The sequence below is a fragment of the Crocuta crocuta genome, unplaced genomic scaffold (assembly GCF_008692635.1).
Source record: "Crocuta crocuta isolate KB4526 unplaced genomic scaffold, BGI_CrCroc_1.0 scaffold31, whole genome shotgun sequence".
In the NCBI taxonomy this organism is placed as follows: Eukaryota; Metazoa; Chordata; class Mammalia; order Carnivora; family Hyaenidae; genus Crocuta; species Crocuta crocuta.
The window spans coordinates 13,184,681-13,254,541 of NW_027528362.1; the positions used below are offsets into that span (position 1 = coordinate 13,184,681).

At 52.5% G+C, this 69,861-nt stretch overlaps 1 protein-coding gene and 1 long non-coding RNA gene across 3 annotated transcripts in view; both read left to right on the forward strand.

Annotated features, from left to right (window-relative positions):
• Positions 1-2,221: 2,221 nt before the first annotated feature.
• Positions 2,222-21,424, forward strand: LOC144223289 (uncharacterized). The gene is made up of 3 exons (XR_013332656.1): positions 2,222-2,431; positions 12,444-12,549; positions 21,299-21,424. It is a non-coding gene; the product is annotated as an uncharacterized LOC144223289 (long non-coding RNA).
• Positions 21,425-55,029: 33,605 nt separating this feature from the next.
• The window catches only part of ARHGEF7 (Rho guanine nucleotide exchange factor 7), a 74,598-nt gene continuing 59,766 nt past the window's right edge, over positions 55,030-69,861 (forward strand). The window contains exons 1-4 of one of the 2 annotated variants that reach the window (XM_077753913.1): positions 55,030-55,048; positions 56,936-57,020; positions 60,560-60,690; positions 69,665-69,861. The exon at positions 69,665-69,861 is cut by the window's right edge and continues 5 nt beyond it. In XM_077753913.1, the coding sequence (XP_077610039.1) occupies positions 55,043-55,048; positions 56,936-57,020; positions 60,560-60,690; positions 69,665-69,861 (419 nt within the window). In that variant the 5' untranslated portion in view covers positions 55,030-55,042. The remainder of the gene's footprint in view (positions 55,049-56,935; positions 57,021-60,559; positions 60,691-69,664) is intronic. The other variant, XM_077753914.1, reaches the window with a different exon arrangement.

Below are 69,861 nucleotides of genomic sequence, written 5' to 3' on the forward strand. Positions count from 1 at the left end.
GCGACAGCACCCGTGCCCTCTGTTGACAGCAGCCACAGCTGGCTCCGGCCCAACGGACGGTGAGTTCTTCCCCGTAGCTCATGCCTTCTATAATGGGAACTTGAAGTTTAACCAAATGCCCACCTTGGATACTCAAGTCGCTCAGTTAAACGCCTAAAAACACCTAGCTGTGAACAGTGTTACTTTCTAGAATGAATCCCTTCCAAATAAAGCTTTTTGAAATTAACGTACATCCAAGGTAAAACAATGCCGCTAGTAGCCACAAAGCATTGAAATGTTCAGGGACTTCACTCTTTTTAAATTTTTGTTTGTTTGTTTATTTTGAGAGACCAAGCACCAGCAGGGGAGGGGAGGAGAGAGAGAATCCCAAGGAGGCTCCGGGCTACCCCTGCAGAGCCCAACCACAGGGCTTGAACCCACAAACCGTGGGATCATGATTACAGCCAAAACCGAGAGTTGGACACGTAACTGACGGAGCCACCAGGCGTCCCTGAAAAGTTCAGGGGCTTCTAAGATCAGTTACGGTAGGTGGCCTGTGGCCTCCCTTCTGACAGGAATCGACACCCAGTTATTGACCCACCCCAGGCCGCTCCCTAGGGCTGCCTTTCTTTAGGGTCATTTGATTGAGTCAAGTTCTTACTCTTGTTGACCAGACCGTAGGCACCAGACCTAATTTAATATAATCTGAAATTGTAATGGCTGTGTTCTAATTCCTTCAGTTCAGCAGTGATGAGCGTAAATGGGAATCCCAGTGGAAATCCACCCTTAGGTCAACACCCTGCTGTTGACAGAGAAACCTTAACGGAACTCTTAGCAGCTCTGTTTCCTAGAAGTGTAGGGAAGTCTAGAACACTGGTTATGTGTGGGTCCTGGAGACCCAGGGTCCAGGCTTGAGTCCCTTCTCCACCGCTTGGGTGGATGACAGTGGGAACGAGGAGAGAGGCCGTGTGCGACGGCAGTAGTGATGGTGCGGGGTAACACTGCCGGGAGCCCTGGCTACGACCGCCACGTCTGTGGCCCTCGTTTCTAGAACCCGTGCTGCCCTTTCAATGGCGGTGTGTTTGCATTTGGGAAGAAAATGTAACTGCTTAACTCAAAGCTGCAAATAACTGCAGTCATGATTGATACAGATGTCAGATGAAGACAGAGGAAAAGGGAGTCAAGCCTCTATTTTTAAAAAAAGTTTTTAAATGTTTATTTTTGAGAGAGAGAGAGAGACAGAGCATGAGCTGGGGAGGAGCAGAGAGAGAGGGAGACACAGAATCAGAAGCAGCTCCAGGCTCTGAGCTGTCAGCACAGAGGGGCTCGAACCCACGGACTCTGAGATCACGATCTGGGCTGAAGTTGGATGCTGAATGGACAGAGCCACCCAGGTGCCCCTTAAGCCTCTATTTTTTAAAGTTTTATATGGCTTCCAGCCCTTGTCGTTAACTGGACTAAGTATGTGCCGAGCATACGGTAAGCTCTCTGCCGGTGACTGCTAACGCTGTTTTAAACTGCCACAGGCCACCAGCAAGCCAGCAGGGAGACCCCGGGGGGGGGAGGGGGCTCTGGAGGGGGTAAAGGGACACACTGTTCAAGGGAGTCTCCTTTACCCCCGGCTCTTGCAAGAAGGGGTCTCTTCCTTGGTTATATGCATGTGGCAGTGTCAGTCCATGTTCGGAGAAGCTTGTTCAACGCGGGACAGTTTGAAGTCCCGGTTCTTCATGCCGACGACAACCGAGCATCTTCTGCCCAAGTGAGGTGGGGGCCGAGGCCCGTTTGGATGGAGCTGTTCTCGGTCCTTCCTTCCTGTCACCGTCACGGACACAGACCCAGTTCAGGCTCTGCTGCTTTCCTGACGCCCACGGTGCCTGAACCGTCACCACCAGTTACAGTCGGGTCGCTCCGAGGTTTCTGGTTCTGCGGGGGGCCGGCCCGGTGGGTGGGGAGGTCGCGGCCGGAGCGGGCCTCCCGCAGGGGCACACCTGCCGCCCCAGCACGTCGCGCCACGGGGGGCTGGGGGCGGCGTCCACATCCCCAAGGATCCCAGGAGCTCCCGGGGAATCGATTCCCTCCCGAATTAGGCCCATCTGCCAGCAGATGTAATGATCATTTGTGTTCTGTAATCGCTGGCTTGCAAAGTGGCGGGGAGAAGCAAACGTCTCGTTTTCGGACCCCCCAACCCCCCNGGCCAGTTGTTGGGCGTTTTTCAAAGACGCGTTGATCGCGAGCCGGGGGCCGGGCCGGGAACGACCGCCTGCCCTCCCGGGAGGACCCCGCGTGTCGCCAAGCGCGGGGACGGCCGAGCCCGCGAGGCCACCGCACCCTCCGAGGCCGGCTTTCAATTCTACATCTCGTTTTCGGCCGGGTGCCGGGTTCCGAGCAGAAGCCCCCGGCCGGCCGGGCCTGCGCCCCCGGGGCGGGGGTGTGAACCCTGGCCCGCGTCTCTGTGAGTGATTCAAGTTTGCTTTCCTCCCACGCAGGCTGACAAAGCAGGGGCCGGGCCGGAGGAGGGCTTTTAAAAACGACGTGACCCTGTGTTTCAAAAACACTGCAATTTTATCCCTCCCCCCACCTTTTTTTTTTTTCCCCCAGTGCAGAATCTTAAGCTCGACCGGTTACTTAAAAGGTGTTAAGTGTAGAAGCGGAAGCAAACCGTAGTTAGGGAACAGCTAATTTTTAAGATGGGGTTGTGTTAGCCGGAACGGTACAGTGACGATTTGCTAATCGAATGATAATTAGGTGACTGGGGGGGACAGGGCCTGAGGGGTAAAAACGTTTGATCTTTTAAGTTTGTGCATGGGTTGGTGCCGCATTGTAAAGGGCAGAGAAGGTTTTATTTCATATGAATGTGCGTGCACGCTGGTTTTAGGTGTTTTTCGCACCGAATCTGTGTGGGGTGAAGGGCTGTCTGCCTGGCCAGGAAATAGAAATGCTGCTTGTGAACCATCCTGATGTCAAAATAAAAGTATGATTTAAGACAGGATTAAGGAGCAGAATCTAGGTCTCCAGGCCCTGGGAACGGTTTGTTGTCATCTGGATCCCAGGACGCCTGGTAATAAAAGACAGATGTCGGGAGGCAGTGCCGTCGCACGCGAAGTTCAGCAACACAGGCTTCCACGACGCGCGGTTCCATGGCCGGGACTGAGCTGCAGGACACGTGCGCTGTCCGGGCAGAATCGTGTCACTGTCCAGGCGCGTTACTTGGCATTTTAAGTGCGTTAATTTCATCGGCAGACTTCAATAATCTTTTTCTTTTACATTCTAGAAAGGTTTTCTTTCAGAACCGTAGCACTCCTTCCGTCCTTAGAGTGAAGAGAGGAAATGTTGAGCTTGCGGGAGGCGGACTGAAGTCCAACGTGTTCTGCAGCTAGGGTCCTCCAGAAGCGTCCTCTGCTGCCCTGTCCGTCCGTCCCCCCCGCCCCCCCCCGGCCCCAGCTGGTTGGTTTTCTGCCAACACTGTCATGATGCAAGTGGCACAAATCAGAGACCGACTACCGGTTCTCTGTGGTTCAAAGGTAGGTTTCCGGAGTCAAATATTAGCCAGTCTCTGCCTCTGAAAGCCGTGGTTTCCGAGTTGCCTGAGCTCTCCTGTCTCTTCAGCAGAGGCTTTGATTCGGGCTTGCACACCACACAGCGTGAGCCACGAAGCTGACGTGTGTGGCTGCCCTCGCTGGGTGTGCGGACGTCAGTCTGGGGACGATGGCCTTCTTTACACAGGAGCGTTTGGAAACCTCGCCGAAGGTTCACGTGGCTCCCGAAGGGATTTAGCTGTAGCGCAGTTGGCCACCTGGACACGCTGGCCGCGGGGTCCTGGGCCGGAGGGAGCGTGCCACGTGTGCACGTCCACGATTCAAAGTGGACGTTGGGCTGGGGCAAGCGCAGAGGTGGCTCCGTTTCCCTCGTACCTCTGGTTAAGAAGACACGTGCCAGGGTGTTTGTTCCTCACGTTCTGTCCTTCGTTCTAGCTGGAGCCAGGGAAAGGGCGGAAAGCCACGGGACGCGCATTGCGGTTCAGGCTGTAGACGTTTCTGCCCAGGTTCCCCGGGGGCGTGGGGATGCAGACTGCCCTTCGTGAGGCGGGGGTCACACACTTCTGTGAGCAGCTCAGGAAAGAGACACCTTTCGTTATCGCCATCGGCGTGTTCTCTGCTGTAGGGGAGACCGAGTGTGGATTCCATGGTCTCCCGGAACTTCGTGCCCGAGGCGCTTCCGCTTTGGTTTTCTCCAGCGATGGCCCCGGTGATTTGCTGGCTGGCTCCCCCTTCCCGGATGGGAGTGAGCAGAGGCCCTGGAATCCAGGGCGCCCTGAGCTCGTGAACTCACACTTTAAGCGCCTCTGGACTGTTTAGTCACAGGGGTGGAATGAAGATACGTTCCAGAAGGAGGAGCACCTCTGAGCACACAGAGGTGAGGGGTCGTGAGATGCCGCGTCAGTCTTCCTCGTCGGTGCGGCCCACAGAGCTGCTGCGTCCAGCGCGAGACGCTGGCGGAGCCTGGCTCCTCGTCCGTCAGCCCGGGAGAACAGAACACTGGAATCGGTCAAGTGCTTTCTGGAGACTCTCCACCCATCCATTTGGATCACAGTTGAGAAGGTCCTGCTACCCTTCTGGCCTTGCTGGGGTCCTGGGTGTGCATGTGAGCGCTGAGATGGGCTTAAGCCACTCGGCCGGGACCTGTGTCCTGGGGCCATAACAGAGCCGCACCCCCGGCCAGCTGCACCGCACACCTTCTTTGTTCTTTCCCAGGCCTGGAGGTGCAGGCCTGGGAACAGGGTGCAGACCTGGGATCGGGGTATGGGTCTGGGATCAGGGTGTCGGCAGGGCCGTGCTCACTCTGAAGGTGCTGGGGAAAGGGGCCCCGCACACGCCCGGAGTCCCCACGACCTTCCCCATGGTCTCTGCTGTGTCCAGACCTCCCCTTTATGAGGACACAGTCCCTGGATTAGGGCCACCCAACCCATGTATGACCTCAGCCAGTTATGTCTGCAGCGACCTTGTTTCCAAATAAGGTCACAGCCTTGTGATTCTGGGGGTCGGGGCTTGGACATAGCAATTTCAGGGGACACAATCCAACACATAACAGGTTGCGTAGTAAATTTGAACCCAGTCACCTTATTCAGTACATACTTGCTTGGAGGATGCCAGCTGCTACGGGAGATAAAAGACTAACTGTTCTTAGAGCTTTTACTGCAGGAGGAAATGGTCGAAACTAGCAGTTTGGGGAGATAAAGTCAGCTATAGATGAAAAGGAATAGGGATTCAGGAGTTCCAGGTGACCTGCGTCCAAGCGGCCCAGCCTCTGATGATTTTCCTGACGTGTGGATTAGGAGATGGTTTGTATTTCCTCAGAGCGACTCTGGCAGCCCTTAGGTGGTCATCTGCAGACTTGCAGGTGGTCAGCGAGTTCGGGTATAACGTAGGAGGGAAGGTGTGCTTGTTCCTGTTTGGTCTGTGGCTTGCATTCTGGTCGGTCCAAGGATTTCTGGTCGCGGGAGAGAAGTGAGGTGTCCATGGCCCACGGTGGTCCGTGGTCCACGGCAGCTCTGAGGATGAGGTCAGCGGTGGCCGTGTGGCCTGATGGTGAGGTCTGGCTCACACGGGGTCAAGACTCCGAGGCCCAGTCCACATAGCTGTTGGTACATAGTTGCCAGTGGCCTGGGAGAGAAGTTACTGGCCGCATTCCGTCCTGGCTGTGTTTCAGGAGACTTTAAACTTTGCAAACTGGGTTATTTGTGATATTGAATTCCTTGTCATGAAACGAAGTTTTCAGAATAGTTAAAATGTAATGACAAACATCTGTTTTTGAAGCGTACGTTTGAAGTCCTGTCTCCGCCCTGCACGGGGCGGGGGGACTCTTGGTGGGGGGNAGGCAGCTGTCCCTGTCCTCAGCGGAGTCGGTGGCAGTGCTGTCTCAGGACCTCGTTCTATTAATAGAAGTAATGGCCCGCGGTGGCTTCCTTTCCTGGTTCCCTTGAGCACGGCCCGCCAGCGTCCGTGTCTTTTAAAGAAGCAGTGAGTGCCCGAGTTGCAGGCAGCGTGCCGAGCGTGGTCGCCCCCGTCTGCCCAGTGAGAACACTAAGGCCCGGCAGCTGGCCGTGCCCGTGTCGCCCAGTTAGGGCCCCGGGGGGCAGAGAGGCCCCGGGTGCGCCTGCTGCCGGGCTGGGCATCCTCAGGTGTGCTAGATCAGAGGACGTAGGCAGCCCCTGCCTTCAGAGTTCCAGACCAGGTGGGACACCAGACGGACGACCACAGTGACGGGACAGGGTCCGGGGTTACGTCGTGGGCACAGGCTGCTGCTCGGCAGGGGTCCCAAGAGGGAAGGGGGTCATGGGGGCTGTCAGATGGGGGCCACGCGCCTGCCTGCTTAGCTGGGGGCTCAGAGAAGGCCGGAAGGAGGACAGGTAGCTCTAGAGAGCGTTGTGCTCGGAGCGTGACCCTGGTTAGGGCGCGTCTGCCTCCTCTCTCCCGGGAGGACGTCCCGAGGACTGTGGTGAGCTGGGGCTGGGGCACCCGTCCTCCGGGGGACTCAGGGCCCCCACACTCTGCTCGCTGGTGTCTGTCTGTGCTGAGACGTAGAACGACGTGCTGCATGTGTACGTTATACACGTAGCGGGTGTCTGACACGTTCCCGAGAGGCCCTCTCTGGTCTGGGACTGCAGTCGGCCCTGAGTGTGTCATCGTCGGTACAGGTGGCAAAAGCCTGCCATCCCTCTGGGCACCCAACTCTGTCCTGGGCGGTGCCAGCAGCTGTGAGGGCTGGTTGTCCTCAAGGCCCGCTGGTCCCTCCCAGAGCCACCGTAAGAGGGGACGGTCCCCATATATGCTCCAGAGTCACCCAGTTGCTATGTGACCTGGGACAACTTCTCCGTCTCTGCACCTCAGTTTCTCCCTAAAAATGAGATTAATGATACTTCCCTGGAAGGAATGGCCTCCTGGGGCAATAGGGTCAGTAGGGTCGTTCAGAACGTAAACGAGTAGCCCTGAGGGGTTTCTTGCGTATTGGGCACAGGCAGGGTCCTCGGTACACGGTCGTTGTTATTATTTTACGGGTTGACCCCGGAAACTTTCTCTCCTCTGGCTCGGCAAACTCCAAGCCGGGGTTTGAACCTCAAGGCCAACCCGGATCCAGGAATACTTTCTTATTTCCAGAACCGGGCAGATTCTTGGCACTCAAGGCGGCTGGCGGCCCCTTCCTTCCCACCCGGACAGACTGCCATTGTCTGGGTTGGTGGGACCCTGAATTTGGGTCCCAGGGTCCTGAGCTCAGCGCCAGGCCCTGAGCAGCTGCCTGCCGAGCACACACAGCTGCCGCAGGGCAGGGTTGCTGGGCTTGGGTTTCACATTTATAGAGTTTCATGCATGGGAAGGGCCTCTGGGGAGGGAGGGTGCTGGGGCCCTGGGTGCGACATCTGACCTTTCCCTCCATCACTTCTACCCAGTTAGGTGAGGAGAGTTCATTTCCTGATGCTTTTACATTTCTAACTTTAGCTCTGAAATTTAAAAGTTTTAGGAGCCAGACTGTAGTTCTCAGCGTGTTTCCGCAGGATGGGGGCCGTGTCCCCTGTCGTCTAGGGGCCAGGGAGGAAGGTGGGTGTTTAAAGGGGATGTGCGGCTGTGTGTTCCACGCACGTTTGTTGCAAGTATTTAAGCCACTGTAGCTTTGGGTTCCTATGATGCGTGTGCCGCTGTGCGCATCACACTGGCAGAAACACACGCACACGTGTGCACGCTCCATTTCACCCTTTCAGGCAGGTCAGAAGAGAAACCGTGGGGTCTTAAGCATAAAGCATTTGTGAATTGTCAGTGCGAAGGAATTCTCAGGAGGTTGGGCTCTCAGGAGCCCAAACTTGTCATTTTACAGATGGGTTAACTGAAGACCGTTGCATGTGGTTGTGTAAGTTGTGCACTGCACATCTAGGCAAGGTCACTCGTAGCGTACATGCATGTTGCCTTGACTGTGCTGCGGCAGTGGGGGGATGGAGCTCTGGGGCAATGATGGCTGGAGGTCAGCCGCCCCAGCGGTCAGCCGCCTGGGGCACACAGCAAATCAGAGAAGGGCTCCAGTCCTTCACTCCCCGTAGACCTGCCTCCAGTCACTTCTGGAACCTGAGGCTGGCCTCGACTCGTTCTGGCCAATGGCATGTTGCGTAAGTGACAGGCGTTAGTGCCCGGCTGAGGCATCAGGAGGCGTTGCGTGTCTCTGCGCTCTCTCACACCTGCATCTGCGCCGAGGACAGGCCCAGGCCCTGGCTCTGAGGGATTGGAGAGCACATGGCACACAGTGTGGCTGTCCCTGCCGAGGCCTACTGGACCCCGTCCTGCCTGCTGGGGAGGGAGAGAGCCGCGCCCCGATCAGCGGTGCTGCCGCGCAGCGGAGACGACCCCGATGCACAGGCAAGCCCGGTCATGGCCTGGAGGACCGCCCTGCTGGCCCGTAGCCCCACGGACGAAAGCGGGTGCTTCCTGCAGCCTGCCCCTCAGGTTCTGTGGCTGTTAATGCAGCCTCTCCATGGCAGTGGAAGGTGGGTGCAGGCTAGGGGATGCGGTTGTTATTGTTTAATTGTTATTAAACTCGGAGCAGCTTTTTACAAAGGGGTCAATAATACCCCCCCCTTTTTAATGTTTATTTTTGGGAGAGAGAGACAGAGTGTAAGCAGGGGGAGGGACAGAGAGAGAAGGAGACACAGAATTTGAAGCAGCTCCAGGCTCTGAGCTGTCAGCACAGAGTCCGACATAAGGATCGAACCGACGAACTGTGAGATCATGACCTGAGCAGAAGTTGGACGCTTAACCGACTGAGCCTCCCAGGCGCCCCCATAATACCGCTTTAAAGAAATTTTTATTTAGAGACAGCAAGTGAGCACCAGTGGGAGAGAGGGGCACCGGGAGAAAGAGAATCTCAAGCAGGCTCCTTGCTGAACGCCTTGCTGGAGCCCGACTAGGGGCTCGATCCCACGACCCTGGGATCATGACCTGAGCCGAAATCAAGAGTCAGATGCTCAACCCACTGAGCCCCCCAGGTGCCCCAATAATATTCTTAATATGGTCTCCAAAGAAGGACCAAAACAAGCGTAGCACTTTAAGCCTCTCCAGTTTGTACTAAATCGCTGTAGCCGGACATGGGGTCCACGGTTCCAAGTTTGCTTTGCATTCGTGTCGTTTCTTACGATGCCATCTCCTCATGGCAGGATGGGTTTTGTTAGCAACACCTCATTGAAAGTGTCCAGTTCTGGATTATGTGTAAACGCTCTGGCCTGTGATGGCCTTTCCCCCTCAGTTCTCAGCAACTCACTAGGTTCCTGTGCCAGGAAGATGTGTGCCCACCTGTTTCCTGTCCGTAAGGTACTTCGTTTACGAGAGATGTGTCAGTGTCCGCCTGCAGTTAGCGAATTCATTCAGAAGTCTTGTCAGGAACGCTGGTTTTCTGAAAAAGCCTGTTGCTTTCCGAACACATGCCAAGACTATGACTTAATGTCTTCAAGCTAAGGAAGAACGTTCTAGTGCTTTTGACAGAGATTTAGGAGCTTCAGAGGAGTCCTCCCGGTCTGTGCCATTGATGCTTCAGGAGGAGTCAGACAGTCTCAGGGCACACACAGTCGTGTTCTGGCCTTTGATTTCCGAGTCACCTCATTGTAATCTCTGTCCTGCCGAAGAAATTGCCTTGTTCAGGGAGTCCTAAACACTGGTGCCAGCAACAGGATTTATTCTCGTGGAAACATGACACTTTCTGGTCATAGTCTTCCTGTCTGTTAATGCATTTTTGTTTCGTTTGGAAACAAGCTCTATACTGGTCGAATTCTGGACAGACTTGCGGCAGAGAGTCAACTTCCAGAAAGTATCACAGAAGCCATGCTTTTAAGTGACCAGAGACCAGAGTTGAGTGTCTCCTGCACTTCATCGACTGATGACAGGTGGAGGAGAGTCAGCGTTCACGTATCGCGCCTCCGACGAAGCGGTTGCTCAGACAGAACCAGAATAGGGGCCGTGCTGGCCGTCCAGGGTTGATTCTTCAAATGATAATAGTAACTCTACTTCAGTGGGTGGGAGTCTGGAGTAACCGTTTAGGAATCGTTAAAATAATATTATGGGTGTGAGCTACTCACCCCACCCGTAATTCTTCTGTTGTTTATAACGGAATGTCTGCTAGGGACATTTCTAGGGAGCTAGAAAAATAAGAGCACTGCTGGGGCGCCTGGGGGGCTCAGTCGGTTGAGCATCCGACTTCAGCTCAGGTCATGATCTCACTGTTCGTGGGTTCGAGCCCTGCGTCGGGCTCTGTGCTGACAGCTCAGAGCCTGGAGCTGCTTCGGATTCTGTGTCTCCCTCTCTCTCTGACCCTCCCCTGTTCACGCTGACTCTCTCTCAGAAATAAATAAAACATTAAAAAAAAAAGAATACTGGGTGTTACATGTAAGTGGTGAATTATTAAGTTCTACTCCTGAAGTCATAATTATGCTATATGTTAACTAACTTGGATTTAAATGAAATGTAAAAATTTAAAAGAAGTAAGATGAGGGCAAATTAAACTCTAAGCAAGTAGTAGATAAAAGAAAATAATAATAATAAAAAATAAAGAAAGAAAATAATAAACAGAATGGGAATCAGTGACATAGAAAACAAAGTTACTGGAGAAAATCAACAAAACCAAAATCTGGTTCTTTGAGAAAATCAGTGAAATCGGTGCACCTCAGACTGGCCAGGAATCACTGCAGTTTCTACAGACACTACGAGGAAAACACGGGCTGTATGGGTGTGTTCATGCCAGTAAATTTTACAGTGGACGAAATGCACAGTTTTCATGGAAGACACATTTGAGAAGAAGTGGAAGTCCTTCCTAGCCCTGTATCTGTAGAATTCAAACTAGTTAAAAAGCTTCTTATAAAGGGGGCGCCTGGGCGCCTCAGTCATTTAAGCATCCGACTTTGGCTCGGGTCATGATTTTGTGGTTTGTGAGTTTCAGCCCCACGTCGGGCTCTGTGCTGACAGCTCAGAGCCTGGAGCCTGCTTTGGATTCTGTGTCTCCCTCTCTCTCTGACCCTCCGCTGCTCACGCTGTCTCTCTCTCTCTCAAAAATAAATAAACATTTAAAAAAAAAAAAGCTTCCCATAAAGAAAATTCCAGGCCACATGGGTGAACTTTACCAAACAATTCAGGACTTCTATCCAGAGTACATAAGGAACTCTCAAAACTCAATAATAAGGACACTAAGAGCCCAAGTTAAAGAACGGATGAACGGCTTGAGCAGACGCTTCACGGAAGAAGGCGTGTGGGTGACAAGCACAGGAGAGAGGCTGGGCGCACTTGGTGGGAGGGAAATGCAAACTGAAGCCACTGCGAGGTGCCACTGCACACCGTTAGGATGGTCAGAATTTAGGCCTGGTCATATCCCATGTGGATGAGGATGCAGAGGAGCCTGAGCCCCTGTCTGCTGCTGTGGGAGCAGAAAACCATGGAACTAAGCAGCTTGTCAGTTTCTTGAACTAGTAAACATCTACTGAGTGGCTGAGCCATTCTCTTTCTAAGTATTGACTCGATACTTAGAATTGAGAATTGCATGTCTCGTGCACAAATGTTCACAGCAGCTTTATCTGTTTTTTAATTTTTGCAACTTTATATGTACTAAAAAATTATTTTTAACTTTTATTTATTTTTGAGAGAGAGAGAGACAGCACGCTAGTGGGTTAGGGGCAGAGAGAGAGGGAGACACGGAATCCGAAGCAGGCTCCAGGCTCTGAGCTGTCAGCACAGAGCCCGATGTGGGGCTTGACCCCACGAACCATGAGACCACGACCTGAGCCGAAGTGGGATGCTCAACTGACTGAGCCCCCCAGGCGCCCCTGTGACTTTATATTTAATAGCCACAAACTGGACACAACCCAGGTGTCTTTCAACTGGTGAATGGATAAAGTGGCCTATCCATGGAATACTAAGCAATAAAAGCGACACTCTGTGACAGGAATGAAAACTATGCTGAGTAAAGAAGCCAGACAAAGTACACACTGTGTGATTCCTCGCACTTAGAATTCTAGAAAATGCAGCGTGGTCTACAGGGACCAAAGGTGCATCAATGCTTGCTTAGGGACACTTCGTGGGGCACAAGGGGACTTTTGGGGGATGAGGGGGGTGTTCGTCTTAATTCTGGTGGTGGTTTCATAAGGATACACGTGTCAAAACTTGTCAAATTGTACACTTCTGATACGAACGCAGCGTGTCCGTTAGGTCCCAGTAGGTGTTACGTGGCCCTGCTCACCCTGTGGGTAACTGAGGTTGTGTTGTGTGTAATAGGCACACAGTTCATTTTACTGGCAGTCCCTTGCTTTTGAACCTAATTGTGGACCCAGAAAACTGTATAGAATTTCAGTGTATAAAGGTATAAATAGTGACCTTAACACTTTATGGGGGGAGGGGGAGGATTTTTCTGCCAGAGCTCATTTATTCCCGTATTTGTTTTCTCATCAGATCCTTATTGGGTATCTACCGCATGGATAACGCCGGGCTCTGGAGATTTAATGATTAGCCAGAATAGACCTGCATACTGTCCCGCGGGGAGAAGATCATTAAAGACGTATGAATTTGTTTTACAAATTGAGATAAGTGCTCTGGGGGTGAGGAGCGGGTTTTAGCAGAGGGACCTGGTTTTCCCGTGGCAGGGGGGTCGGGTCATGCCTTGGGGAAGGCTCTTCTCTGGAAGCCGGACTCGAGTGGAGTGCTGATGGATCAGTGCGCTGTAATTAGAGGGCGGAACGGGGAAAGGCCTGGGTGGCCACAGTGCTGGCCGAGGCGGAGACGGGCACAGGCCAGGTGGCACGGGCTCTTAAAGGTTTTGACATTTTACAAAGCTTTAAAGGGAAGTCTTGGTTGGTTGCGGATTTGGAAAACCATATTCCAGGCACAGTGTGGAAACAGACTGGATGTGGCTTGGGGCGGTGGTGATTAAGCTCTTCGCCTCGCCCGGCTGAGAGCTGCTGGGAACTGGGCTTGGGACAGACTCGGGGAGACCGCTCCTGGGGTGCTGGCCACACACAGGATAGATGGGGTGTCCCGGTTGAGAGGGGGCCCGGGGTGCACCTGAGGCTCAGCGTCAGGTCCAGAATGGATGCAGCGGTGAGTGTGAGGAGGCAGGGCTCAGACAGGAACCTGGGCTGGAAGATAGATTTGGGTCACACAAGACAGATGGGGGCTGAGGTGTGGGAGTGGTGAGCTTGCTGGTGGGGCACCGGGGCCAAGGAGGCTGGCAGCAGGCGGGTAGGTCAGGGGAGGGCCTGGTGACTGCAGCCAGGGGGAGGGCACGGCCAGGATGCTGCAGGGCGAGAGCGTGCCTCAGAGGGCCACAGGCTTCTGGTGGTGCTCTGGGAGCGGGGGGCGAGGCCACTCCCCACCCCCGGGCGGCAGGCACATGGGGACCATCCTGGACGAGCCTGCAGAACACGCGCCAGTGGCCGGCCACTGAGCGAGTGGCCAGGGCGAGGGCGGCCCTGGATGGAGGGGAGCAGGGGGTGTTGGAGGCAGAGCTGAGGGAGGGAGGGTGGGTTCAGCAAGAGCGCGGCTGGGCCAGAGCCCGTTGCGTGCTGGGTGCGTGGATTCACGGGATCCTTCGGGGGGCTGAGCAGGGCCTCCTGGGGCTCATCAACTCTCTTCAGAGTTCGGTGAATGGAAGTTGACTTTGAGCCAGTTTTGCCTCTAGGAGACTGTTCTCGTCCGCGGCTTCAGGGACAGGAATGTTTCCCCTTTCATTGCCAACACATTTTGCCAGGTGTTTGTGAGAAGTCCCATGAGTGAGCTGAGGCTGCACGTGGCCTCTGGGCACTCCTGAGGTTTCCGTCTTACCATAAATGTACTAGCGTCCAGTACTTAATCCACCTCCTCCATCCACTTAAAATTAAAAAAAAAAAAAATCTTTATTTATTTTTGAGAGAGAGAGAGAGACAGAGTACAAGTGGGGGGAGGGGCAGAGAGGGAGACACAGAATCTGAAACAGGCTCCAGGCTCTGAGCTGTCAGCACAGAGCCTGACATGGGGCTCGAACTCAGAAACCGTGAGATCGTGACCTGAGCCAAAGTTGGACGCCCAACCGACTGGGCCCCAGGCGCCCCTCCCCGCCATCCATTTTACAAGGAATGGCTGGAAACCACCTGCCCTCGGCCCTGTCTGATTTGCAGCTGACCTGTGGAAGTTAAGGCACTTTGGGGATGTCTATGTGTGACTTTTAGGAAGTTCTTGTCCCAGCTGAGGACGATCTGTATTATACCGTTACAAGGTTATGATTATACGTGTGTCTCCCGGGAATTGCGGTTTCTCATTTGGAAAATGCTCACAATTAGTTATATGTCATAGTAAATACAGGGAGGGAGATAAAAGTAAATAAATGGTATTCAGTGGGAATCTTGTTCTTAAATAGTCACAATAAATGTCACCTGTGTCTACCATTTGGGGATTAATTTTCCAATTCAAAGCAATAAAACATACACTTTTCAGGTCTGTCTCCGTGTGTGGGAGAAGCAAGCCCATCAGTTACCATTCCCTCCTTAATCCTTTTTCTTCAGAGGACGTTGGGAGAGTGTTCCTGAGAGCAGGGGTGGGGTGTGGAGGGAAGGGGTGTGGGGCGCTCGCACGTGCTGCCTCGTTGACGAGCTTCTGGGCTGGCGGCTCCTGGGCTGGTCTGGTGTCTTCTCTCACGCCTGGATCTTGTCCATCACGTACAAAATGTTAGTGAGCGGTTGTGTCCACGTAACAAAGGGCTTCCTGTGGCTTGTGTCTGGTTGAGGTGGCTGTGTGGGCCTTCCCTGGGAGTGTCACCAGACTCACCTGATGGCTTGGGAAACTAGACTGCTGGGCTCCACCTCAGAGTTTCTGATCTTGTAGGTCTCGGTCGGAGGTGAGAACTTGCATTCCTGACAGGTTCTCAGGTCATGCTCATGCTGCTGGTCCGGGGACCGCATTTGAGAACCACCGACAGCCCCCTGAGCTCATCAGCCCAGCAACACCATATCCTGGACTGGCCAGAGTGTATGCAAGGCTGGGGGACAGGAGACAGGGGCACCTGGGGGGCTCAGTCGGTTGGGTGTCCGACTCAGGTCGGGATCTCATGGTTCTTGAGTTCGAGCCCCACATCGAGCTCTGTGCTGACAGCTCGGAGCCTGTGGTCTGCTTTGGATTCTGTGGCTCCCTCTCTCTCTGCCCCTTGCCCACTTGCACTCTGTCTTTCTGTCTCTCTTTCTCTCTCAAAAATAAAATAAACATTAAAAAAAAAAAAAAAGAGGACAGGAGACCAAGCTGTGACCACGTGGGGACTTTCCCACAGGTGGACACTAGCTGCTTACCTACCTTGGCTTACAGCCCTCCCCCCTCCAACTCCCCACATGCTTGGAAAGTTTCCTAACTGGTGCCTTTTAGTTCAAGACAGAACAGACTCCACACTGCTTCCTGGTGGGCTTTTGAAACGTGGAGGTAGAGAGAGGTTGGAAAGAAATTCTGCCTTGGGTTGGAAGGGGCAGTTGGAATTTATCTCAAAAATGGAATTCCTCACCTGTTTCTGTGCATCTAGGAAATCCTTGTATAAAACAGAAGAGAGACAGAATCTCTGTGAAGAGACAAAGCTCAAGAGGTCTCAATGACACCTGACGGAATCATTACTTATGTTGAGGCGCTTAGGGAGACGTCATCTGAATATTCACATGGGGTTTGGGAGGGCTGTCCCTAAGCAGGATGCGGCCGAGTCACTAAAAGCTACTGAAAGACATGGACACCTCAGGCAGGCTTTTCTGTGACAGGCTATTAAGGGAGAAAAAAGTAAGTGTCCACGTTGGGTTGTGGGGTCAGGGCGTCGCCTCTGGGAGGGGTGTGGGTGCTGGGTCCAGACAGCTGCACGGCCGCTGTTCCTTAGTGAGGGGACCCCGCCGCGCTGTGACTCGTCCTAGCGCTGCTTCTAAGGGGTGTGGGTCTGCGGTCCTTAAACTGGGGACCCCTTGTTCTCTGAAGGTCTGGATGCGCTGGCCTTCATTCCAACGTACACTTTTCCATTCAGTCGCCAGTAGCTCATTTTGCTACTGAGTATGGAGAAAAACGGTACTGTGCTTGCCAAGCCCCCCAGCCCCCAAGTCTGGCGGCAGGAAGCTGCTTTTCTAGACGCCATTGCTCAGGTGACCTTTCAGTGGCCATCTCTCCTTCCAGCAAATGGAGTGGGGATGGCTGATCGCCGTTGTCAAGCAGCCGCCATGAAAAGGCTTCAGGAAACCATGACACTTTTTTTTTTTAATTTATTTATTTCTAGGAGAGAGAGAGAGAGAGAGACAGCGTGAGCAGGGGAGGGTCAGAGAGAGAGGGAGATACAGACTCTGAAACAGGCTCCAGGCTCTGAGCTGGCAGTCAGCACAGAGCCCGACGCGGGGCTCGAACCCACGAACCGCGAGATCATGACCCGAGCGAAAGTCGGACGCTTAACCGACTAAGCCACCCAGGCGCCCCAACATGACACTTTGAAACACAGGAGAGAATAGGAAATCTCAGCAAGGAAATAGGACTCATGAAAAAGAAATAAATGGGAATCACAGAAATGAAAACTACAATAACAAAACTCGCTGGATGGGCTCCAAAGTCGCGGGGAGATGGCAGAAGACAGAAGCAGTGAGCGCTAGGCCACACCAGCGGTCTGCTCAGCCCAGGCCGGGGACACTGCCTGATGGAGCCGGAGTCACAGCTGGAGGTGGGGGGCACTGCCTGCATCCAACCCTTCCTCCCTCCACCTGCGTGTGCCTCTGTCTCCCCCACCCCCTACCTTCATCTCTGAAATGTCCAGATCACACCACCTCGTCGCTGGCTTCTTGGGACCCTTTGTGACACTTAGGAAACTAGAGTAAGGCGACTCTATTAAACATGCAGGTCTGTGGGCGGCCGCGTCAAGTGCCGGGCGGTGGGAGCCCAAGAGCCCTGAGGGAGCAGGCCAGCTGGTCAGGGGAGCCCAAGGCGGAGCCAGCGATTTTCCTTTGAGATAGAGACGAAGGCTGAAACCAGAGTGCTGGCTCTTGGCAGCTCCCAGCTGACCGACGCCCGATACGCGCTGGCGAAAGCGGAGCCCCGGTTGCTGAGTGTGGGCAGCCCTGGAGAGAGGCGGTGCTGGCGGCGGCAGGATGCACCTGTCGGTCATGACAGAAGGGGTTAAGGTTAAGGCTTACAGGAACACCCGAGGCTGTTCTGCATTTCTATTACTTCGCCTGCAGTGATTATGCTTCCAAGTGTTGTTCAGAATAGGTCCTGCATCAAAAGTTCAATTCTCGTATTTGACCAATTATGTTTACTTTTTGGTTGTAGGTGCCCTGTGAGCATTGCTCAGCCTCCCTTTTATGGAACAAATAATGTACTGGGTGCTTGTATCTGCCAGATGTTGATGTAGCACTTCTCTAGACCAAATCCTCTGCACACGGAACATCTCTTTTGTGGTGCAGGAAGATATTCCATGAACTTAGTCCACGAGTAGATGACATAGTATATTAGCGATGGCTGCTTTGGAGAGAAGCATCAGCCTGAGGAGGATGGGGAGTGCCAGCAGTTAGGGTAATCCTGTACGGGATTTACATCTAGTAGTAAGGGCAGGCGTTACTGAGAGGTGACACTTAAATATAGACTCCATGAATATAAGCAAAGGAGTGATGTGAATATCTAGGAGATGGGGCTTCAGGTGAGGGAAGTAGCCTGTGCAAACATCTTGAGGTAAGAGCCTGCCCGGCAAGTTTGGGGAACAGCAAAGGCCACTGTGAACTGGGAGAGTAGTTGGCTGATGGGTTCAAGGAGGGGAAAAGGGGGCGTAGTGCAAGGCCTGCTCAACTATCATAAGGATTTGGACTTAAATTGATAGGTTTTATCTTCTAGAGCAGTTAAGGTTTTCAGAAAACTGGGTAGAAAGTACACAGAACCCCCATACACCTGCACCTTCCTCTATTAACACTTGGCATTAGTGTGGTATATGTGTCACAACTGATGACAACAGTGTACATTAGGGTTCACTTCATTGTGCACGCTGTGGGTGTGGACAGATGTATAATGACATGTGTCCACCATTACAGTGTCATGCAGATTGGTTTCATTGCCCTAAAAATTCTCCGTGATCTCTCTCTTCAGACTGCCAACCCCCGGCAACCACTGATCTTACCGCCTCTATAGTTTTGCCTTTTCCAGAATGCCATATAGTTGGAACCTATAGGGTTGGCTTCTTTCACTTAGAAAGATGCATTTAAGTTTCCTCCATGTCTTTTTATGGCATAATAACTTCTCTTCACACTGAATGATTTCCCACTGTCTTGATGGACCACAGTCTATTTATGGATTCACTACTGACAGTTATATTGATTACTTCCAGGTTTTGGCAAATAGAGATGCTTGTAGACATTTGTGTTCAGGTTTTTGCATGGATGTGTGTTCAGCTCTTGGGTGAAGCACATTCAAGAAGCAAGATTTGCTAGAGGCACCTGGGTGGCTCTGTCGGTTGAGTGACTTGGGCTCAGGTCATGATTTCACAGTTTGTGGGTTTGAGGCCCCGTATCGGGCTTACTGCTGTCAGTGCACATACTGCTTTGGATCCTCTGTCTTCCTTTCTCCTTCCCCCTCTCATGTGCATGCTCTCTCTCAAAAATAAATAAACACTACAAAAAAAAAACAACAAACAACAAGATTGCTGGATCTTATGGCAAGAAGTTAAGTTTGGTAAGAAACCACCAAACATCTTCCAAAGTGGCTGTGCCATTTTGCATTCCTACCAGCAGTGAATGAGAATTTCTGTTGCTCCACGTCCTCATCAGGAAATGGTATTGTCTGTGTTGGAGACTGGCCATTCTAATAGGTGTTTAGTGGTATCTTCTTGATTTAATTTGCATTTCCCTGATGACACATGATTTGGAACATCTTTTCATATGCTTACTTGCCATCTGTGTATCTTCTTTGGTGAGGTGTCTGTTCAGGTCTTTTGCCCATTTTTAAATTGGGTTGTCTGTTTAATTACTGTTGAGTTTTAGGAGCATTTTATATATTTTGGAAAGAAGTCCTTGTGTAGATATCTTTTGCAAATACTTTCTTCTAGTCTTTTTTCCTTGTCTTTCATTCTCCTAAAGGACTTTGGTTTTTACTGGGTGAAACTGGGAGCTTTTGAGGGTTTTGAGTAGAGGAGTCATGCGACAGGCACTTTATAAATATGCAGGGAGATATTCCAGTTATAGTAATATGGAAGAAATAGACTTTCTAGTATACATTGGTGGCCTTAGATGGTGACTAATGAAGGTCGCTTTTTCTAAGTGAGGTTTTGAAAATATATTTCCCAACTATAGACACATCTTGTTAGCAGCTGTGGCCCATACTTTGATACTTAAGGGTTTCAGGAGATAATGAGCAACCTGTTTATCACCTTTTTATTGTTTACAGTTAACCGGAAACTCTCAACTGGCTGTGAAGTTTTGTGAGCATTCCGGGCTATGGCTGCCTCCTTCCCCCACCCTGTGCCTTTCCCTCTAAGGAGGGTCTCAGCTGCTATTTATAGAGATGCATGCTCACCAGTGAAGGCCCTCAGCTGTTTTCTGTCCCTTTAGTCAGGTTTCTTCCTCTGATGAAGAGTCCCTTTTGCTCTGCAGTCCTTCTCTCCAAAATCACCCGGCTCTCTCTGCATGCCTCAAACCTCCCACGCGCTATCAAATGGATTAAAATAGAATGTGTTCTCAGGTGGTCACTGTCCAGTCTTCTGACTCTGAGGCTTTCACTTGCCTTAAATGCAGCTTCTGCAGCAGTTTAAAAGTGAAAGTTTCCATAGCTGGGAGGGATGGGCACAGGGCAGTGCACTGCTCTGTAGCTCCCACTCTGGCCCTTCAATTTCCCTGTGTGTGGGAAGGGACATTCAGAAGGCTGCCTTAGAGGCAAGAATGAGTAGCTGAGGTAAAACAAATGGGGAGCAGCAGGGCAAACAGAAAAACCCTCTGAGACATCAGAGAACACCGAGTTAAACAGTGGAGTGCCCTCGTGGCTGCAGGGATGGAGAGGACATTTTAGCCTGAGGTGCCTTGGTCAAAGGTAGGCCGTTGTGCTGTCTGTCCAGCCAGGAGCGGACCTGCGAGGCCACACTGCCCGTTCAGAGAGCAGAATGCACGGGCCCCGGGGGACACGGGGTTCCTGCTGTCCTCCCAGTTTTGCAGCCCCGCTTGCTGCACTGATGCTACGAGGATGCACAGCAAGGATCCACTTTGGATTTATTTAGCATCTTTCCATCAGAGACCACGAACCTTCTCCATAGGCTTTTCCATCGACGGACTACAGGAGGAGATATCATCAACCGTTCTGAAATGGGTTCAGTAGGAGAGGAAATGGATGTTAAAGCGTTAGAAACAGTATAGGAATGAAACTTAAGAATAAAGCAAGCAGTGGCTCAGGTGTGCAAAATGCTGTGCCGTGATTCACGGGTGGTTTTCATCAGGTCGCAAGCATGAGAATGAGAGAAAGAGGGTTATTCCATATGAACCGAGGAAACCCTTAGATAAGAAAACTCTGACCATAAGGCCCTGTTTGAGTTGTCTTAGGAATTTGTCCTTTTCTGTTTTCCTGTATCAAGAGCCTTCACGGTGTACAAAAATGGCATCTGCTTACAGAATGTAGTGAGACATGAAATTAACAGCGGCCCATCCCATGCACCTCTGCTTTTCTGGTGTCCGAAACACAGCCAGACGAAGCCCATGCTGTTTTCCAGACTGCTCGCCCTTGACGATTAATACGCACCTGCCTGTTTTGATCTAACATTATTGAGGGAAGAAAATACTTCAGTGGAGAGATTTATTCTAGGCTGTCTGATGAGTGTTTTATGTTCATAACTTTTAAAAAATCCATTTTTGGCATTGGCATGAATTTTGGATGGTTGCCACCATCTCTGAGGCCTAAAAATGTGCTTCTGGAGTTTGTGGGAAGCAAGCCTCAGGGGACACATGCTGTCTTGCTGGCCCTGCCCTTGACATTCCTCATGTCTTGGATATGTGAATTTAGTTTGGGAACTGGAGATTTTGTACATTCAAGTTTGTTTTTGCCTTTTATAATTTGGGTGGTTCCATACTAATGGAGCACATTTTATTTTTCCCCAGATGATTGTAGCATTCATACAAGAGTGGGGCTTTGGAATGTGTTAAAGAAGGAGAGCAAAGAAAAAGATACTTTATTAAAGGCTTGATTCTTTTTTTTTTTTTTTTCCAGTAAACTACTAATACGAGGCTATACATTTTTGGGAGATAATTTACTTGTGTGGTGTTTAGCAACCAAGTCCATAATTTCTGCTGGATGCTTCATTTGTCTTCCAGAGGGATTGGAGGAAGAGATGCCCGGTAGATGGCCAAGTGAGCTCTGTCGACCTATACTTGCAGTCCACTGACCGTCATTCACAGTAGAATGAGCACAGAGTGCTGTACAAAAGCACAATCCCTGATCAGGAGACAGCTGCAGTCTAATGCTAATAAAACTGTGGCTACCAGGTAACTAGAAATTGGAAGAATTGTGAAGTGCTAATTAAGATGACCTTTGGACTTTACTCATAGCATTGCATCTTGTCACCGGGTATTGGGGGGGGGGAGGGGGTTCTACAAGGGCCCCAACCTGCTGGCAGCTGGGCTGTCCAAGGACTGTTTTGTAATGGGGAAGACATCTTGACCTGAGAAGAACACTAGATTGGAGTGTTCTTCTTCCTCTTTAAAAAAATGTATATTAATAACACATGTTGTATAAAATTCACAGGGTACAAAAACATGTAAAGTGAAAAGCAAGTTTCCTTTCTTTCATTGTCCTCCAGGCCCCTGTTCCTTTCGCTGGAGGCAACCCCTGTTAAAAGTATCTGGCATGTACTTCCAGAGAGATACCCTGCATTTTAAAACATCTATGGATGTTTTCTTCTTGCCCTTTCCTTTATTTATTTTTTAACACTGAGGGCAGCATGCTATGCATACCATTCCCCATGTTCCTTTCCCCCATTTATTATAACTGGGAGATTGTAGCGTATCAGTAATTAAAGCTGCCATCTTTTTAAAGGCTCTGTGGAAGTACAATACCATAATGGACTGAATCCTTTCTCTAAATTGTTTCCCATCTGCTGCTGTGACACACTGTTCTGTTTTGAACTATCCCACCAGGCAGGTCACTGGGTTAGGGTCCCAGCAGCAAAGAGATGGCACAGTAGCAGGGGTGGTGGAAGAGTTTAATGAAGAGGCTGTTGACAAAATGTGGGCAGGGGTGAGGACAACCAGCCAGAGCCATGACTCCCCCGGGACTGGAGGGAAAAGTGGTGGAAGTGTGTTACTGGAGCTGGCGAGAGCTTCCCGCGGGAGCCGTGGTCTGCAGTGGAGGAACACAGCCGGTGGTATGTTGGTAAAGGCTCAACAATGGGCTCCCTGTGGTGTGGAGCCCTCATTTGTGGTGTTTGCCAATTTCTGTGGTGTAAATACTTGTACCGTGGCTGATTCCAGCTACCAGTGTGATGTTGCTGAACACAGAGCTGGTATGGCGGGGTGGTAGGAGTACATAGTCCATTCCCGGGAGCAGCCCAGCACGTCACTGTGGCTTCAGGCAGCTGCCGGCAGCTGCCACCTGTCTCCTGTAGTGTTTCCGATTGGCCGACCTCTCCGCGCCTCCACTAGGGGATCGCAGAGGAGCCGGGTTGCTGCATTTGCCAGAGGTCTGCCTCCTCGAGCAGGCTGGTGAAGCGCTCAGGCTGCATGAATTTGGGCAGGTCATTTCTCTGAAGCCCATTTCTTCACCTGTGAAGAATGGAACTGCCTCGTGTTCTCTGACTTTCTATCCTGAGGTCTTCTCACAGATCAGTGACTTCAGTGACCTAAGCGGGCAGCCTGCTGACTATTTAATAGGGAGCTCATGTCTAATGGGAGAGATGATCTGCACAAGCAAATCTGGCTACAGGGTGGGGGCTGCAGACAGAACCACAGGTGTTTAGAGGAAGCGACTCTTGGTAGCTGTGGTGATGGGGCTGTTGATATTCATGGCTGGAAATTTGTTTTCCCAGTGGGGGGAAAACCAAGATTTCTTGATTAATGGTTTAGTCTACATCTGCCACTATTTCTCTAAGTATGATCTTCTTACTGTCAGCATCTCCTGGGAATGTCAGAAATCTGCATCCTTGTGTTTCACTCCAGACCTACTGATTGACCTCTGGCAGGACGTAGTAACGTTACTCTAGATGATTCCAATGCATGTGTTTGTTTGAGAAACACCATTATCAGTGTTCCAAACTTGGGTGAAAATCAGGCAGATGGGGAATTTCAGACGCCCCCTGCCCCTAACTTCTGAACTATACTTGAAACCTACTCAGTCAGAATCCCTGGGAACTACAATCCTGGGCAGTTAAGTGTTTCCCAGATAACATATGCTGTGACAGTTTTCTGTACTCTTGATATTAATTGTTGCGGTGCGTGGAACCTGTTTAAATTAGATGCCTTGCTGGAAGTGCCTGTTCTTTCTTAGGAAGTTTTGTAAACTCAGACTCCCCAAACACTTTAGCTGGAGAGAAGGCAGCTGGCTGCTTCAGTTGGTACTCTGCTGGGACGGAGGGTGGAGCTGGCTGTTCCCAGCGTGGAGTGGGTGGAAGAGAAGAGTTGAGGGGAAACTGGACAGCCGTGGAGGTCCCTGAAGTGTGACTGCGACATTGCTGTGATTTAGTTTATTGCCAGTTCTCACAACACCTGACACATCCTTTATCAAATATTGAGTACAAAAATCATATTTCAAAGGAAAATCACAATGGTTTTGGGACTCTCTGTGCCTTTGACTGATTAGAGTTCTTGATGGGAAAGCCTGGAGTTAGTTCCTGTGGGGAATTTGGGACCAGATTTCTAGGGAGTGAGTTGGGCTGTTGTTGAGTCATTGGAAGGAGGTCCCCGGTGATTGCCCTGAGGAGTGTTTGTCTTTGGGTTGTGAGGCGCTGGCAACTGTATGTAAAGCTGCTCTGAACGTTACTACCAGTGGCTTTTTGTGGATGTGTTGTCCTCTCTCTCAAGTAAATACCTAGGAGAGGAGCTGCCGGGGCTTAGGTGTGCTTAGCTTTTTGAGAAACAGCCACTTTTCCAAGCATATGATTTTACACTCCCATCAGTCATGAATTGGGCTCCAGCCGTTTTCCACCCTCACCAACGCTTGGTACTGTGGGCCTTCCACACAGCATCCATTTTGGTGGGTGTGTAGTGTTACCCGAGGTTTTAATTTGTGTTTACCTGATGATGCCCTGTCGTTTGCATAGCTCCTTTCCACGCACTCAGGGGACATTAAATGTCTTTTGCAGCATCGTCTCACATGGAGTCCTTCTGCTGCAGGCTCACCCAGGACGCCGGCTGCCCGACAGCTCACCATACGGGCTTCTCCAATGTCACACCTTTGAAAATGCGGTTCCATGTCTCTTCACCCTTTCAGCTCCAACTCAGGTGTCCTTTTTGTTGGTTAAGCATCTGGCCCTCCCGTGGCCACAGTACTTAATGTTTCTTTTCTCTGTGCTTCCATGGACTCTTGCGGTGTTGTGTGCAGTTTTTCCCTGCCTCGCTGAGGGCAGGGCCTTGTCTCTCTCTTCGTTGCAGTCACAGTGCTTATCACGTGATCTGGCATGAAGTCTAGGTCCATACTGAACTAACTTATTATCCATCTGATCCTCCCATCAGCTATGTGAGAAGGGCTTAGCCTTAAATTGGGGATGATGGGGTATAGACCCAAGAGAGGTCAAGTATCTTGTCCAAGGTCAGTATGTATGTTACATGATCAGGCAGTACTTAACTATCATTTTCCAAACATGTATCTTGTCTGTACAGTATTCTTTCAACAAGCTAGCTGCATGCTTTTAAAGGAATTCACATCCTTTTAAAGGAGTTCACGTCCAGTTCCTTGGCCTGCACATGCACTCACCTGTAACTGACTTGCCTGAGAAGGAGCCTGAGTTCAGGGAAGGCAATGGGTGGGTTCAGCTGCCCCAACACCTGCTTCACCCGTCCCAACACCTGCTTCACCCGCTTTATATAAAGAAGGCAGGCCGTTCACTCATTTGGTGTCTCCCTGAGGCACACTGTTGCCAGACGGAACACCTCCCAGCCGTGTACCCAGTAGGTAGCCACAGTGTTGGGAAGTGAGGGACACTAAGGGGTTCCTGCTTGCTAGCTTGCACAGAGACTGCAGGAAACCTGGATCATGCTGTTAATTGAGGATTTCAAAATTTTATTATTCCTGATAGATTATATCTGGACTTTGGCTATGTCATTCAGAAGGCATCAAAGAATCCAATTACATAATGAAACCCTTTCCATGTCTTATTTACTTATTTTTTAGGAATAAGGTTTCTCAGTGTTTGCATACAAAACCCCCAAGATGGAAATAGAATTGATGCTGGACTGTCTCTCCTTCTAGCAATAAGTGATAGTTGTTCAGGGGTAAATGAGCTGATTAAACACACGCACACATACACAATGCTATGCATCTCATTAGAATATACATTTCCAGATTAAAGTTTTATATTTTACACTTGATAAGTTTTCTTCAGAAGCTTAAGATATTGTTCCCATTGTTTGTGTACTCGTAATAGTTGTGTTAAATTTAGAAGAACAATGGTAATAATTATATCTTGATGGCTTACTGACCTTAAAGGTAGAGTTGATTCTCGTTGTTTGTGGGAGTTGTGTCCTACAAAGTCACTGTGAACACTGAATTAGCAACTACTGAGCCACTGTTCCTACGGGAAGTACAGGGTTAACTTCCCTACAGAGAGACTGCAGGTTTTATTAACCAGTCGACACATAATCTTGCTTTGAAGATGGCTGATTTAATGTATGCTTCTTACAAGTAATGAGTTACATGCAGGGTTTCTTCATACTATAACACGATATCAGTTACAGCACCATGAACTGTTTACCTCTCAGGCGCACACGGTGCACACTCGCAAACACATACTGTACGCTGCATAGTATGGTAATGTAAGAAAGCAAGCCCTGAATACAGCATTATGCAAAGCTTAAACACTTGAAATTTTGTGAAAACATTAACTAAAACCTTACTTGTGGTTGGGCTGTGGGCCTTGTGATGGGGCAGTGGGCAGTGTGGTTAAACCTCTTGACCTTGGCTTGCCCCACAAAAACCAAGACAGACTAGGTAACTTACAAGGCAAAAGAAGACATCAGTGAGGTTGACACATGAGATCTGACAGTTCTACTTTAGGAGTTTGGCTTTCACAGCTTGTTGATGGTGTCGACAACTCGCCGTCCCAGACTGGCGTGAAAAATTCCTTCAGCCTCGTCTGCTTGGCTTTTCGCCTCAAATCTTTAAGTGTTTCAGTATAAGGGACAAATGCAGTAGAGGTGAGGCGTTTAAACATGAGGCTTAAAACATGAGGTTCGTTCGAGCACAGGGTCACACTCTTCCATGTCATTGAAAATTTTTTCCAGAGCAGAATTCCATTCCGATATCTTGGCTGCTGTGAGAGGGATGATTCTTGGAGTCTTAGGCTGACCTTCATCACCACTGTCTTCTTCGCTGACTCCAGTGCCATGCCTTGCCATCTTGTCCAGGTCTTTGTTGGTGGGCTCTACTGCCATTTCTGCCAAAATTTCCTCCACATCTCCCTCCCACATGTCTCTGAAGCCTTCTCCACTTATTTGCTGTGCAATATGCATTATGTTTTCAACACTGTTCTTTATATTTTCTTTAACACCTTCAAAGCCTTCAAAAGTTTTCACGCAGTCTGGCCAAACATTTCCCCAACAGTTATTAATAGTAGCCTGCTTGATGCTGTCCCAGGCAGTGATGATATAATCTATAACGTTGTGTATCGTGACAGAATTCCAGTAGTCCATCATGGTGGTTTCCTCATTGGCACCGAGAGCCTCCAAAGCCTTGCTATAAAGCTCCCTGGTATAGTGGGCCTTGAAAGCTTTTATTATCCCCTGACTGAGGGGTTGGATGAGAGAGGCAGTGTTTGGGGGCATGAAGAGAACTTCTATGTCGGGGTGGGCATTTTCAAGTTCTTCATGACAATGAACTGGGGCACTATCCAAAATTAATAAAATCCTGAAGGCAAGGTTTTTGCTAAGGAGGTAGCGTTCATCTTCTGGGATGAAGCAGTGGTGGAACCAATCGCAGAATATTTCAGATACTATCCATGCTTTTTTGTTCCACCTCCAATGGACTGGCATACGGTTCAGATTTTTCCCCTGAAGTGCTCGTGGGTTTTGTCCTCTGTGTACCACGAGGGGTTTGCACTTAAAAGTCACCCTTGGCATTGGTGCATAGTAGCAAGGTTGCACTGTCATTGAATGATGTAAAGCCAGGAGCCTTGGAGGCCGTTTGCATTATGTAAGTTCGTCTGCCAACGTTCTTGTAAAACAAGCTTGTCTCATTAGCATTGAAAACTTGCTCTTCCATATAACCCTTTTCGTGTATAATGCTTAGCAGATACTTTTTAAATTCTTCTGCAGCTTCCTCATCTGCAGGACCTGCCTTACCTCCAAGTTTTAACGTTTTTCATGTGGTATCGCCTTTTGAAACATGCAAGCCAGCCTGCACTGGCAGAGAAGGGTTTAACCTTTTCCTGACCTTGGGTAATAGGACTGTAAATTTCCTTGGCTTTCAGCCTCACAACAACACTGTCTACTATGCTCTTTTTATTGGTTATCATCTCCTGAATCCACAGATTTAGCTGCTTTTCCATCTTTTCCATAGCTGCATCACGCCCTATAGATGTTACTTTAGCACTTTCTGGAGCTGCCTCACGTACAAATCGGCGAATATCCTCTTCCTTTTTCTGGATGTATCGTATTGTTGATTCATTAACATTGAATTCGCGGCCAACAGCGCTATAACTCAGGCCTGAATGAAGCTTATCTAACACACATATTTTCTCTGTAAGGCACATCACAGCCTTCTTGCGCTTAGGAACATTAGACAGTGCTTTAGCTCTCCACTTGGGGGCCATTTTAAACAGTAAAATCACCAAGAAAAAGCACAACAATGTGATGCCAGTAGACTGTGAAAAAGACATCTGCTTACCTTCGGAGCTGAAACAAGAAGGCAGAGCATGGGCTTGTTCAAGTTCAGCTGGGAACGTGTACGTTAAGGCTGTTCACACTTCTCACTGCTCTGCACATGTCTATGAATGACTGAGAAAGTGCCACAAGTATTGATTTTGGGGTTACAAACAAACTTTATCGAGTAGGTGAGTTTGCAAAGAATCCACAAATGAGGATGTGGACTGTATTTGTATGGGTCTCTTACCAAAAACAAACAAAAGCAACAAAAACAGTGATCAGTAAAAATTGTTTACTATAAAAATGTATTATTTTAGGATATTGTCTTGTTTTGGGAAGTGGAATGGGAAGAAGTCAAAGGAGAAAAGAATGTAAAATTTCTGACTTTTAAACAAGAACAGGTTCATGATTTTTTAAGATGGAGAATGGCTACTGTATTTCTATTGTTTTTGGAGCTATTGGACATACTTTTAAAGCATATTTAACCATTTCAAAATGTCATCAAGACATCAGAAATTAAAACTTCACAACTATTTACAATTATGAAGGATTCAGAAGTTAAGGAGGCATTTGGTGCACACTTCTTCAAAACTCTTCCACAGAGAGGAGCAAATGGACCAGGAAACAACTTGGGTTTAGCTGTTCACTGAAAAAAAAAACTGTTCAGGAAATACGTTGGCAGTTTCTTCCATGGATTTTTAAATTGTAGGGGAAAAGAATGAATCTTGCCCTCTTGGTACCTCTCAACACCCTCGTTTTTTGTTTTGATTCACAACTTTAAAAGGCCCAAGCCTGAAATGAAAACGAAGTATTCCCATGAGGCCTGATGGAATGTTGTGGTATTCCCCGCACAAGAACAAGAGTGCCCTTGAATGTCCCTAAGTGCTAGAGTTCTGGATGATGCTGTGGTGTAATTCCCAACACTTATGGGTCAGAACGACAAAGGGCCCTTCTCATGGCTCAGGCTTCTCCCTTGATTGCCCTGTATTATTGGCATTGCTCTTGGTTTTCTTGACCTTTCTCGTCCGGGAGGCTGTTAACGTGTGCCAGGTGGCCCTCACAGTTCTCTTTGGACCAAAGCACCAGGCAGCCTGTGCCAGGCCCTCCTCGACGCTCTCCGCCTGTGCTGGAGACAACATGCAATTTCTTCCCAGCTGACTTACTCGCTGACGTGTAACTGGCTATTCTGGTTAAACATTAATGAAGCACGTGGTATGTATTCGGGGAGTGAAAACATTGCACTTCAATCCCAACATGCATAATTTATGTTGCCAATTATTTTAAATCATGGTAATAGAATACTGGTTCCACTCTCCCAAGCGGGTGGCCGGGAAGACCTGAAGACAGACAGGTTCCCTCCAGCCCCTTCAGGGTTGCTCACCGCTGAGGCCCAGCTCTCCGGGGCCCTCGCGGCAGGGCGGGCTGTCTGCTGGGGCCAGGCGAGGATGAGGACCAGGTGCCGGGAGGGTCAGGTGGGCCGTGTCGGAGGCTGAGAACCGCGCGCTGGGTGGAGGAGGCCGCGCGTGGGACCAGGTGCGCAGGTGCGCCGCGTTAGAGGGCGAGGACCAGGTGCTGGGAGGGGGGGAGAGGAGGAGGGAGAGGCCNGAGGAGCCGCTGCGTGCATTCCCGAAGTGTGGCTCTCGTCGCTGTGAAGAGTCCCAGCAGCTCGTGGGTAGGTGTCGCACGTTTGCGACAACCGTTCCTAAGGGGTGCGGTCAATTCCTCGTCCCCTGCCTTAGACTGCTTTTAGGGGCTCCTGGGGGACCCGCATTCAGGTCTGGGTCAGCCCCTCAGAATTCTCAGCAGGTCATCAGGCCAGGCCGGGCACGAATACAAAGGGCCCCACGTCCTCCCAGCCTCACTCCTTTCTCTGCTTTTTCTTCCTCCTGCCAGAAATGAGGTGTTGTTTCGGAGGTGCGCGGACCTGTGTCTTTGGCGCGTACTGGGCGGGGTGTGTGTGCTGTGGGAGGTTTTGTCATTGTTCTCAATGACAGTTCTCTGGAAACCTCTTTTTCAGCTCGTTTTACCATATGATTTTTCTTAACCTTGGGAGGAGTGCTTTTGAACCGGAAACCTAGACATTCTTTTATTTGGGAACTCTAGGTCAAAGTGGCTGTGGCGGCGGCTGTGCTTCCACCTTCTGCCTGTTGCCTTACCACCTCAGCCTTTGCTTCCTTATCAGAACGGAGAGGAGTCCGATCGAGCTCGTGGAGAAGAGCATACGATGCATGTCCGGTGGAACCTGTGCAGTGAGAGGCTTCCGTGGAGCTTTCCCTCCCAAAGGACAGTCGTAGTGCGGGTTTCTTGGAAAACACCTAGGAGTCCTCACATCGATGAGGGAGAGTTACATGACAACCGGCATTAAATCAAAATACTCTTCTTATATGTGGTTGTGAACTTAAAAAAAAATTTTTTTTCGATGTTTATATATTACTGAGACAGGGAAAAACAGAGTATGAGTGGGGAGGGTCAGAGAGAGGAAGACACAGACTCTGAAGCAGCGCCAGGCTCTGAGCTGTCAGCACAGAGCCCGACGCGGGGCTCGAACCCACGAACCGTGGGATCATGACCTGAGCTGAAGTCAGACGCTTAGCCGACTGAGCCAGCCAGGCGCCCACGTGGTTGTGAACTTTAAGCTGTCTTTTTCGTAGTATTTGAGGTCAGTGAGGAAGTCCCTTACAGATAAGTGAAAGCCTTACTAGAGGCCCCAGAGACCTGGTTGGGGGGGCAGCGCTGTTTTAGAAAGGCTTTGTCCTTTTGTCCTGGCCGCACCCCCTCAGCTGGCTCTGAGACTCTGCATTCCTGGTGGTCGTGTTGGCTTTTCCTCCCCCTTTGTTGGGAGACCACTTTCATCAAACTATTGGGTTTTATTTATTGTTAGAGAAAATTCAGAATTCAGTTTGCACATTCAAGTTATAATCTCACAACTTCAGCGTTGAGTGTAAGACTCTTTAGGAAAGTATTAAAGTTGAGTCTTGAAAACCCTTTACCCTTCGTTTTCCAGAGGCTGCTGTTGAAGTTTCACACCTCGGCTATCTTTATAACGAAGCGTGTGACGATGGTCTGGGAGAGGTCACTCAGCCACCCCACAAATAGTTGATTTTTTTTTATTTGTGAGGAAACTTGTGACTAGTTTTTACAGGGCGTTTTAAGTTTTAAATTTAATAAAATTTTAGAGAGGTACGTTTTGTTAGCATGCTTTCAGTGTCCGTTTTAAGTCACAGGTAAAATTCGTGATTACGTAGCATAATTAAAACAACAAAACACATCAAAACCCTCACTTCGTCAGTCACTCTGGTGTTTGTTTTGTTTTGCTTTAGGAAGTTACCCTGAAAAAGGAGTTCTGTATGGTATGACCCCCACTTGGATTTCCAGACTTTTTTTTTTTTTTAATGTTTTATTTCTGAGAGAGAGACAGAGAGACAGCATGAGCAGGGGAGGGTCAGTGAGAGAGGGAGACACAGAATCTGAACAGGCTTCAGGCTCTTAGCTAGCTGTCAGCACAGAGCCCGACGTGGGGCTCGAACCCACGAACCGTGAGATCATGACCTGAGCCCAAGTTGGACGCTTAACCGACTGAGCCACCCAGGCGCCCCTCCAGACTTGTTCTGATGAGTGGTGAGAAGGGACTGGCCTGTTCCCTGAGAGGTGACCTTACATGTGGACCGTGTGCAGCAGTTTCCCAGGATTTTTAAAGAGCAATGGGTAGAAAGGGAATGGGAAGGAAAGGGCCTTGTGCTTCTGAAACGTGTTCTAGGCTTGACATGTGTCATGTTTACAACCTTCTGAATGATGCGAGAAACTGTTGGAAATTACAGACACAAACCTTAAACTAATCACTAGAATCCAGATCACCTTCTGTTCTGGTATGCGTCAGGGTGCTTTTTTCCAAGAGGTTAGACTGAAATGTGTTTGTAACAGATTATTTTGGGAATATGTATTTTACCACCATGTTAAGCTAAGCTTTCTTCAAGGAAAAAAGGAATCGAGCGTTGTAATTACTATATCAGTTATTTTGGTGCATTTGCATCTTAATTAGCTGTAGAAAATGAGGAATTTCTCCTAGTGGGTGGTTTTGATTACAAAAATTTTAAACTTAAAGGAATGTTGTGTATTTTGTATGTTGTTAGAGTTTGAGAGACAATTTAGGTTTTAAATTGGAAAACATTTTTTAAATTTTGGGAAAACCACACATGTGGCTTGGGTGAACTTTTCATTCTTCTGTTTTTCTTTGCTACCTATCCTGCATCTTCTTTGAATCTTTCATTTCTTGGACTAGTGTGGAGTTTGATAAGAGTTAAGGTTTTTTTTCCATGTTCTTAATGGTGCAGGAAAGTAAGATCTGGTGAGAGCCTACCTTGCTTAGCACTGTGTCCGGCTACTTCAAGGTGATAGTTCTCTTAAGCTTCCGGATGGAAGGAGCTGGTACTGTGGTCTAGTTCCTTTGGCGAATGTGTGGAGATACACCGGTTTGCCTGGGGTATGTAGCGGGGACAGAATTGTCCTAGGAAAACGTGCGACCTGGATGAGGGGGGAATCTTGCTCGTGCGAAGTGCCCCCTTGTATAGTTTTCCAGAGTCTCTGGTCTCTGGTCTCAGTTCTCAGTTTTGTTTTTATTTGTAACATTGCGTAAAGGACTCTCGCATGTCCCTTGTCACGCCCNGCGCAGCCGTGCGCCGGGCTCCCTGCTCCTCGATCGGCCCTGCTGGGCAAAGGCGCGGGGCTCTGACATGCCGTGAGCACGCGCCGGGCTGCCGGGGCCGGTTCTGCCTTCGCCCTTGCCGCAGCACAGGCAGGCACTACGTGTGCCCGTTGCGGGTTTTCTTGATCTCCGGAGGACGCCTCTTGGGAGAAACGCTTTGGCTTTTGTCTTGGGTCCTCCACGTGGGCCTGTGTCTGGGTAGATGGCGAGGCAGATGCGGGGCTCTCCGGACTCCCCGCAGCGTGCTTGCGGGAGAAGGGCAGGACGACAGGAGCTGCTGGAAGAAGCCAGAGTTTCCGCGACCACCGAGCATTGCCGCCCAGCGTTTTCACTCCCTCCTGCTTTGCTTTGTGCCGGGGGCGGGGCCTCTCAGCACGGGCAGTGCTCCGGCTGCAGGCGCACCTCAGGCCTGTTGCTAAAGCGGCCCCAAGCCCTCTGTGAGGGGGGAGGCTTTCATTTGCTCTGATGCCAGAGAATGAGAAGGGCTTCGGGTGGGCTGATGGAGTTGGCGAGTTAGGGGGGAGGTGTTGGAAAACCTTGCCCTGCGCGTTTCCAAAAACAGTCTTGGCTGTATTTAAAAAAAATTTTTTTTAATGTTTCTTTTAAATTTATTTCTGAGAGAGAGACAGCATGAGCAGAGGAGGGTCAGAGAGAGAGGGAGATATAGAATCTGAAGGAGGCTCCAGGCTCCGAGCTGGCAGCACAGAGCCTCACGTGGGGCTCGAACCCACGAACCGTGAGATCGTGACCTGAGCTGAAGTCGGACGCTTAACCGACTGAGCCCCCAGGTGGCCCTGTCTTCGCTGTATTTTTGAAGGACAGGTTCATCTGTTGTACTACTGTGTATGGTATTTGACGCTCCTCGAGATTTTTAACCAAAGTTGTGATTGAAATTTTGTTCAAGAGAATATTTAAAAATACTATCAAAATTAAAGTCTGCTTATGTGGCAACTTAAAACTTGTTGACAAAGGCGTAAGAATTAATTGAAACAAAATCAAAAGTGTATTTCTAGTCCCTTCCCTAGGGATGGATGCCCCCAGCAAGGGTTCCCTTTGTCTTAGATTTAGGCAGGTGGATGCTGGAGCCTCACTGCAACTTCGTGTGAAAGTACAGTCGCGGCCACACAGCGGGTGTCCTCAGCCCTCACTGTTGGCACAGCTGTAAGCGGGAAACGGTCGGTCTCGTGACCTAGCACTTGACTGATTTTATTGAAGGGACTCTTGAAGTTCATTCATCATGCCTTTGTTAGAACTTGCCTTTAAGGAAGTTGAGTTAAATTTGGGAGGTGATTATCCTGTGAACATCTAGGTATTTAAAGGCAAAGAAAAAGTTCCCTCAGATTTTATAGGTGTATTTAACTTTTCCTGGCAAAACGTGTCAAAGTTGACCCTCTGTCTGTAATATTTGTGTCTTGCCAAGTTGCCTCGTGGGGCAAACAGTTAGTCCCCATGGACCCAGACTGATTTTCCAGAGTAGAAACCCGGCCAGGCGTTTCCCCCACTTGAGATCTGTGGGGTGGCCGGTCGCGTAGACAGTGCCATCCTGCAAGTACATCGCGAGCCGCCTCCATAGCTCGAAGCTGCAGTAACTACGTGAAGTAAAATCAGGAGCTCGTTTTAACCTAGAGCATTCCTAATGTTTCCACATCTCCTTACTGAGGTCGTGTTTTTCTCCACATTAAGTCTTCACAGTTGGGTTTGTAGCTGGCACACCGCCCCTCCCGTTCTGGACCAGTCACGTTTTGGGGGCTCGGCAGTCCACGTGAGGGCAGGTCTGTGTTGGATAGTGTTTGTCTACGTTGTTTCAGAGGCCATCATCTTTGAAATTAAGGGGACTGACATTTGTTGAATGCAAGTAACGTGCCTCTGTGTTTCGTGTGTGCCGTGTACTCATGAACACCCCGCAGAGAGCACGATAGACCTGGGGTGGCGGGTGGGTCTCGGGGCCCAGCCTGGCTGGTGAATGGGCAGGATTCGCCCTCCAGTCTGGCGGTTCCGCAGAGCGGGCTCTCGCAAGCATGCGGCTGCCTGAAGTGCCTGTTGAGCTGTGTGACGATGGCGACGTGGCACTGTCGGACTGACTCGCGGCGGGGGCCTCAGGTTAGCTCTTCCAAGTTTAGCAGGCGGCGGGGCTGGCCACGCCTGTGGTCCCTGGGGCTCTGGACTTGGTTTACTTGGTTTACTGCTCTGCTGGCACCAGCTGGGATTCTGAAGAACTCTGAAGCGCGAGGCCCAGCACCGGGCCATAGGGTTGCGCGTCTGGTCCGCCCTGGCGCGGTGGCTCTTGGAGGTCTGCAGCGGACAGAGGAGCCAGCAGCTCTGGGCCCTGTTGTAAAATGTGTCCTAACCCCCTCGATCTTTAAGCAGCTCTGCAAAGTCGCACCCTCTGCGTCCCCACGGCGTGGCCAGGAGCCTGAGGCCCTGGGAGATAGGCACCTGCCCAAGGCCCAGAGCCGTTGGAGGGCCTTCCCGTGTCGCGGCTTGCCGTACGCCTCCCGCACGGGGCCGGACTTGTGCAGCCCCTGCAGAGAGCCAGGGCCAGTGAGCTGAGCCTAGCTAGGAGGGGGAGAAGTGAGGGTGGCTCATGCTGTAAATTCTTTTTTTTTTTTTTTAGATGTTTTTATTTATTTCTGGGAGAGAGATCGAGAGAGAAAGAGCGAGAGAGACAGCGTGAGCAGGGGAGGGTCAGATAGAGAGGGAGACACAGAATCTGAAACAGGCTCCAGGCTCTGAGCTGTCAGCACAGAGCCCGACATGGGGCTCAAACCCATGAACCATGAGATCATGACCTGAGCCCAAGTTGGACGCCTAACCGACTGAGCCACCCAGGCGCCCCTCGTGCCATAAATTCTTGTTGCTAGTCCTGTTAGTTAGTCTCAGGCGAGATTAAGTCTTGGACAAGATAAAGTCTGGGGCACAGGCCCGGGCAGGCTGGCTGGGCCGGGTGAGCCACCTCCCTGGCCCCGGTGATAGGAGGTAGAGCAGTGAGACCCAGTTCCGGACCTTGACCTGCGCCCACCTCACTGTGAGAGACTGGCCATGGGGTGCTGCTTCTGTTATGAAGTCGGGGTGGTATCCTCTCTGGTACACCGAGGACTGTCCCAGCTTCCAGAGTGCCCATCATCCCTCAGCCTGACCTTGGTAATGGCAGGACTTAATATGGACCCAGGGTTTTGTTTTTCTGAAGGCTCCTGTGGACAGGGGTGCGGGAGAACACAAGGTGGGAGTGAGGATGGGTTTCTGCCCCCAGGAAGGGGACTAGGCCACAGACGGGCACCGAGCCTCGCACTTGGGGTTCCCGCACAGCCTGGATCGCGGTTTTCACTGCTGTGTTCTGCCTCCTCAGTGAGCCACCTGCTCAGAGACCAGACTCAGCGCCTGCTGGGCCTCCGTGGCCCCGCTGTTGAAAGTCGTTTGGGTGTGGCTTTGGTCCGCCAGGCTCCCATGAGACTCAGTCAGGACTGCGTCTTAACTAGCTGCTCAGCAGGCACTGGCGCCACTTACCAAGTGTGGACACATCCCGTGCCTTTTTGCTACCGTGAGAGGGCGTTTCTGCCTCCCTCCTGGCCTCCCTCCCTCCCAGACCCCCCCCCCCCCCCCCNTTGGGGGAGGTGGGGGGAGACAGAAGACAGGATCTTCAGCACAGCCGGGCCTTTGCACTTGTGACGCATGAGAGTGGGAGGGGCCGTGAGGTCCCTGTGGCCTTGTCTCCTATCTTCAAGCAGACGGAGCCCCACAGATATGTGGGATCCGAGTATGTCCCTGGGAGACTCTGCCACAAGGGTGTTGGGGCGTCCCTCAGGCGTGCCCATAGCGGGGTGGGCGGTCTGGGGTGGCCCTCGAGCCTCTGCAGGGAGCTGCTCCTGCCCCCTCCCCATGCCGCTGTCCCCGGGAGGCCACGGTGCCCTCCTCATGGCTCCCGTGTGGGCCACCGACACCCCTGCCTGAATTACGGCGGTGGCCGCGTGGCCATCAGCTCCTCTCGTCCCTCCCCAGGCTGGTTTCCCTCAAGCGCAAATCTGACTTCCGTTGTTTCCCCCGACTCTGCTTCTGCTTTGGGTCTCAGGCAGAAATCCAGACCCTGGACGTGAGGGGAGAGCAGGGCAGGAGGCCGGTGCGCTGTCGGGCCAGATGACATAGAGGGTCTTGCAGGTCACCCGAGGACGGTGGGCTGGCCTCCGTGAGGTGGGGCTGCTGGGGCAGACCTGTGAGTCTGACCCAGACTCAGAGATCCCAGAGTCTCGGGATCATTGTGGCTGCTGTTTGGGGTGTAGACCACAGGGAGTCCAGGGCAAAAGCAAGAAAAGCAGAAGAGGTGATGGTGAAAATCCAGGTAAGGGTTGATGACCCTTGACCTGTGGTGAGAATAGAGTCCGTGGCAGGAATCACGTACTCTGGTTTCATGCAAAAGGTAGGGATGACTTCCTCACGGACCACGGGGGGATGTGAAAGCAGAGTCCGAGAGGATGAGGCTCTGGCCTGAGCAGAAGCCGTGGCCCTTGGATGGGGGGGCCTGCTGTGGTCCGGTGTGGTGCTCCGTGCCCACAGCCTGCAGTAGAGCTGCCCGCTTCACTGGTGATCAGCGTGGGGTCTGAAAGGACATGGCCTGGGCTGGGATGTCAGCTCCGAGCTTGTGTGTGCACAAGCGCCTTCCACCGCAGGAAGCGCCTTCTTTCTTCAGGAGGCCTTGTCATGAGGCTGGATTAGGTATCCCCAGTCCATGGCTGCGGACAGTGCTGTATTCAGTGTGTGTGTGTGTGTGTGTGTGTGTGTGTGTGTACGTGTGTACGTACATACACTGTCCTTCTCTTGGACTGTGAGCCTGGAGGGCAGCATCCTAACACTGGCTCGTCTTGGATCTCTGTCCTCCGTGCTGGCATGTAGTAGGCTCTCGCTGAAACTGTTGAATGGCGGAGACCGAGGAGGAAGGGTAGGATAGTCTTAAAATTAAAGCCCTCAGTGTTCAGCTCTAAGCACTTAAGAGTGACGGCTGGCTGTGTCTTCTCTGGCTCCCGTCACAGTGGTCTGGTGGGCCACTCGGCCATGCTTCCTTGGAATGGCTTGTGCAGAGCGGGCAGCCTGGTCTCCGCTCTGGCAAGCTGCTGGAGAGGTGTCCCTGTGCGGGACTGTGACCACGTGGAGGACCGACGGACTGAGGACGGCCCAGTTGTGATGTGAGGGTGCACCTCCTCTCCTCTTGGGCCAGACCTTCGACATGGGGCCTGGCGAATTGGGTTTGTGTGCAGGTAGACTGCCAGAAAACTTGTGGGGCGTTCAAGAGCAGTCGAGGGTGTCCAGGCCCTTCGGGACTCCTTTGCCTCACCTGTAAGACCTACGTTTTGAGATCATCCCTACCCCTCGGGACGTGTGTGTGGTCATCTGAGAGGTGGAGGATGGGGTAGTGGGATATTTCTGCATCAGTTTGTCGTGTTGATAATGTTCGCTTGTTGCTCTCAAAAGGTACTTGTTTTTAAAATTCTGGTGGTTTTGAGGGTGCCTGGGTAGCTCGGTTGGGCGTCTGACTTTAGCTCGGGTCATGGTCTCGTGGTTTGTGGGCTCGAGCCCCCCATCGGGCTCACTGGTGTCAGGGTAGAGCCTGCTTTGGGTCCCGTCTTCCTCTCTGCCCCTCCTCTGCAGTCTCACTTTCTAACAAACATGAAGAAAAAGATCTGTAAAATCCTAGTTGTTTCCCCTGTTCATGGCTGTCAGCATTCTCTTGGAGCTTCTTTAAGAAAGGTGCTTCTGTAAGAAGGGCAGGACGGAGACTTTCCAGACGCTGGCCCGGCCAGTGCAGACCTGGTGCTTTTGAAGTGCAGACCTGCGTGGTTGAGCAGGGGCTGCAGGCTGATGGCACAGCATTCGATGGCCTGTTCCCTTTCGATTGGTGACTTCAGTTGGGTCTGAAGACTGGTTCTGATCCTTAGGGTCCCGTTCATTCCCCGCATCTTTGGAAATGTGCCGCAGACACCGTTGTGTGCCACGGAGCCGGGTTGTGTGCCAGCCCAGTTGTAGGCTGCGGGAGCCCACTGCTGGCCTTCCTAAGCTGAAGGGAGAATCGGTCCTAGAAGTTACTTCCTGTAACCTTCTGGTTACTTCTTCCAGAACAGGAGATGCTGCTTAGATAAGTTTTTAAAAGATAATATTTTTCTCCAGGTCAATGAAACTAATTTTTAATCATAGTCTTCCTTGTTACACCAAATCCATCAACTAAAGTGAGAAATTCCTGTCTCGGCCAAAGGGAGGAATAATTCGAGTGCATAGATCTGTTATAGGAGTTTTGGTTTCAGTGAGTCTATAGCTGTTCGGTGAAATCTCCCGTTCTTGCACTTTGTGGGACAGTGTAGTGTGTTGCTTTTCTCTTGCCGCGTGACCCAGTACCACGGATGGAGTGGCTGGGAACCGTGCTGTCGGCCACCTCCCTGTTCCGCAGGGAGGCCACCGGCCGCGGGAGCTTGGCTGGGCTCTTAGCGGGGACCTCACGGGGAACGTGGGTTTCCAAGCTCTGAGGTGGCACTTCTTAGTGGTTGGGACTGAGGGCCCTGTTTCCTGGTGCCGTTGGCTGGGTGTCACTCTTCAGTCCTGGAGCCACTCTGGTCCTAGCCACCGGGCTTTGTCCTCAGAGTGCCATCGGCGCACCTGTGTCCTGTCCTGCTGTACACACACGTCTGACCCCTCTCTGCTCTGGCGGCAGGAAGCTGCGGGCAATGGGCTTCTGATGAGATGGCGCCCCCCTGGCCCGTCTCCCTTCCACCTCACTCCGGGTCCGCTGATGAGTACCCTGAGGTGCATCTGCAAAGCCCCGCCTGCTGTGGCTTGTGACAGTGCGGCTGCGAGGACGGCCTGTCACGTCCTGAGCCCTGGGCTCTGGGCGGCTCCAGAACGGGGCTGCAGTGTCTGGTGATACCAGGTGGTCCTGGCGCTGCTCCGATAGTGGTGGTCCCAGCCTCCTTTCCGCCTTTAACTGAGCCGGACGAAGCAAACTGGGGGAGAAGTGGCCAGCAACCCCTGCCCCCAGGGGTGCTAAGGCTTCATTGAATTAGGGTGCCAGGGGGCCTCAGTGCCGGTGTGCCCACGACGGGGATGGGCACTGGCCCGGGGGCACGTGAGGAGGGAAGACGGCCGTGCCTCTGAGATGGGAGAGCTGGTCTCGGCCTGGCGGGACGGTGCGGGGCTTAGTCCTAGCCTCGAGCGCTCCTGGGAAGGGCCCCCGTTTTCCGACCGAGCCGGTGCACTTGCCTCTCTGCGGTCGGCCTCGTGTGCGGTGAGGTATGTCCACGGCGTGTGCCCTGCGGCACGGATCCCGGCTGGGCCCCGCTGCTCCCCGGAAGGCCGGGCCAGGCGTGCCGTGGTAACCGGCCGTTGTGCGAAGCCGCCCGCTCCGGGCTAGAGGGATGAGCGTAGGGGAAGCCAGGGGCGTGTTGTCAGGTCGCGTCTGGCTGCTCTCTCTTCGTGGAAGACCCGTACGTAGCTTCTGATTTGCTCTCCGTCCTGATCTCCCGTGTGCTGCCGCCTGGGGGGTGGGGGGGTGGCCCGGGGCCTCCGGCCTGTCCTGTGTCCCTGGCGGTGGCACTGCCCTGCTGAAAAACACCCCTTTTGTGACCTCTTACTCAGACGGTCACGTCCAGGAGCTTTACCCTAGCGGGTGAGACTTCTCGTGACTTGACCCTTGTCCACGTCTGTCCCTCCCTCTGCTCTTGGACTAACTGTCCCAGGCGTGTCGAAGCCCTGGAGACGTCCTGAGTAGTAGGCTGCTGGGCTCCTCAAAGTAGTGGCGCGTGTGCTGTGCTAGGTGCCGTGCAAGTGGCTTCACGTGTATTATTTAAATCTTGTCGGGACTCCCTTGAGCCAAGACCCTGAGCCAGAGGGGTTCAGGAACACGGCCACGGTTACTCGGCTGTGAGTGCTGGGGCCAGGTCAAGCAGGGTGTCCCCGCAGGGGGTCCTTCCTGCTGCCCGTCCTGTCTGTGCCGGGAGCCCCCTGTCTGGCCTCTGCCCCTCCACCCGCACGGTCGCCTCCGGCTAACCTGGTCCCTGCCGCCTCCCTCTGCGGCACCTTCAACACCGTGTCCTTCCTTGGACCGTGGTCTCCTCGGCCCGCTTCTAAGCTTGAGTCTTTGGTGTCTGTCACTTACTAGGCACGGAGTAGATGTTGGTTGACTTGGTAAAAACAGCCGAGGTGCTCTAGCCAGCCTGCTAGTGAAGGGGCTCAGCTTGTCTGTGGAGCCCGTCTGGTGTCTCACTCACACCTTCACTGTTCCTTCCAGCCACTCGTTTTTGTTTTATTCCCTTCAGGGCCTGGCTTCACTGAAGTACCTCCAGCTGAGGTGACACAGAACAGGGAGCCGACTTTCTTCATCAGTACTGGCTGTGCGTCTGATCGTGAGGGCCCCCGAGGGGCCGGGCGGCCGGCTGTGCGTGCGTGGGAGCCTGGGCCGTTGGTGCGGGGCCTGCCTCTTCTTGCTGGCTGGCCTGTGGCCTCTGGTGGAGCGCGGGAGGGGCCGCCCGGGGCCTGGTGGCTCTCCTCTTCTGGGGAAACTCCACGGCTTCCCTACCACACAGACTTCTAGAATCAGAAAGGACTTAGAGCCGAGGCACCTGGCGGTGGGGAGTGGTGTGTATGGCTCAGTCAGTTGAGCATCTCTGACTCTTGATTTCGGCTCAGATCACGATCCCACAGTGATGATGAGATCCAGCCGTGTGTTGGGCTCCGAGCTGAGTGTGGAGTCTGCTTGGGATTCTCTGTCCCTTTGCCCTTTCCCCTCTGTCTGTCACTCTCAAAGGGAAGAAAAAAAAAAGGACCCAGAGCCTGGTTAGAAACTTGTATTTGGCGAGTGTGTGCAACTGTGCTCTGAGGAGCTGTGCGGGTGTCCTGCGGAGAGCAGCAGACCAGCACTAGAGCCCTGTGTGGGATCCGGACCGGTCTCCGCCCCCTGTCCGGGTTCAGGAAATGTCCTCAGCCCCCCACTGAGGAGACCCCAGGAGGGTGTAGGGAAGGGTGGGCAGGCACACATTGAAGAAACCCGCATAACTCTTGACCTGCTATCCCCTGATCTAGAAGGGGCCCAGATTCTTATTGCAGGCTGGTCCTTGTCTTCGGTGGCTTTGGAGACCAGTCAGGTGGAGGCACCGAAGGAGAGGAGACGGGTTGGGCTGGATGTGCGGTGTGTACGCAGGGCTGTGCAGGCCTGCCCCGTGCTGCGCCCCCTCCTGGCCTGCGCTATGCTTGCATCTGTCCTGCAGGTGCTGTGTGTGTGTGGAGGGGGGGCGGGCTAGCTTGGCCAACCACACGCCTGGCCGGGGGTCACTGGGAAGGCTCCCCCCAGCTCCCCCTTGCATCCTCACTGGCCTAGCGCGGTGGGGAAAAGGGTTTCTGTGTATGAGCCCTGCATTCTCCTGAACGTACTGGGTGGCACGTGTGTTTTTTTGCTTTGCAGTTGAATAGGATGGTAAGTGTTGGCCAATTGACAGGAAAGTGCTTTATCGAAGTTCTATTTTTTATTCTCCAGTAAGGCTTTGTGGTTAAAAATGTCAGGACTGATGAGTGGGAGCGGTGTGAATCTAGAGCTCGAGCACGTATGGTCTGAAGAGTCATGAGCACTCTCTTTGCCCAGAAAAGATGCTAGTCACTTAGTGTGGGGCCTTCCCACCTCGTTTCCTTTTTCCCACCTTGTTTGAGGTCTTAGTTCTCACTTCTCTACTTGGGCTTTAAAAAGGGCACAATCCCTGTTGGCCTTCTGAGAAGGGGAGACGTTTTCCTGACAGGTAGTTGCCCCAAAGCAGTTTGCATCCCTGAGGGGTTACCCCGGGTCCTGGGAACCAGCGAGACGGCCAGTTCCCAGTGAGCGGTGACAAGCAAAACAAAGTCCGAGGCCTCTCAGACCACATTTGGATATGAAATGCTCGTACGTTTTTGTGAAGAGAAGTTTTCTAACCAGAATATGTATTTCCCGTCTCTGTTAGTCTGTGTTGGGGGTTTTCTCGGGTGGCTGAGGGACACTCACTGGCCCGTACTTGAAGTGCTTGGATGGACGGGATGTGCTGGGGCTCCTTCCACCTTCCTCCAGGCTGAGGAGCATGTCCCCTTCCTTCCCTTCAGGGGGGACTTGTAGGTTAGAAAGGGCGGTGGCCCCTTGGGTTACAGAGTGGGAGCTCTTAAAGCACTCTAGAGTCCCCTGGAGAGCTTGACTTAGTTAGTTTTTAAAGCTGACACAGCTGGGTCCCTCAAATTAGGTTTTGGTGAGGTCGGGACCGAGACTTGCAGGGGGTCCAGGGATCCTGACCCGCTTAGGACAGGCAGAGCTCTTCTGGCGGAACCAGGCCGGCCCAGCTGAGCAGGGGGTCTGAGGCAGTGACAGATCCTGAAGTGACACGGGGCTGATCGGGTCTATGGATGGTGAGGGAACGCTTTCATTTTCTACTTAGAAGATGCTGGGGATGGTGTTGGGGAGCTCGAATGAACCTCCTAGCCTGTCCCCTGCCCTTTTCTTGGAAAAATTTAAGCCAGCCCGTTAGAAGATGGTGTGGGCGTCCCGTGCCGACACTCAGGTCACCACACAGGCACTTTGCCCCTTGGCTCTGAGTGCTCGGGCATTCTCTAGCCACTTACACCGTGTGAGGCCTCCACAGATCTGCCTCTGAATGCCCCGTATGTACGGCTTTGAGAGGAGAACATTCTCCCTTAGTTTCCCGCACCGTTCTTCCCCCTTTATCATTTATCTGGACTCTGACGTTTATGAGAAGTCCAGGGTTGTTAGCTCATACGGTCTGGTTCAGGTTAGACATTTTAGGTAAGAATTCTACGCACTGATGATCTGCATTTCCATGGGTCCTATCAGGAAGTGCTTAATGTTGACACTTCATGCTGCTGACTCTGAGCTCCATCACTTGGCTCAGGTGACATCCGCCAGGTGTCTGCATCGTAAAGGTGGCCTTTGTCTTTCACTTAGTACCCAGTCTGTGGGGTATGCCCCGCAGCCTTTCACAAGCCCTCAGCATCCTGTGATGACCCTTCCTGAGTTAATTGCTGGCATGGTAGCCAAGTGGTAGTGGGGCCTTTGGGTGCCCACTGTTTGAGATCTTGGTTCTGGGCAAGAACATTTGGTGGTGATGTTTGGCATCTAAGTTAGAAAGTTGTGTGTATTTTGACCCATGGAAGAGATTACCTCTGCCTTCAGGAATCTGTCTGAAGATCATACAGTGTCCTTTGTGAACGTAGCCATTCACTTCTGAGCTCTGTTTACCTTTGTGCAGGCTTTCCGTCATCCGCCCAGCCAAAGTTAGCCCCCGACTCTTGATGCCGGGAGCTGTGTCTCATCCACGTGGACCTCAGGAGCATATAGGAAAATGTTAAGTGAAGAGGAAGGAACAAATACAGATAATGCGTTTGTGTGTATGAGGAGAAGTGATAGAAATGCAGAGAGGAGGACATAAGTTCCTAAAACTGCGACCAGCAGCTTCATAGCAAGAGTGACTGCTTGCTGCGTGGCTCCCATGTGCCCGAAGAGCCACAAGGCGGTGTTGTGAGGGAGGTGGTTAGCCCCCGGCCCAGGGAAGGGGGACCGAGGTGGGGAGTGGGCCCGCGGGATGCCCGAGGTCTCATGTTTACCAGGTGGCAGGGCTGGTATTTGAATCCAGGTTTGGGGAGAGTCCACACCTTCTAGGTGTAGAATAACTGGTCTGCTGCAGCAAGGGCGCGGGGCAGTGCAGTTGGCGGACGCCCCGTGAAACAGAAGGCGAGAGGCCCCTGGGTCTCTTTGGGCTGCGGTGCTGTGTCTTCTTAGCAATGAGTTCATGTAGAGGCGGACGGCCTGCACCATCCAGCTAGGGGACTTATGTGCCACGTAGAAGATTCACTGCAGAATCGTCATGTTGTACGTGTCCCCCATCTTGTTGGGTGTGATGTGTAACTCATTAAAGCCATTCAGTGTAGCGAAGGATTGATAACCTGGGAAAGACCTAGAACCAGTGATCATTAGCAACTTTATTTAAAGCTTGAGTAAATGCCATCCTAGCTGCTTTTGCTGAATATCTTTCAGTGGTGAGGTTATTAAATTGCAGGTTTCTTGTGTGGGTTCTGTGTTTGTATACAGGTTGTGATGTATAATGTAGAGTGTGGGCGTGTGTGCATGCACACACCGGGCCATCGTCAGGAGTCTTCGTGACCGTCAGTCAGATGTCCTGTTTAAAGGACCAGGATGAGGCCGCTTAGGGGGTGGGAAGCGGGTGTGGAGCTTTCACAACTGCCCAGCTCTGGCCTCTCTTTGCAGAGACAAGACCTGAAACTTCCCTTCTTCTGAGATGAAACTCGGCATCTTCAGGATGTCTTTGAGCATCTTGTTGGGCTCATAGTGGGGAGCAGGCGACGTCCCGTGACGGGGCGGCGTTCCCGCGGAGCCTGCCGCACGCTGCTTGCGTAGGACGGGCTCAGGGACCTCGAGAGCAAGTTTTGTGTTTCATTGCCAGTGGGGGACGGGGACGCGTGTCTCCAGGTGGTGATCAGTCTGCACACAGTTGATGAGGACCTTCTCGAACTCTGCCCCGAGGAAAAGCATCCGTGCGCAACATTGTGTGTCCGGAGCCCCAGGAGCGTGTGTGGCACGTAGAGTGGAAGCACGCAGGTGGGACCCAGGGCAGGGGCTGGCGTCCTGCCCGAGGGGAGCGGCCTGGGTTGGGGTGCGGGGAGAGAGCCTTCAGGCGGCCGCGCATGAGAAGGTGGGTGGGCAGACACCTGGGGGGGTAAAGCCTTCTCCAGCTCTGTGGTCGTGGCCTTGGTTGAGGTGAGCCAACAAAACATGGTGGATTTGAGGAACTGTCCTGAATAGGAATTAGAAGAGAATCTCAGTTCGGGGTCCTCCTTCCTTGGGATATGTCACACCCTTGAACTTGAGGGGAAAGTTTCAGCGTGGAAGATGGTAATAGGCATCAACAGAGACCCAAGCGGCGTTTTAGCATTTTGGGGAAGCTGCTGCTTTTAGTGGTGGTTGCTTTTTTTTTTTTTTTTTTAAGAAATTGGGCCCAGCCCTCAGGACTGCCAGCGCAGCCCTACAGAGGTCAGACCTGAGACCAGAAGGTAGTAGAGTGGTCCAGGGAGGCGGTGTGCCCGCAGCTGTAGCCGTGTTACGTCATTGTGGGCCTGCTGACAAGCTGTGTTAAATGTACGTCCCTTGAACTAACGCTGACCCGAGTGTCTGTGTGGACATGTGGACGGCATCTGTTCAAGGCTCCTGTCAAGGACCAACCGCTGTGTGTCTTTTCCGATCACTCAAAATTGAAGCTTCTTATCTACTGAAAGCTCTGTTTGCACAGTGTGGAGCCGTTTAGAGAGTACTTTCTCGTTTTGTCCTCATAGCTAATTGTCATGAAGCCTTTTGGATTTTCACCTTTAAAAGTCTCGGTCCACTTCTGTGGTCCCACCGTGGTTCCCTTCCTTTGGAACCTCACGGAAGGGAAGGATTTAGTGCACTCGTCCTGCCTGCCTCGCAGCTTCTCGAAACACCTCTGTATCCTGGTTTTCACTAATTGCATTGTATGGTAATTCTTAGTTTTTCAGTACTTTGATATGTTTAAATACTATACCAGAAACCTGTATTTTTTTTTTTTTAAGTTTATTCATTTTGAGAGGGGGAGAGAGACAGAATGCAAATGGGGGAGGGGCAGAGAGAGGGAGACATAGAATCAGAAGCAGGTTCCAGGCTCTGAGCTGTCAGCATGGACCCCGATGTGGGGCTTGAACCCACGGACTGTGAGATCGTGACCTGAGCTGAAGTCAGACACTTAACTGACTGAGCCCCCAGGCGCCCCAGGAATTGTGTTTCTTCATCTGTCCTCTTGGAGCTCAGCCCTGTGAGGAAGCAAGGGGACCCAGTGTGACTCCATGGGGCTGGGGGGGCGGCTGGAAGGGGGGCCACTTTGTTGCAGCCGTGCGTGGTGGGACTGGCCATGTTCTCCCTCAGTGTTCGGTGGGCAGGGCAAGTGTCTAGAAATTTCCTTTCTGCTGCGCTGCCCCTTTCTTGGTGCTCCAGCCAGAGAGGGCAAGCTTTTCTTGCGGCCGTTTTTATATTTTTTTGGTGCATCTGGGCTGCATCTGAAGCACAACAAAACAAAACAAGCCCCCACAGAGCCCAGAGGACTCTCTGCCGTGGCTCTTGGGCCCTGAGGCCCGTAGCCAGGCTGCTCCTTGCGCTCTGAGTGCCTTTGCCGCTGTTCTGTATGTAGCGCCCAGGGCTTTTAAAAAGCTGGACTTTGCGGTTCCTATTCCTGTCTCTGAATAAAGGTCCCCCAACTGACGTGAACGTACAGCTGCATGGGTGAGACGAGACAGGCGCTGTAGGGGTGAGGCTGGGAGCAGGTGGGGGGTTTCGGGGGAAAGGGTCTGGATGCTCTCTCCGAGCAGGGTAGAGGGATGGGCCTTCTCTGTACTCCAGTCCCTGTGTGTCAGTCCAGCGAGGGGGCGGCACGGGCTTGAAGTTGATGGTAGGGCTCTTAGGGTATTTCATTTTGGGTAGGATTGTCTCCTTTTTCCTCTTACGTGTCCGTTAGTGGGTGTAGCCGACCTGGAGTTGGTGCCTGGTTAGGGCCCCCATGCGGGCGGCCGGCTTTCCTTCCGGGGGTCCGAGTGCTGGCCGCCTCCGGGGGGAAGGGCTGCCTTCCTGTCCTGCTGGAGCATGTGCCGGGGTGCTCCCGGGGCCGTTAGAGCACGCGGCCTTTGCCAGCCCATCCCTTGCTGTCCTGGAGAAGCCCTGGAGGCCTCACCTAGACTGCTCGCGGCCCCCCTCCCTTCCCCGCTTGAACCCTGCAGTAGATTCCTTCTTTATTACTTAAAGGCTCTTCTGTCCTTTTCGGTGGAACCTTGGGAGAGAGGAGAGCTAGTGTGTGTTTGCACTTTACCGTCTTTGAGACCTTTCTGAAAGTTTGAGCTTTGTGACTCTTCACCTAAGCTTTAAAGTTAGCGCGGCGTACTCGTGACCTTTCTGGCTCTAAATGTTAGCACCTAACCTGCTTAAGCTCTGCAGCCCGAACCCCTGTTTGGCACCTGGAGGGCTGCTCTTTGCAGGCTCGCCCCATTGGCACCGCGGGCGGCCTAGGGGCTGGGTGGGGGCTGGTGGGGCGCTGCGTGTGTGCGTGCGTGTCGGAGCCCAGTGCCCCGCTTGCCGCGGCCCTGCGTGTGCGCCTGCGGGAGAACGCAGCCGTTCGCCGCTCCCCGTCCTGTCCTCCTGGACCATCGTCACACCGTCGTCCTGGGAGCCGGGGTTTTTCCTTCCTCAGTAAGGTTGGCGTGAAGGCTTGAGCCCAGTGCCCGGGGGCCTCCGTGGATGCTGGACCCCTCCCTGCCTGGTGGGGCTTCGGCCTCTCTGCTGCTCTCTGTTGGCAGAGGTGAAGGAGGTGAAGGCTGCCTGTCTTCCCCACGTCTCAGGATTTTGTCGCTCCCTCTGCCCCCTGGCCCTTCCTGGAGGCCACCTAAACATGGGGCTGGGGTTTCTTTTGATACGGGTGGTCTGGGTGGTCCCTGTCCTCATTCGCGTGTGGGTGTTGACACAGTCAGGTCCGCAGTGTTGAATGCGCTTTAATTCTCATTGTAAAGTGGAAAGTTCGGTGGGGGCACACTGGGTGGCTGTCGGGATTGATAGACTCCATCGCCAGCTCCTCTTATCCGTGGAGGAGGAGCAGGCGGGACGAGGCACACAGCCTGCAGAAGCCCCAGGGGCGAAATCGCTGCTGGGTCCTGTCCCTCCCGTGTCCGCGTCAGTGTGGACCATTTGCAGTAAACTGAAATAGCAGGACTTCAAGATTCCTTTCCACTCATCTTGCCACAAAATCCAATTTTTTTTGACAGTGTGATAGGACAAAATTATATTTTTAAACTTTGTGAACCACACTCCAGAACTGTGCCAAAAGTAAGTTTCTTGCATCAGAAATAGCTTCCTCATGGACTCCTGAGGAGCCGACCTGGCTCCTTGCATTTGGAGTATTAAAGTTACAGGAATTGAACATGCTGGACCGGCCTTCCCTCGCGGGTGTCTCTCCGTTAGCCCTGAGATGGCAGGAAGGTCTTCACGGTCTCTGCGATTTTCTTGTCGCACGCACCCAGGGTGTCCTCAGCCAGGGCGTCACCTCAGCCTGCGTGCGCCCCGGCGGCTGCGGTCGGTGGTCTGTGATCAGGCAGATCTGCGGTGGTGGTCGAGCCTCAGGGAGGGTGCAGAGGGCAGCTCGCAGATCACCACCACCCTGTTTCTCAGATTCTGCATAGCCCTGGTGCTGCACGGGGTCCCTGCCCTCCACACTGCGAGTCACGCACAAGGTGCCGGGAGGGCGTGCGTGTCACCTTGGCTCCCAGGGCTGTGCTGCTTCTCTGGCTGTGGGGTTGTGACCCGTGATGGGGCCAGCGTTCGCTGCTGGGATGGCAGGCTTGTTAGCTGCATTGCCTCAGCGGGAAGAACGTTCCTGAAACAGAAGCCCGTGCTGGGGACAGTAGACGAAAAGACGGCCCAGAGGTTCCGATTTCTGCGCTGCAACTCCGACTTTGTTGACTCGTTACCCAAACTAGCGCTGCTTTGTTTAAGCCGGTTTGGGTTTCACTTACAGTCGAAAGACTTGAGTGACGGGGTCTTGGTTACATGATGTACGACACTATCTACTCGGTGCTGTGGTTTGCTTCTCTGTTTTGTTGTTTGGAGGTCGTTCTGATCCCCAGGACTCCCAGTGACACTGGAAGCGGGGCGAAGCAAGGCCCCGTCATGGGGCGGGAGAGCCTTCCGGGCCTTACTGCATTGGGTGTCCTCTGGTCACGTTTTTGGGAACCTGTCCCACCCTGCCTCGAGGCGTGTCCGCACTCTGCAGAACGGCAGTGACCGCCATCCAGGTTAGAGGTGTGGTCACCCGATTTGAAGAGGGGGGTGGCGCATGCGGTCAGGTTTTCAGGTGCTGCCCTCACGTTTTTGGGCACTCCTTTGCCCTAAAGGTGGGGCTGGGGCCCCTTCCCTTGAGTGGGCTGCACAGGTGCCTCCTTTGGGACGGCGTGGCGTGCAGGTCTGTGGTCCCGAGTCGCAGGCACTGTGCTGGCCTTCCCGTCCAGTGCCCGCGTCACCCCCTCGGGGGCGTCCTCACTGCTGGGAGGACTTGAGGAGCACCTGACTGTGGTGGGGGGCCACCTGGTTCAGGCTGTGCCCTGGGGATGCATCCAGGCCTCCTCTCTGAGCGACCTGAGCTGTGTTCCTCCAGTGGAGCTGCTAGGGACTGCTGACACACAGGATCTGAGCCCGAGTGGCTGCTGATGTAGACCCAGAGCAGCAGTCCAGGCGGCCGGAGGCTCAAGGTGGTGAAGCCCTCTGGTCGCGCCGCTGGCCCCACCTGCCTTCTGGCTCCTAGGGCACCTGGCGTCGGGTGGCGGGCCGCTCAGGGGTGCGTGAGAAAGCACAGGTTCTTGCAGGGCTGGCCTGCAGACATTGGGTGTCTTTCTTCCCCGGGGGCTCCCGTGAAGCATCACTCCTGAGCAGTTACGCGATGCCTGTGCACGGAGTTGGGGAGGGAAGGGCAAACCTTGTTTGTTCTGGAGTGAGAAGTACTTTGGTGGAGCAGTTTTTCCTATTTTGGATAGCTGAGAATGCTGTTTCATCCAGCGAAGAGGTTTTAACTTTGACCCTTTAGTGTTAACTTGGCCTGACTCTCAATGACCTGTTTCCCTTAACGTCTTTGTGTCTTTTTTTTTTTTTAATATTTTTATTTATTTCTAGGAGAGAGAGAGAGACCTTGCGTGAGCAAGGAAGGGTCAGAGAGAGAGGGAGACACAGACTCTGAAACAGGCTCCAGGCTCTGAGCTGGCAGTCAGCACAGAGCCCGACGCGGGGCTCGAACCCATGAACCGCGAGATCATGACCTAAGCAAAAGTCGGCGCTCAACCGACTAAGCCACCCAGGCGCCCCTTAACGTCTTTGTTTCTTGAAGATGTACTCTCTCCCCTTCAAGAATCCCTTCTATTGTGGGAAATGTGGCGTGTGGGCGTATTGCCGGTTCCTGCCAGCGGCTGTCACTCTCCAGCCCCCATGGCTCCAGACTCCGAAGCCCAGAGGTTTATCCTCCTGGCTGAGTGTTAGCTGCGGAGAGGATGTTGCTGTGCCCCGAGGGCTGTTGATGCCAGGGCCCCGGCTAGTGCAGAGCTTTGGGCTGGGCCTCGCCTGTCCCCTTCAGAGGGGCGGCCACCCTCACAGGCTCCGCCAGCCTCTGCTCAGGGCTGGGGCGCGTCCGTGTGCTCCCGCGGCCCAGGGGAAGGCTTGGCGGGGCTGAGTTAGACCAAGGAGTCGGAAAATCGTGTGACAAATGGGACAGTTCTAGATCTGGTCAGCATTTGCTCTTAACTCGTGCCTTTGAAACCGGTTTACTTCACAGCAGTATTCTGTTGGCTAAGGCTTTCCTCAGAACCACTGAGGCCCCGCCTGACACACCCTCCCCTGTTGGGTACAGGTCTGTGTCTTCGGGAGCCCTCGCATGTGTACACAGGGGGCGGGGGTCACTTTCCTGGCACTGCCCTGCCAGGTGGACGCTGGTGGCATTTGCTTGACTTGTGTGACACAGCCTCATCTCTCTGTAGAGGCGAGCCTCCCTGAATCTGGTGTGTGTGACCCTGGGAGTCACACTGGAATATGCTTAGAGGACTAGCAAAGGGGCAGGGAGGGCGAATCTGGCCCGATCGCCCCGTCTCGGGGGGTATGTGTTAGCCCTGCTGGTGACGTCACGGGCGTATTTCTGGGGTTAGTGGTAGCGGGGTGGGGCGGGTGCTCGGAGGAGCGGGTCTGCCGGGTGGGCGGCCGGCCTCTCGGGCCAGATGGTGGCCTCCTGACACCTGTGGCGCACCCCCTCCCTCTGCTGTCGGCCTCCAGCTGCAGAGCTCCACACCTGTGAGCGCCAGTTGTCCCTCCTTCCGGGAGCCCTTCCGGACCGCGTGGGGCGGGCGCTGGTGGAGCGGGGTGTCGGCGGCCCCCGCCCTTCGGAGGCTGTGTGCTTCCCTCGCCCGATGGTGGGCCAGGCGCTCCCCCTTTTCCTCGTCCCTGTTGTCCACCGGGAGCCTGGGGCTGGTGTGCGGCTCCTGTGCAGAGGGGTGGTCCCTCTGCGGCCTCGCAGCTCCTTCCCTTGCTCTCCCCCTCCAGCCCTAACGTGGCCCCCTCCCAGCTGACGGTCCTCCTGTAGGTGGGGCCCTGTGTTGGGGGCTCTTGCGGGCAGGCCAGTGGTGTTTCCCTCCATCCTAGGTGGGGAAGATGGCACCCAGGCCGTGCAGGGACCCTCCACGGGGGCCCTCCATGCCCTTCCTCCAGGTTAGCTGCGGGGCTGCAGGGCCCAGTCGGCCTGGGGCACGTCGCCCAGACTGACTGCTTCTCATCCAGCTCCTGTTCGTGCAAAGCGACCGGCGTGCCTTGTGGTCCCGTGTGTCCTATGGACACTGCGGCTCCCACCACGTGCTCGCGCTCTGTCCGGTCTTCGGCCCAGCCTTTCCTTTCTCTCAGGGTTCTCTGCGGGTTGTTCTGTGTTCAGGGACACCCGGGGCTGGCCGAGGTTGAGAAGAAGCCTGGAGTCTTCACTGGTAGCTTTTGGTGTCCCCTGACTTAGCGATGCCCTTTCATTGATGTAGCTGAATTTAACCCCGTGTGGGCCCTCCAGTGGGGGTGGGGCCGGGTCCCCCAGAGCAGCCGAGGGCCCGGCTCTGCCCCGCCGGCGCTGCTGGTCCCCATGGCCGTCCGGCCGTGCTGTCCTGTGCTGCCTGCTTCGGGGGCTGGGGGATAGTGTTTATGCTGATACTTCTAGGAGGATCCCAGCAGTGCCCCGCTTTGACCAAATTGAGAATGTTATATCCCGGGCTACCATCTTTTTGGTATTTGGTATTTTTCCTTACTAAAGGAGGAGGTAATTAACTATCTTAATTGCCTTTATCTAATGGAATAGTTTAATTATTTAATGCTTTTTGTGGTGGAGAAAGCCACAGCTTTCTTCCTTGATGTGGTGGTTGTTGGTAGACGTGTGGTGCCGTCTGAGCTCCTTACGGGGGCTGCAGCCTAAGGGAGCCCCGCTTCCTTGCCCATCCCGAGATGGGACCCGAGGTGTAGACGAGAGCTGTGTGTAGCGGGGCTGCGGCTGCCCCCGCCGTGTGCCCGAGTCCAGGCTGGAGAGGACGGCTCTCCCGGCTGCATGCTGTGTCGGCAGGTTCCCAGAAGCCCCTTCTGGGTGGGGAGGCGGGACTCCCGGACCGAGTGTCTTGATTTAATATCCTTTCCTTCCTGTTGCAAGGAGGCCTCCTTCCCTAGGCAGGCCCTTGGCAGGGGTGCTGTGGTGGCCGTATCGGGCGGCACTCCCCCGCTGCCGAGGCCATCTGTCTCTCTGTGTGAGCCCCGCTAACAGCAGCTGCCCACACCCCTCCCCCGCTCTGCCACCTGTGCCGCTTGGATTCTGTGATTGTTGCCCACTGCGTTAAGAACGGGCTCAGGTGAAGTTGACCGTGGTTTCCCCTGAGAGTTGACTGCGAAAAGGCATCAGATAGTTCAGTGTAGGGCAGACCGCAAAGGGAATGGCCGTTCTCCGGCAGCGTTCCCACATGGTGCTGGCCGTCTGGGACAGCGAGAGGGAGCACAGGGCAGCAGGTGTGCCAGCGCCCTGAGCAGACCCCCGTGCGGGCTGGGGGGCCGTCCTTCCTCTTGTGTGCCGGTGTGTTTCCCCCGTGAGCCTCGGGGTGCCGCAGTGTCCATGCTGTCAAGGTGAACAGGTGAGCAGGAGGGCAGGCTAGGCTGTCAGAAGCAGCATCTTCAAGGGTGGGAATTCTGGGCGGGTACCTGGGCAGTGTGATGGAGTAGGGTCCTTGCCGGTGCAGAGAGGTGGAGGGTGGTGCCCCAGGGTGCGTGGTGTGGGCGCCTGCACCCCCTTCTCCGATGGTCTGTGAGGCCTCTGCTCCTGGGCACCCCCAGGCATCGAGGAAGCTTTTTTTCTTGGTAGCTGTGTTTTAGAAAACCGTTTTCTTTGGTAGAATGTAGTTATTGATGGGTCAGTGTTCCAGGAAACCTTAAGCTTGGTGAGCAAGACTCAGGTTTTGAAATCTGTCGCCTCTCCAACATGTGAGACATTTGCACTTGCTGCTTTGTGTCATCATCCGTATGTTTTTCCTTCCCGTTTTAGGGATGGGAAAGCAGAGGCCGGGGAGGGCTTCCATACGTTGTGGGGGCAGCCTCTGCGAGGGGAAGGGTGGCTGTCCTTGCTGAGGGCACCGGCTCTGCGGACAGTGCTTCTGTGCTGTCGCTTGGAACGCACCACTCACCTCTGTCCTCTCTCTCTGGCGTTCATGTTGGCTTCCTGTCACTATGGTATTGGTTTTTGGTAAAATATTAAGTATCACCAAATTTAGTATTTTTGGGGGGAAACAGGACTATTTTACTTCAAGAATATTGGATTCTGCTATACATTTAATTCACTTAAATGTGAAAATGAGGGTGAGTGTTTGGTGATCTGCTTGTGCAAGGTCTCTGGGATATGGAGTGTTCCTCCTCATTGTGAGTATGGTCATGGTCCCTGAGGGGCAGGGCGCCTGCTGGGGAGAGGAGTCACACCTTCCGTGTCCCCCTCGTAGCATGGCACGGCACCACATGGAGAGTGTTAACGTTCTGGGTCAGTGTTCCTCAGAGATGCTAATTTAATTGGCCTGGGGTTTGGCTGAGTATGTTTTCTAAATCCCTGGAGAACGGCCTCTCCTGAGAACTTCTGCTTCCACTGCAACCTGAGGAAAAATGGACCCCGGTGTTGGCTTCCTTCCTCCCGCTCCTGACCCCGGCCAGGCGCGGCTGCTGCTCTTTGAGCGACATGGGTAGGCCCTGAGGTGGGGCTGGTGTCCTTATGCACTCAGTGCCTCTGGACGNGGGGGGGGGGGGGGGGGGGGGAGCCTGGCCCTTTCCTGCATGTGGGCTGACTTGTGCTGAGAGACTTCCACAGAAGCTTTAATGAGACTTTGCTCTTGTTCCCATAAGTACAAACTCCCCTCTGTAAGTTTTTTTTTTGTTATTGAATAGTTTCTTAACTCAGGAAATAGTCTTTTTTTAGAGATGGACTTTAGTCAGAACATTTCATGGATTCAGAATGTGTGGTGTTCACAGCGGCAAGCGTTTGTCTCCTGTCATTGTGTAGTTTCCTGTGAAGAAATGCAGCACATCTGTGAATCCACTTAAGTTGTGATGTCACATGGAAGCCCATTGGTGGGTAAGTTCAGCCAACCAGGCGCTTCCTGGTATCCAAATAAGAAAGATAGATAGTTCTGGAATAACAGGAAACTTCAGCTTTCAACATCCTGTTTTTCTGGGTTTTGTGACTCGCTGCCTTACCACAATGAAGGTTAGTAGACCTTTTTATGTTGAATTCTTCTCATAGAGTATTACATACTTAATTTTCCTTTCTCTAAGGAAAATTAGAGACCTGCAGATTTGCTACTCCTTCATTTTTACAAAGGAACGTTGATGTTCAACACATAAGCTTATTAGGCCTGTTGAGGTTGATGCTTTTGATTTTCTTAAAAAAAAAAGGCAACTAACATTAAAAAAAAGGTAGATGTGTCTGCCTAGATATTGCTCATTTGATTTGGAATTTCTGAAATCTCACAAATGAATTCTATTTGGTGTTGTATAAGCGGATTCTAAAGACCTCTGTTGTAAGGGGTGCTTTTCACAGGAAGGGTCTGGTGTGAAATCGATTTATTTTGTACGTCAGCTGAGGGAGAAATGGTGCCAGTGACCATCCAGGATGCTTAGATGCGGTCACACGTGGGCGTTAGGCTCTGTTCACTTTCTTTCAGCTTTTAGAAAAGCGAGCTGTGTGTTTGGCTCCTCCCTTGATACCATGATTTGGTGGCCTCCTTTCTTGAAGTTCTTGGGTTTTTGTTTGTTTTTGTTTTGTTTCTTTGCTTATGTTTCAGTAAGCCTACCTCATGATTTTTACTCCTTTCAGAAATTAAAGGCAGAAGACCATTAACTGAGGAATTTTGAGGAAGGCAGCAATTAGATTTGGAAAGGCTTCTCTGAGCCACTCTTTGTGTGAACGTCCCTCATAGCGACATTTAGTACCACAGGGTGGATGGGTGGATTGGCTGGTACGCTTATCCATTCAGCAGACATCGGAGTTTTTGCTGTGTGCCGGCTGTCTTGCTAGATGTTGGGTGTTGTAAACTCTGGTTTTGTAGGTTTTCCACCGTAGGGCGGCTACACACGTGGGACATGAAGTTGTCCCTGAGGTGAGTGCCCTGGGAGAGCCAGCTCAGGGCGCCTGACCTAGTCTGGTGTGGAAGTGTGGCCAGGAGTCCTGTGAGGAGTTAGGGGCTGGGGGGGGCCGGGAGGCAGGAAGGAGAGGGGTTCCTGGCAGGATGTGTGAGGTGGAAGAGAGGAGGGTGGAGGGAAGAGGTGGCCAGGCCCTCCCCCTGGTCCTCCTTCCTGGAATGGCCGGTGACGTCTGGTCACTTTGGCCCTAGCGCGAGGCCTTAAGGCTGTTAACACGGTTTACATTTGGGTCTCTAAATACATCTTAGTTATTGACATCCTGAAAGAAACATTTTCATGTTTCTGGCACAGTGGTCGGTGGTTTGAGTATTACAGTCATGTGTGGCGGTTACCTGACCATCAGAGGTTGTGTGCAGCGTCTGGGAGTGCGATCTGTGTGTGCCTGTGCGCACACTTGCAGACCAGCTGTCCGGTATGTGGGCACGCAGGTGCGCTCTTCCGGCTTCTGTGTGCGCGCCTGCGTGCTGGGAGCGGCTCTGCCGTGTGCCGGGTCTGTTTGGAGGAGATGCGGACTAGACCGTCGCGGTCAGGCCTCTGCGGTGCCTGGAGAGCGGAGGTGTCCCCGGAGCTACCTGTCTGTCCCTCTTCCAGAATCCACTTCTGTCTTCCCTCCCTCTTGCTGTCCGCGTGTGTTTCTCTCGCTGTGGTTGGCTGTGGAGTGGACTTGGGGCAGGGACGGGATCTAGAAGCCAGCCCAGTAGCTGATGGGGCCTCTACCCCGTGTTGCCGAGGGGGTCGGGCCAGGTGGGGAGCTGGCCGTGAGGACGCCGGTCTCCTGCCCCGCGCGCGTCGGAGCGTGCCTGCCCCGGGAGCTCCAGCTGCCCCTGCCCCCTGTAGGCCGGGCTGCGTCTTGAGGACGCACTCAGCTGTGGCCCTCCCACTGCCGCGAGAACTTGTTTGTCCTGCAGCCGACCTAGAAGACCCTACTAACTTGTTTAATTTTTCCTTTCAGACGTTTGATGCAAATGATTTGTATCAGGGGCAGAATTTTAACAAGGTCCTCAGTTCCTTAGTGACTCTAAACAAAGTAACAGCAGGTAAGAACTTTTTATTGAACTTGAGGGGGTGGGAAGACCAAGGGACAAAAACACGTGCTTTTCTTTTTGGTTTGCAAGGCAGAAATGCGCATTCTAGAACTAAAAAAAAAATCTATCATGTTACATTTTTGGTTTAATAATTTTTGCTGTGATTTTTTTTTTCTTATTAGATCAGTCTTGGTCTTAGGGCTTCTGGTGGAGAGCAGGTGTTTTCCTCTCTGCGGGCAGAGAGCTTGCTGCCTGCAGCCTTCGCAGAGGAGCAAGGCGTTTCGTGTGCCCAGACTCCTGGGCTGTCTGGGAGCTAGAAGCTCTGTTTTAAGTGTCTTCTGATGAAAGCTCACATCTAGGGAGCAGATGCGGTGACAGTATGTCAGGTGTAACCATGATGAGGAAGCAGCCAGTGAGATGGCCCTAAAGTAAACCCCTGCCTGGGCCAGGCTTTCTGCGGGCTGTGAGGGGGCCTGGGGTGTGGGTCCTGCCGTGTTGTGAGCCTGGGCCCGCCCTTAGTGCAGGGGTGAGTGGAGCTGAGGACACCGTGTGCTGCTCTTCCGGGCTCCCAGGTACAGGGGGGCCAGGATAGCTTCTGTGCAGGTTTCTTGGAGGGAGGCCCTGCCTGCCCCGAGCACAGAGAAGTTCTGTCTTCCGAGAGCTGCGTGGGTCTAAAAGGACTTAGTGGCTCTTTTGTCTTAAAGTCATTTTAATTTTTCCATTTACTTCTACGCATTTTTAGTTTCAGGCTTATGGGAGAAAGTTAGACCTTGAGGTCTTTTGATAAGAACCCTCAAGTGTGTTTGTGAGGGGCTCTTGTCTGGGTCTTCCTGGCCCTTCAGGTGGGGGTGGGTGGGGCGGGACAGGGTCAGAGCACCGTGGGCTGTAGTCCCAGCTCAGCGGTGCTCGGGGCTCAGGGACGCGGGTGCCCACTCCTAGAACGTGCGTGCTGGGATGGCTGGCTGGGTGCCGCCGCCCCTGCCTGCACGGGGTTGGTGGGGGCACGGGAGGCACTTCCCGGAGCACCTGTCCCTGCCCCCCAACCCCCCCCATCCCCGGGCAGGGCTTTTGATGTGGCTGCGTTTTCCCAGCCTGTCTGCGTGGTTGGAAGTTGAAAACCTCCTAGGGCTGTGAGATGGAGTATCTGGGGAATTCGCTCAGTTGATAAGATAGGACCTTCTGTGAGTAAGTGTGGGAATGTCGGTGAGGATCTAAATCCAGGAGGAGGGAGAGCGACGAGTCCAGAGAAGGGAAGGGGATACAAAGATGGGCATAGTTAGAATCTCCTACCACTTGATGTTCTGCAAACAGAAGTTGTGGCACTTTGTAAAGGTTGTTAGGCAGCGATGCTGCCTTCTCTGGTCCCACGTTGTAAAAGAGCTGGCGTGACTGCGAACACGCAGGCTAGAAGATTATGTAATGGTGGGGGATACAGAGATGCAAACATGTGGAACAGGTCCCCGGAATTGAAGGGAAGAAACCGACGCTGAGCGGCACGGTGTGTCTCCTTGCCACGTGGGGCCTGTCTGCCAGCGGCCCGTAGTAACCATCTGTGTCTCCGGGCCCCACGGGAGTGTGTGAGGGCTGACGGACGTCTCCGTGGCAGACGGGACAAGAATGGCAGGTAGAGATGACACGCACACATGGTGCTTTACTGCGACCCCGCGGCTTCGGGGCACCCTTCTCCGGCAGCTGTTAGGGGGCAGGAGGGCCGCTCGGCCTTTGCCCCTGTGTGCCGCTCTTGCTGTACTTGAGGACCAGGTGCAAGTTGGGGAGGCGCTGGGGCCGCCTGTGATCCGCGCCCTCGGGCATGTGCTCCTCGTCACAGAACGTGGCCTCGGTCCATCGCTCCCAGGCACGTTACCGTCGCTTCTCCCTCCTCCTCATGCAGCAGTGGTGCTCCTTACTCCCGGAGTAAGATGTCCTTTCCGGAAACCTGTTTGGAAGTTAGGAAATCAGCAGCGCTCTTCAGCGTGGACGTGGTTTCTCAGCTGGAAAGAGTTTGTGCTCTTGTTTGGGCTAGAGTTTAAATTTCGTTCCTGAGGCCCGTGTGCCGGAAATGACCGTCTTTTTAGACCCCCTTTTAGATTCACTTTTAAATGAGTGAGAAGAGTCTGTTACTATTTTCCTTTCATGTCTCCCACTAGAAGACCCTTGTGTTCTCCAGATGTGTTGATAAATAACTTGTTTTTTAACTGGACAGAAGAAGGACAGATGACGGGAAGTAAGAGATGTCCTGAGACTCCTTCATTGCACTAAATGTTCCCTTGAAAGGTGGAGTCGGGCGACAGCGGGCGGGGGTGAGGGGACAGCGCGCAGCCACTGGCGGCGGGAATCTCTGTGAAATGCCCTTGAGGAGCTGGTTTTGTGCTTGAGTCCTAAGGCCTACGCCCACCTGTGGTGGAAAACGCTGGCAATTCCCCACAGCCTGAAGCAGGACCTGAGAGTTGCAGGGGCCTTTGCAGGTGCTTGGGTGGGGATTCAAGACTGGGCTGTTACGGCTCTTGTGGCACTGCGTTTCCAGACACCAGCGTCCGTGGAGCCGGGCGGGGAGCCCAGGGAGGCAACCGCTCTCCACGCGCACAGCCTGCTCGGCTCTCGGAGAACTAGACCCCCCAGCCTGCGTGCCTCAACAGCAGGTGGAAATCCGGGCCTTCCTGTGGGAACTTCAGACCTGCAGTTAACAGAAATTTCTATAAGACCCTACGTAAGCCAGCCCCAACAAATCTGCCAGAAAAATGGGAACTGGAGATCATGTTTAAGGATATTTTCACAGGTGGCTCCCCACATATATAGTGCTTTAGGAAATTGCTAGGTGCGCGGATCTTGGTCTCGTGATTTCCCTGGAAAACTTCTTCATGGCCTCATTTGTCTTTTTAGTCAACTCACTTCTAAGAAGTGGGTTGCTAACATTTACTTGTTGGTTGGCCTAAGTCTCTGCTCCTGAAGAGATTCTGGGAGAGCACTAAGCCCCTTAGAACCTGTTCCATCCAGCCACCTTGAAGGAAGGTGTGGCCGCCTGCCTGCTGAGGGGGTCCTCCGCTGCGAGGCCTCCAGCCAGAGTGCTCCGCAGTGAGGCTTCCAGCTAAAAGTGTCAGGGGATTTTTCTCTTGGTTTAAAGGAAGAGTCTTTTGTTGTAAAATGATTCCTGCTGCCTGTGGCCCGATTTGAAGCTCCTTCCTGGGGGAGTGGGTGGGCAGGGACGGTGTGCCGGGGCCGAGTCCCGGCCACTGCTCTGACTTCGAGAGGCTTGTTTCTTCCACGGGAAGGGAGGGCATTGAAAACAGCCACAAAACCTTGAAGAGCTGTGAAGAATCTCTGAGGGAGGGGCGGCTGAGTCGTTCTCTTGAGTCCTGTTCTGGAGCGTTCCATTCTGGAGCGCGTGCACGACGTCTGCGTGGTGGGCGGGCCGCCCTCCTGCGTAAATGGGCTGCTCTGTTGCCTTGGCCGGACGTCCCCCGGGGGCTGCCCCAGTTTAGAGTCCGCTGTGCTGCCAGAGTGTGTGGTTTGCAGCGTCTCAGCTCGTTCTTCTCTGTGCACGACCTTTGCAGACATCGGCCTGGGAAGTGACTCCGTGTGTGCCCGGCCCTCATCTCATCGGATAAAGTCTTTTGACTCCCTGGGAGCCCAGCCTTCGCACAGTCGGACTTCAAAACTGTTCCAGGGCCAGTATCGCAGTTTGGTAAGTGTGAGGGAGTTGGTTTTCGGAGGCTGCGGGGGGAAGGAGCGTGTGCAGGCGTGTCCAGAAAGGTACTTGTGCCCCTGGACAGGGTGCTGCACAGGCAGAGGCTGCTTCGGTTCTGTTCCCACTGTTCCTTGATTGGGGTGTGGCATCTGCTCATCACCCGGTTTTCCGGATGTTTACACTTGACTGCTTTGGAGAGATTTGTATATTTTGGGGGTTATATTTAAGATTCCTAAATCTGTTAATCTAGAGGGATTTAACACTTTAAAGCGTTTCCCTGGTCCTGTGTAATACGGTATTTTTCTGCTGTGTGCACACGTACAGATGTATGGGAATAACATTTGTGCGTGTGAAAGTACTTAGAAGTGGGAAGAAGAAAGGGCTAACGGCTGAAGAATCGAAAGGTGGTCTCTCTCCTTCCAGAGGTGTGGCTTAGGCTGCCTGCCGGAGTCAGGATGTGATTGGTGAAGGAGGGGCTCCCTGGTCGTGGCTGCTGGTGAAGGGGGTGAGGACTGGGGGCGCATGGCTGTGCTGGGAAGTGAGGAAAAGTCCAGGTGCAGGTTGTTAGGATCCGGGCTGTGAGCCGAGCACTCGAGGTGCAGCCGTGAGAGGCTGGAGAGAGATGTGGCACAGTGCGGACTGGGGGCCGAGGGCCGATGCTGGGAGGCCGCCGCGGGTGTCGCTCTGGAGCCGCCCCGAGCCCTCCTGTGAGCTAACGGGTGATGGCGCTTTGTTCGATTAGCTAGTTGCGTGACTTCGCTTTCATGTGATGTTTTAGTAAACTTGTGTTCAAGCCCAGCGGTCCTGCTGCATGAGTCGAAAGAGAACCCGACTCTTGAGTGTTTGGGGATCACCGCTGTCTTACCTGCTCCCACACAGGGGTTTTGTTAAGTAAGCTCATGGCTGGCTTAAATACATTGGTTAGAGTTGCATTTTGCGGAGGGAATTTGAGTTTCATTCAAGGAGGGTTAAAAAGGAAGCTACAGAGGGAATGAAAGTTTTCCATGTTCCTGAACTTTTTGCACACAAGCGAATTCCCTGCTGTTTATCTCTTTTTCCTTAGAGAAGCCCCATTGCCGTTTCTGACCTGGTGTATGGTGCACTTGGGCCACAGTTGTGTCTGCCCTGTTTCAGGAGCTGTTCCTGAACTCCTTCAGATGCTGCGCTGCAGCCCNCTTAATGCTAGGTGAATTCTGCAGAGCTTTATTGAGAGTGTTTTGAATCCAAATTGAGGAAAAATATGTACCAAACTACTTGGACAAATTTTTATTTATATTTTCTAAAAGTTTATCGTGCATGCAGGGGAGGGGCAGAGAGAGAGAGGGAGAGAGAACTTCCCAAGCAGACTCCACACTGTCAGCACAGAACCTGATATGGGGCTTGATCCCACGAATTGTGAGATTGTGACCTGAGCTGAAATCAAGAGTCAGACGCTTAACTCGCTGAGCCACTCAGGTGCCCCTGGAAAAGTTTTTCAATTAGCTTTTATAAAATTCATAGGGCAAAATGTAAGAAATCTGCAAACTCTGGGTGAAGAAACATGTTGCCTCGCCGGTTCACCTGGGCCAACTTATAACTACTCATTTTTGAGTAAATGAAGGCTAGATGGCAGGTGGATAATTTCAAGTAAAATGCAGGTAAGTGGAATGTTGAAGGGTGCGTGTTCCTGAGATCACAGTAAGCCTAGGATTAATGTTTAATGAGCTAGAGAAATTTTAAGTAACAGCAGAAACACAAGGCCTCTCTGCCACCCCTTGTGTTCGGAAGACCCTGTTAACTGCTGCTGGGAGGGGTGGGCCCGGCCTCTTCCTGGGCTGCACAAGAGTGGCTTCCTGTGCCCTTCGGGTGTTCTGCAGGTGTTATTGATGGTACTTTACGTAAGTTTCTTCGATTAAAAATTATAATGAAACAAGAATGGCAAGACTTTTTAAAAAAATTTATTATTTTTGAGAGCGAGCATAAGCTGGGGAAGGGGCAGAGAGAGAGGGAGACAGAGGAATATGAAGCAGGCTCCAGGCTCTGAGCTGTCAGCACAGAGCCCGATGTGGGGCTCGAACCCACGAAGCACGAGATCATGTCTGGAGCCAAAATTGGATGTTTAGCTGACTGAGCCACCCACGTGCCCCCAAGAATGGCACAAATGTTTATTTAAAGCTGTGTGTTGGGCAGCAGAAAGAGAAATTGTTTATTTACAGTTGCACCAAAAAGAATAAAAAAGGAATCAATTTAACAAAGGAGGTGAAAGACCTATACTCTGAACACTGTAAACAGTGTTCATCTTCAAGAAATTGAAGATGACACAGACCAGTGGGAAGATACTCATGGATTGGAGGAGCCCGTACTCTTAAAATGTCCACACTGCCCAAAGCGGTCTGCAGATTTGATGTGATCCCCGTGAAAATAAGAATAGTGCACATCTCAGAACTAGAACAAATAATGCTAAAATTTGTATGGAACCACAAAAGTTCAAATAAAAAATAAAGTTTGTGTTGGTTCAAATAACCAAAACAATGTTGAGAAAGAACAAACCTGGAGGTGTCACACCCCAGTTTTCAAGGCACGCTACAAACCCGTAACGAAACAGCACGGCACTGGCATAAGACTAGACCCGCAGATCAGCGGAACGGAACGGAGAACCCAGCAATAAACCACAACCACACGTCTGGCTCTGACAAGGGGCAAGAATATATGATGGGGAAAGACCGTCTCTTCAGCAAATGGTGTTGGGAAAACTGGACCACTTGGTTTCTTTCAGCAGACACAAAAATAAACTGAAAAATGGATTGAAGACCTAAATGTGAGACCTGAAACCATAAACTCCTAGAAGACAAAAAGTAATTTTTTTCATATCAGCAACAGAAACATTTTTCTAGGTATGTCTCCTCGGGCAAGGAAAACAAAGAATACTGTTAGTGCTACACCCAAATAAAAAGCTTTATCACAGTGAAGGAAGCCATCAACAAATGGGAAAGACAACCCGCTGAAGGAGAGAAGATACTTGTAAATGGCCTATCTGATAAGGCGTTATTATCCAAAATCTAGTAAGAACTTACACAACTCAGCACCAAAAAATCCAGTTAAAAAATGGGCAGAGGACCTGAATTGACCTTTTTCCCAAGACCCATGGCAAGGTGCTCCTCACCGACCGTCACAGAAATGCAAACCAGAGCCACAGAGAGAATGCCTTCCCTCAGTCAGAGTAGCTAGGATCGAGAAGACAGACAATAAGCGCTGGCAAGGATGCCAAGAAACCGGAAACCTCAGCGCTGTTGGTGGGCATGCAAACTGGTGCAGCCACCCTGGAGACCAGTATCATGGTTCTTCAGATTGAAAATAGAAACACCATCTGATCCCGTAATTCTGTTGTTGGGTATTTGCCCAAAGAAAACAAACACTAACCTGAAAAGATGAATGCTGCAGTAAATACAGAGGTGCATTATTTACAGCACCCAAACTACAGAAGTAACTCAAGTGTCCACGAACAGATTAATAAAGGTGTGAGTGTGTGTGTGTGTATGTACGTATGCACTATATCTATTAGCAGTCTACTCAGCTGTGAAGAGTAAAATCTTGGCTATTTGTAGCACCATGGACAGACCTAGAGGGTATAATGCTGGGTGAAATAAGAGAAAGATAAATAAAAACGTTATTCTGCTTGTATGTGGAATCTGAAAGAGAAAATGAATAAGCAAAAACAGACCTCTAGAGAATAAACTGATAGTGGCCGAAGAGGGATGATGGGGTAGGGGCAGAAGGGGGAGAGAGAGAAAAGAAGGTGAGAGGTGAGCCTCCACCTACCCATCATTTTCTACTTCGTGTTTGAAATTTTCCGTAATAAAAAATTAAGCTAAAACAATAGGTGGGTGCTTGAACATAAATTTCGTGATCTCGTTAAAGTAAACATAGCCTTGAAATTGCGTGAGGCGCTGCCATTCCCAGGGCCAGGGCGGGTGTTTTCAGGGTGCTCTGTGAAAGCCCCTGGTCTGCTAGGCATGCGTTGCCTGACCACCACCTCGGCGCTTGCTGCTGCCATGCTCCTGCCTCTGTCCCTAAGCCCCTCTGTCTCAGGACCAGTTTCTTGCTTGTAATGGAGGCCAGTTTGAGTGGTTCTGGTCTGTCTACACTAACATGGACTTCCTGTTGCTTCCTCATTATTCATTTCTGGGGGTGACCCCCTGGCCCCCACTCCCTCTGCTAGATTGAGCTCTTCCTGCACCCCTGTGCTCAGGCTGTGCTCTCCCCTGGACGGAGTGACTCCATGGCTTCCCTGGGTCGGGGCTCAGGCTGTTGACTTGGGGCTTCTTTTCCCTCCGGTATGGGGCTGACTTCATCCTTTACTGGTGAATAAACTGCACTGACTGCTTTTGGGATTCCTCCTGTCCCTCTGTGCCCGGAATCTTCACCCATTGACTCCTGAGAAGTAAGACCTTGAGCTCCCAAGTCTCCCTCCCCGTTTGGGGGCAATGATGAGGTGGGGCGCTTGCTCCTGCCACCCTTCACTTGTGGGGGTCCCGCCTTGGGCCCCTCAAACACTTCCCGTGCCTGTGGTCCCCACTGCCACCTGGGACAGGGCCAGCCCTGGTCCCTGCGCTCCCAGGACTGTTTCTCAGGCCTGCACGACCGTGTGTCCACCCGGTGCACGCTGTTTCTGTCTCCGCCGCCGCCTCTGCTGCCTCACTCTACCGGATCTCAGCAGTTCTAGGACCTTTTCAAAACCTCCTTACAGGTCTGGAAGTAGCATGTGTCCTACTTTTTGATGGTATGTCATAACTGACAGCATTTGGAATATAAAAAGGGAATTCTCTAATTTCTGGTATGTTCTATTTGATGAAATACATTATGAGCAAACAAGTGTAGAGAAATGGTATTTACATAAGATCACAAGACCTGGAAATACTAGCTGTTGGAATAGAAATCAGGTGTTTCCTTGACCAGTTTTTCTTCTGTGACTGAGCTTACACCTTCCAGGGAACGAGCGGGGAGGGCAGAGCTCGTGGGAAGGCAGTGCTCCAGGGTATCGTGGTTTCGGGTGACTTCAGGATGTGGGATAAAACACTTGATGGGTGTCTGGGTGTGCATGATACTGACAGGTAGCCCTTGTAGGCCTCGGGGCAGCTGTGAGGAGCAATCAGGGCGGGTATAGGTTACTGCTCCCGGACGAGGTACGGTACGTGGGCCCCAGTGCCCTCCATCACTGACTTCGTGACCTGAACCCTATATCTAGAAAACCACTAGATGAATTTCTATGTCAGACATTCCAGTGTAAGATCAAGAAGCACAACCTGGCCGGTGTCTCCTTTGTTGTGCCTCCCTTTCCCAGAGGCCTCTGCTGTCCTGATTTCTGACCATAAAGATGAGCTTTACCCATTTTGTGTATGACGCAAACGGAATTCCACAGTGTGCACCCCGTCTGCGACTGGCTGCTCCTGCTCCGCCCCCTGTGCTGTGGACGATCGCGAGGTGTCAGGTTGAACCCCGGAAGCTGACAAGTGTCAGTCGCAGGAGAGCCTTTACACAGGGGAGGGAGAGAAATCCCGAATAGGACAGTGGTTAAATACCTGCTCTCCAGTTTGCCGACCCCAGTGGTGGTGACTTGAACGCTCCTGTTGAGTGTTGGGCCCTGAGGCTGACGATGGCGGGAGCCATTGCGGCATCCTGTCTGGTGCCCTCTCGCACCCCGTCTCTGGCATCTTGTGGTCGTAACACTCCTTAGAATAACATCTTAAGCTTACATCTTTGGTGGAGTAGGTGCTGAATCCGTGGACATTTGCGTGGATTTAAACTTCTAGAGGATCTAGGCTGACTCCCCACCCTCTGTGCCTTTCTTCCCACGTGTCCCCGGACACGCCTGTCCTTGTGGAGTGGCCATCTCTGTGTGGAAGAGGTGGCAGTGGTGTCTGACCAGTACCTGAGTGCGGAGAGTCGGTGACATGCGGGAGAGTGTAGTCGACCTCATTTGTGATGTTGAGGTTGGTGCTGTGGCTGGAGAGGGCCTGTGCACTGGTGGCTCAGCTGACACGGCGGGGCTGGCTGCAGGGTGGCTCCTGAGCGCTTCGACCTCCTCGGGGCTGCTCTGCACCCGTATCGGTTACATGTTGTCTTCCGTTGTGGAAGTCGGTGCCCGGGATTGGCTGTGTGGGTTTTACACGAAGCCGGCTTGCCCAGGGTGGGTCACGGAAAGGGGAGGTGCTGAAGATCAGGGTGGACAGCTGGTGCAGGGGGGCCGTGGTTTGCAGAGACGAGCTGGTACCGCGTGGCAGCCCCATCTGGTTTCCCTAACTGGGGCTGTGACCTGTACCATCGCTGGGGAGCAGGGCCTCGGCGGGACTGGTGACCTTTAGGCTGCCCCTCGCCATTCAAGTGCGCCAAGCGAGCAGCACGGCGGTCAGCTTTCCTTCAGTTTTTCCAGTGCTGAGGAGACCTTACATATGTCCAGTGTGTATGAAGTGTTTAACCGGTTAGATGAGACACTCGTGTATGTGCTTTTTGTAACTTAACGTAAAATACACATTTAAATAAATATTAAACATTTCAGAAACTGTCTGCCCCTCCTGAAGAGCCATCATCACTGCGCTTTCTCTGTATCTTGTGAGTCGTGCAGCCGGCTTAGATTTGGTCCTTCCAGACTTGGTGCAGGAGCTGGTGCAGCCCGCCACCTCCTGCCTTGCCCCTCGGGCCCCGGGGGCTTGCGTCTGTGTCTCCGTGGGCGCCTGTGTGAAGCCGGAGTTAGGCCCGCACTGTGGTCAGTGTGGCCTTCCCGCCGTGGAGCGGGGTCGGGGTCTCGTGCTGCGCCCCGGCCCGGCCCTTCCTCCCAGCCGAGTGCCCCCAGGGCTTCTGTTGGGTGCAGTGAGTGTCCCCTCCCCACGTCCCAGACCCACAGCGTGGCCAGTGTGTGTGCAGTCACCGAGCTTCCTTTCCTGACAGCGTTTTGTTTTCTGGAATACATGCTCGTTGCCTGTTGCAGTTTTCTCTGCGTCCTCGGCAGACTGCAGCCCTTGTGTTCGGCCTGTTTCTAAGAACCCCTCGAACACTGAGACCCGTTAGGGTTTCTCACCCCTTCCCAGGGGCCTGCCCTGGCGTCCCGCGGCCGCTTGCAGACTCTCCTGCTTGTAGCCGGGTCCCTGCCACAGCCGCCTGAGCTGCCCTCTGGTGGCCCAAGCCCATCTCCCCCTCTCCTTTTCTTCTTGACTGGCTCCCCTATTGAGGAGGCGCGTCTTCCAGGAGCTTCTTGGGGAGAGTGCGCCCAGGCGTCAAGTGCCGGGGAGCTCGGGTAACTGCGGGTGTGAGCTTGTTCCGATGCGAGGATTCTCTTCGGTTTTCCGAAGTGTCACTGCCGGGAGACTTGAGCCGGGTTCTCTGGGCTTCTTGTGTGTGGGGCCCCGCGGCTTCCTGGCTCCGTGGCTTTGTCCTCTGCCAGGTTGGGGACATTTTCAGCCGTGTTCCTCATAGCGCCTTTCAGCACTTCCTCTTCCACGGCGCTGGTGACGCCAGGCTCAGGCCTGTCATTTTCCTCATGTCCCTGGGGCTCTTTTTTCACTGTCATTTTGAGTAAATTTTGGAAGTTCTTTTTCCTTTTTGAGATTTCTTCTAGATCTGTCTCTAGAGACCTTGTAATTGCTCTTTGAGGTCTGGTGACAAAAACCTCGGGACCCCAGCATCTGCTGCCGCTCCGTGTCCTTCCTCGCTGAAGCCCTGTGTGTCCTAGTTGTTTGGGACACCGGTGGGCAGACGGGGCCACATGCCGCCACCTGGTAAGGTGGAGCAGGGACTCCCTGCCTGATCTTTGCTGATGTCACCAGTGCAGTTGGGGCACGGGACGTGTCCCTTCCCCGTCCCCGTGGACGCCCAGGTGCAGACTGAGAGGGCTTTCCCCCGGAGATCAGCCTTTTCCTGGGGATGCGTTTAGTTTGCTGCTGTTGGTTTAGGTGGAAATAAAAAGAAACTGTAGCTGGGCTGCCTCCCTCTTCCCACCTTTCAGAGTCGGCACACAGGCTTGATGTCTGAGGAAAAATGCAAATTGAAAGGAGGTGCCATTTCTCCCCAGCTGTTTGACAAAAATAAAAATGTTTGGGGGGCGCCCGGGTGGCTTAGTCGGTTAAGCGTCCGACTTTTGCTCAGGTCATGATCTCGTGGTTCGTGGGTTCGTGCCCCGCGTCGGGCTCTGTGCTGACTGCCGGCTCAGAGCCTGGAGCCTGCTTCAGATTCTGTGACTCTCTCTCCGACCCTACCCTGCTCACGCTGTCTCTCTCTCTCTTAGAAATAAATAAAACATTTAAAAAAAAAATAAAAAAAAAATAAAATAAAAAAAATAAAAATGTTTGGTAATATTCAGTGCTGGTGAATGTGTAAAGAAATAGCTCTGAAATACTGTTGGTGGGAATGTGCTTGGTGTGAGGAGAACCTTTCTGGAGGGCAGTTAGAAATAGGTACTAAAGTTTAAAACGTGTCCCATGTTTTCTGACCTGAATTTAAGGTATATGCTTATTTACATGTATGTTCAAAGAGGTGCATATGGTTTTAATGCAGCCTTGTTTTGCAGTAGAAAAATACTAGAAATAACCTTAAATCCAGTAATGGAGAATTACTGGCACAGCTGTACAGCTAAGTTCCACAATTAAGACTAAAATCCTTATAATGCTAGAAATGACCACAGTGTGTTAACTGTTTATAAGTTGTATTGAAGGATGTGCTGTATAATTTGATGTAAGTGTATATGAAAGTACGTAATGTGTATGGAAGCATAACTATGGCCAGAAAGAGACTTTTAAAACCATTACAAGGGTTTCCTCTGGGACAGGACAGAAATGAGGTGGTGGTGGTCAGGGGGGTCAGGAGGTCAGAAACCTGTTTCTCTACCGTAAAAAGTGCTCTGCTGTTGGAATGGGGCAGCTTGCCCCGATTATCCTAGTGAAACGTCTGGTTTTCTAATGATGCAGACTGCCTGACATTTTTCTCCCCTCTTCCCTTTTAGGACATGACTGATACTAGCAGCAGCCAGCTGGTAGTGAGAGCGAAGTTTAACTTCCAGCAGACCAATGAGGATGAGCTCTCCTTTACGAAGGGCGACGTCATCCACGTCACGCGGGTCGAGGAGGGCGGCTGGTGGGAGGGCACGCACAATGGCAGGACCGGCTGGTTTCCTAGCAACTACGTGCGGGAGGTCAAGCC